Source organism: Ovis aries, chromosome 8 (genome assembly GCF_016772045.2).
Source record: "Ovis aries strain OAR_USU_Benz2616 breed Rambouillet chromosome 8, ARS-UI_Ramb_v3.0, whole genome shotgun sequence".
Lineage (NCBI taxonomy): Eukaryota > Metazoa > Chordata > Mammalia > Artiodactyla > Bovidae > Ovis > Ovis aries.
The window spans coordinates 59,702,677-59,774,765 of NC_056061.1; the positions used below are offsets into that span (position 1 = coordinate 59,702,677).

General features: G+C 41.1%; 1 long non-coding RNA gene across 1 annotated transcript; it reads left to right on the top strand.

Moving 5' to 3' along the window:
• Positions 1 to 2,616: 2,616 nt before the first annotated feature.
• On the top strand, positions 2,617 to 27,710 carry LOC132660205 (uncharacterized). The gene is made up of 2 exons (XR_009601526.1): positions 2,617 to 3,013; positions 24,485 to 27,710. It is a non-coding gene; the product is annotated as an uncharacterized LOC132660205 (long non-coding RNA).
• Positions 27,711 to 72,089: the final 44,379 nt, after the last annotated feature.

Here is a 72,089-nt window from a genome sequence, read left to right on the forward strand (position 1 = left end):
TTAATATAGTATTATGTTCTTCTTTGGAAATAGAGTATTAAGTCATCCCAGCAGGATTGGCAGTTTCTCTAACACTGGCACCTAGAAAGTTGGTGATGATGGCAGTCAGTGACTACAATCCTGATTGCCTACTGACAAATTAAAACAAAAATGGTCATGGCTTGACCTCATTCTAATGTCAACCTTTAATCATCAGAGTAACAAGGAAACTATTTTCAGTGTCATGCACCTTCCTTGATGTCCCCCTTTAGATTTACATAGTTTTTGCAATCTTTCATGGAGGTTGACACTCAGCATAGTTTGGCTTGTCATTATTAACCAACGTGATGTTAATCTAGGAAGAGTAACTATTGGACCAGGGCAAGTGGTAGGAACCAACATTGTTGTTTCATGGACAAAAGTGATACTTTTGACTGCAAGGTTTATTCATCCTTTAAAGTACTTTACTCCCTGGCTCTCATAAGACCAATAGCTCATCTTTATAAGGGCTATTTTCACCCTGTATTCTCATCCACAATCTAGGCCTTCAGACTAAGGGATGGTTTGTGATCCTCAGAATCTAGAGGCGCCGTATTGTACTTCATAGCAAGAGACAATCTGTCTTCATTTGAAGTTGAATTCTTGCTGCTATCATGGAATTTAGTTTGAATGCTTTTCTTGGTGGAGTTAAATTGCAAAAACATTCATCTTTTCATCATTTTAATCTCTTCTTTTGAGCAAAGGTAGATAGAAACCAGGGCAGAACTCAGTTATCCTTGGGCTTCCCTTGTGGCTCAGCTGGTAAAGAATCCACCTGCAGTGCAGGAGACCTGGGTTCGATCTCTGGGTTGGGAAGATCCCCTGGAAAAGGGAAAGGCTACCCACTCCAGTTTTCTGGCCTAGAGAATTCCATGAACTGTATAGTCCATAGGTTGCAAAGAGTCAGACAGTTATCCTTACTGTGAGCCAATTTTGAAGTCTACCAGACCTCCTAGCTTGTACTTAAATTATCCATGAGTGATCTTATAATTTATTTCTCATGGTACCGAAGAACCTGTGTTATGTAAATTACACATCTGGCTTTCTCCAACTCTTTTCCCACCTGGCTCCTTTTTCCCAGAAGTGAAACCATTCTGTGTGTGTGTGTACATATGTGTGTAAGTGTGTGTGTGTGTGTGTGTGTTAAGGGCGTAGGTACAGCTCTGAAACAGAAGACAAGAAGTGGTCTTCTTCCCCACCCGCATTACGTGCTTACCAGTGCATTTCTCCATCCTTTGCTTAACCTCTGTCTCAATTTCCTGTCTCATCAGTAACAGGAGGATACTGTTTGCTTAAAAGGACTTTTGTGGGGATAAAATGAGCTGATATATGTGAAAAAACAAAGAAACTATAACTATCATCACAGTTTTAATATATCACCCCTACCTCCCTGCCCCCCCAGTGGTTAACCCAACACTTCTATTCTCCAGCTTTGGAAAACTGATTTCAAAAATTATTTCAGTTACTCCACATGTGAGAGGAGGATAGGTCTTATGCAAATTTGCAGCACATTATCTGACAACTGCTCAATAAATAGCAATATTGTGGTTTACAGGGGATGTGGGGAGTATGCCAAAAGTCTAAACAAGCCAGATCCCTACAAACCCAACCTCTCAAGACCTCAGGCTGAGCTGAAAGCCTGGGACAGGACAGTGGGGTGGCGGTCCCCCATCCCAGGGTCTGGACATCCGTGCAGGCGGCCCTGCCCTTTCCTGGCCAGGGTGTGGACAGCTGGCCTGGTGCTTAGGGCAGGCGCCAGGGTGGTGCTAGATGGAGCAAGGCTTCTAGGTTAACCCCTCCCGTGGAAATGAATTCCAATACATAACTGCAGATTTCATTCATTTTCACAAAGGACAACTTCTATTCAGCTTGATTAAAACAGAAAACAGACTTCTTTGGAATTATCAATGTAGAGTCCCAGGTGCCACCCATTTGCTCCTGTGAGAACCCTGAAGAATAGCCAGTTATTCTTGGCAGTTCAGTGCCAGAATGCTGTTCCTTTCCCCAGGTGTTTCACACCCGGGCTGTTGTCTGCCATCTCAGCACTCAACATGGGAGACCTGTAGACCTTATAGGAACTTGGCTTTTTGTTCTGCTTTGGCCTTAAGCCAAGATGTTTACTTTTGCCCATCTGTGCAAATTATTAAATAGTACTTCAACTGCACATGACACACTCTTCTTTATTACAATTTGGAAGTAATCAAGTTATCTTCAGTTAATTTAAAGTGGGTCGATTGTTAGCCAGACAAGGGTTAAATCTCTCTCTCTCTCTCTCTCACACACGCACATGCACGAAACATAATGTTTAGTACATTTGAGCAAATTTTTATTGAATACCTACTTAGTCACAGGCACTGTGACTCTGAGCAGATAGAAATGGAAATAATGTGGGTCCTGTCCTCAAATGCCTTTCGTCTGGTTGAGGGTGGAGTAGGTAGGTCACAGGAAATCCATTTGTAAACCCACTGGAAGAAAACGCTGGTGGGTGGGGTGGGTAGGGGTGGGAGGGAGTTAGGCAGGGGAAGCCTGGAGTGGAACTTCCAATCCGCTTGAGTGGCATCTCAGAGGATGAATAGGAGTAATGAGTGGGCGGGAACTGAGAGGGAAGAGTCTATGACTGGGGAAGAAGAGCGAGGCGAACAGCACCGAGCGGTGCACAGCATTATGCCTGGAAATAAATAGAGATAAGGCAAGTGGAAGGGAGGATACAGAGGACGATGAGCATGGAGGGAAGACAAGCAAAGTTGGGTCCCTGGAGGCCTCTAGGCATTCTAGGAATTTGGACTGTGCTCAGGACAGATGGCGGTTGGAAAAGGTTGGGCGTGGCTCTTTGTATCAATACTTGGTCCCATCCCTGGAGGATCCAGGAATTTTTGAGATAACCCCCACCAGGCCACCAAGCCTCAAGGAATGTCAGAAAGGCCCCACCTATGAAGGCTGTATTGACCTTAACAGCTGATGAATGCAATGCCTTCTGCTTCCAGACATCTCTCAGGTACAATGCTTGCTACTAAATTTTCTTTTTTAAATTTTATGTTGGAGTATAGTTGATTTAGGAGATGGTGAAGGACAGGAAAACCTGGCATGCTTCAGTCCATGGAGTCGCAGAGTCTGACAGGACTGAGTGACTGAACAACAATAGTTGATTTACAATGTTGTATTAGTTTCAGGTTTATAGCAAAGTGATTTAGTCATACATATATCTATTCTTTTTCAGTTTCTTTTCCCATATTGGTTAAGTAAGTGTTAGTTGCTCAGTCATGTCCGATTCTTTGCAATCCCATGAGCCTGCCAGGCTCATCTGTCCCTGAAATTCTCCAGGCAAGAATACTGGAGTTGGTTGTCATTTCCTAGGTTATCATAAGGTATTGAGTATAGTTCCCTGTGATATACAGTAGGCTCTTGTTGATTATCTATTTTATATTAAAAGCCTGGTGGGCTGCAGTCCATGGGGTCGCTAGGAGTCAGACACGACTGAGCAACTTCACTTTCACTTTTCACTTTCATGCATTGGAGAAGGAAATGGCAACCCACTCCAGTATCCTTGCCTGGAGAATCCCAGGGACGGGGGAGCCTAGTGGCTGCTGTCTATGGGGTCACACAGAGACGGACACGATTGAAGCAGCTTAGCAGCAACAGTGTATATACATTAATCCTAACCTCCTAATTTATTCCTCCCTCCACTACTAAATTTTCTTTTCCAAATTTCAACTCCACTTTTTAAAAAGTATTGGGCTGGATTATTTTAAGAAAGTGCTTTCCAACTTTAAAATTTTTCATGTTAAAAATAGTGACAGCCTTCACTAAGATAAAAAGATTAAGCTGTTCTCATCTGAGTATAGGGAGCTCCAACTCATACACCCCTTCTTCAAGTAGAAGGGCTGAAGGAAACGTTGTATCTTGGCTGCAAACCATTTGAGGCAGTACCTTGACCCTCTGGTTGGGAAACTGCCTTGACTTCTATTCCAAAATGTTATTCATCAACTCTGCTGCTGCTGCTGCTAAGTCGCTTCAGTCGTGTCCGACTCTGTGAGACCCCAGAGACAGCAGTCCATCAGTCTCCCCGGTCCCTGGGATTCTCCAGGCAAGAACACTGGAGTGGGTTGCCATTTCCTTCTCTGATGCATGAAAGTGAAAAGTGAAAGTGAAGTCACTCAGTCGTGTCTGACTCTCAGCAACCCCATGGACTGCAGCCCCCCAGGCTCCTCCGTCCACAGGATCCTCCAGGCAACTCTAATGTTTCTAAACAAGGATGCTTTTTGTGAGACTATTATTTATCAAGTACCTTCCATGTGCAGCTGCTGGACTGGGTATCAGGGATATAGTGGCGAGCCAGATAAACTGGGTTTCTGTCTGGAAGGAGCTTAAAAGCCAGTGATGGTGGTTAATGGGGAGGGAAGTGGACTCCGAGAAGAAAATAAGAATTACTATAAAGCATGCCAGACATGACGGAAGGAATACTATATTTAGTAGCGTGTAAGAGCAGGATCCTAGACGGGGCGTCAGAAAAGGCTTCCCTGCAGGAAGTGACATTTCAGCTAAGAGCTGGAGGATATGTAGGAGTGAGCCAAATAAACAGAAGGAAGAAGAGTATTCCAGGCAGAGGGACAGCATGAGTAAGAGTCCTAAGGCAAGTGGGAAATGAACCACTTGTAAGAATTCAAAGAAACTCTCTGTGACTGGAGAGAAGCATGGAGGATGGGTACACTTAGAGATGGGGAAAGGGAGCAGAAAGCAGACCAGGGCTAGTTAGGGAGGACTTTGGCAGTCAAATGAAGCAGGCTTTGGCTGCTGCTATGACCAAGCAGTACTTAAAATACTCTCCTTATTTTGCATTTGAAGCCAGGGATGCTCAGAAAGTTTAAGTGGCTTTTCTAAAATCAAATGACCATGTATTGACAAGGCCAGTGTGTCTTCTTTGGGTTCCCCCAGAATCAGACCTTGACACAGAATTTCATTAGTTGGGTGGGCTTCCCTGGTGGTTCACTTGGTAAAGAATCTGCCTGTAATGCAGGAACCCCAGGTACGATTCCTGGGTTGGAAAGTTCCCTGGAGAAAGGAATAGCAATCCATTCCAGTATTCTTGCCTGGAGAATTCCATGGACAGAGGGGCCTGGTGAGCTATGGTTCATGGGGTCACAAAAAGTCAGACACGACTGAGTGACTGAGTGACTAACACAACACAAGAAGAGGAAACACCAGCAAGGAACTGGAAAGGGAGGCAAGAAGAGAAGGCTGCTGGTGAGAGGTGCATTAACCCACAGATAACCACTGGGCAACTCGGCCTTAATCCCTGGAGAAAACTCACACACACCTTGGAGTTCCTGCACCTGAGGGGGATGGGAGCCAGTCATCCCAGTTCCTGCCAGTTTGGGGTCAAAAGCCATGGTGGGGGTGAGGGGAGATTTTCCTTCTCTGGCACTTCCAGTGTATTACATGAGTGGGTAAAGTGGGTTTCAGGTCCAAAGAACACCCTCAGACAAAGGATGCAGGCATTGGGAAACTGGTCAGAGTGTGTCAGATGTCAGAATTTCAAGTGGGAGGACGCAACCCAACAAGGTAATATCTGATGCACAGTTCCAGGGTCCCCGACATCTGTGGTCCAATTCTGAGTCCTCACACCATGCCTCACAGACTGGATTTCGCTTGAACTGATGACTGGAAGGCGAAAGATGTGTAGCTGGCAGTGTGTAGTGCCAGTAAAGTCATAGAGCACTCTTGAAGCCTCTGCTGAGTCCTCAGCAACTCTCAGATTCTAGGCCTATGTCTCCTTAATCACAGCACTTACGTCCCATAATTCTCTGCCCTCTGGAATCTTGGTACTGAAGGACAATATGCCGTTTTGAGTGGATATTAGCTGAAAAGTGTCAAGTCTAACCAGGGAAATAAATGAAACTCCACAAAATAAGAATTTAGTGAAGCTTGAGGTGTTGAACAAGGTCGAGCCCTTAGCTTTAACAGCTGGACTTGCTGAGGTAAAATTATTCAGCTTGAAATTTTAGGGGTGATCTGACTCAGGATTTTTCCAGAAATGAGTAAGTTATAAGTCTGGGGAAACTGATATTTAATTATTTCATCTGGGGGCTAAAATGTTCCTGGTCATTTATATTAGTAACAGTTTTTCTTAGAGGCTGTGAGACCAAAGGCAGGACAGATTTTGGTCCTTCTTTTCCTTCCTGGCTCTGCCCTCATCCAACATTTACTGTGGGGCACTCGGATTTATATGGTTCAGATAAATTTATGTGGTTCAAATGCTGAAGGCTTTCATAATCCTGAAGGAGACAGACACACAGATGAGGGCACGCTAACCAACAAACCATGTTATGGGCCTTAGGACAACCCATCAACCTCTCTGGATCTCAGTTTCATTTGGAAGGGTTTTCATGGATGATATCAGTGGTTCTCGACCTTGGCTTTCCTTCAGAAGCACTTTGAAGAGCTTTGAAAGAACACCCATGCCCTGGTTGACCCCAGTCCCAGAAATTCTTTCTAACTTGCTCAGAGGAGGCCCCCAGCAATGGTATTTTCACAAAAGCTCTCAAGGTGATTCTAGTGTGTCTTGAACCAACAAACCATGTTATGGGCCTTAGGACAACCCATCAGCCTCTCTGGATCTCAGTTTCATTTGGAAGGGTTTTCATGGATGATATCAGTGGTTCTCGACCTTGGCTTTCCTTCAGAAGCACTTTGAAGAGCTTTGAAAGAACACCCATGCCCTGGATGACCCCAGTCCCAGAAATTCTTTCTAACTTGCTCAGAGGAGGCCCCCAGCAATGGTATTTTCACAAAAGCTCTCAAGGTGATTCTAGTGTGTCTTGAGATTGGAAACCACCAGATAACAACTTTCAAATTTTGGGTAACTGTAGAACTGCTGCTGCTTCTGAACAGAGTTTGTTTTCTGTGTAACTCTGCACAAGCCAGTCAGTATAACTGGAAATCATGTTCCATGGTAAAAGATAACGTGAGGGAAGTGGTGCTCTGGGTTAGGTGACCACATGTTGGCCAGGACTTGGCCTCTGAGAGGATGGCTTACCTCAGTAGGGCGTATAACATCCTCATTCCAGAAATAACACGTGCCCACATTTTTTTTTCCCCTCAGAAGACACATTCATAATGCCAACAACTAATTATCATACCAAGAAAACAAAAACTGTGAGGGAGAGCAGAGGCGGGTTGGCAGCACCACTGAGTTGTACAAACTATGACTCACTCTTATTCTAGGTTGAAGCATCTTTGTAGCATCTTTCTGAGAAGGATTTGGTGGTTGCTTTGCAAAGGAGAAGAGGCATCCTACTTCACTTTGTGTCTGAAAGGAAAGGGAGGTCTTCTCCAATCTCCTGCGTCCTCTGGTTTACTTCAGATCACACAGCCCAGTGAACTTTCCATAGTGGGAATAGGGAACCGTGGGCGTCCATGTCTTTGTTCTGGCTTGCTCACTACACTAACAACCACTTCTATTACGTATAAGGCAATTAAAGGATGAGCTTAGAAGCTGGCATCTTTCCTTTAAAGTCAAAGCCAGAAGCTTAGTTTTTTGCTTGCTCTTTTGGTAGTGACAGTTTCCTATGAAAACAAATTTTTTATTGGCGATAATGTAAGAGCTGGTGGAGCAGTCTCAGCTCATGGTTAGCTTGGAGCCTGTCCCATGCCTTTCTGAGATCTTGTCTGTGATATATGGCTGACAAAACTGCTCCCTAAGAGTGCCATCCAACATATTGCTCTCAACATGGATGAATCTGAGTTTCTCTAAAGGATTGATTCTTCCAGAGCATGTTGAGTGAATGAGCTGATGGCAGGTATAAACTACTTGTACTTTTTCTCTCTGGTGGTGAAGCCAGCATTGCTCCATCTAATGGGATGTCTACAAAAAGCAGCAGGAACTTCATTCATTCACTCACTTGCTAGGTACATTTTCTACTTCATCTTTTATAGCAAGTCTTGTTTGAAAGAACTTTGAAATGTGTACTGATAAGTGGGGTCACAGGGTTGAATTAGTCAGTTGATTACAAAGGGACCCTCAACTGAAAAGACAGAGACGCATACCAACCCAGTGAAGATCTGAGTGAGTTAAAACTTCGAGTGACATAACTCCCCCAAACTAACTTCATAATGTACAGTGTGGGCATGTAACAAAGGCGTTGCAAGACAGGATTTGAGTGCTTCAAATTAGATAAGAACAGCTAGAACATGCTTAAAAGATTAACACTGGGGAGAAACATTTCTAACCAGACTGTATATATGGACTGTAACCTGCCAGGCTCCTTTGTCTGTGGGATTTTCTGGGCAAGAATACTGGAGTGGGTTGCCATTTCCTCCTCCAGGTGATCTTTTTGACCAAGGGATCAAACCTGCATCTCTTGCGTCTCCTGCATTGGCAGGTGGATTCTTTACCACTAAGCCACCTGGGAAGCCAGAGACATTGATACGAATGCAAGTCTGACCGTGTCTCCTCCAAAGACCTCTCCTTGGCATCCCATTGGCTGTTAGTTCAAGGCTGGGCCTGAGAGTGTTTGTGTTGCGGGTGGCTCTGACCTGCTGAAGACCTCCTATAGGGTCTGCTCCTGTCGTCCCAGGGACCTGCTTGCTCCCTATCACTTCACACATTTAATCATCAATAATGCTATTTTAACTTTTATAGGATGAGACACTATTTCATGGTTTCTTCTGTACCTACTGTGTTCTTTGCTTCCATGAAAACCCTGCCCCCTTTCTTCCTCCACTTTCCTTTCTTCTAATGATTGTCTGGTCACTTCCTATTTCTCCTTCAGAACCAGCTGAAACGTCAGTTTCTGCAGGACTCTCTCTTCAAGACTCCTGACACTTCCAGGATTAAAATCTCTCTCCTTTTTCTATTTCTGCATCCTTTTCACACTTGATATTGCATCAGATTGCTTAATTTGTTTATATAGCCTTTTCCATTCATAAGGTTCATGAGAGAAGTATCCAGTGGATTTGTCTCTATTTCCTCAGTAAGTAGACAGAGCCTCTGATACATCATGCTGCTGCTGCTGCTAAGTCTCTTCAGTCATGTCCGACTCTGTGCGACCCCATAGATGGCAGCCCACCAGGCTCCTCTGTCCACAGGATTCTCTAGGCAAGAATACTGGAGTGGGTTGCCGTTTCCTTCTCCCTGATACATCATAAACAATCATTATCTGTTGCACAAATGAATTCTAGGTTTTAGGGTTAGCAATTACTCAATATTCAACACATGTTAATTTATTCAATTAAAATACATTATTCAATAACTTTCAAAAAACCTGAACTCTCAGCTGAACTGTAATATAAACTTCATACATAGTGGTAATCTTTCTAGGTCCATAGCTTTGAAATTCAAAGAAGGACTGAGCACAATCATTTTATTAATAGCTCCTGGCTGGGTCTATAATTATTTATGATTATATCTTTCAATATAATCATTGAATGGCATCACTGATTCAATGGACATGAACTTGGGCAAACTCTGGGAGATGGTGAGAGATAGGGAAGCCTGGAGTTCTGCAGTACAAAGAGTTGGATACAACTTGGTGACTGAACAACCACCACAACAACAAATATCTTTCAGATTTCCTTGATTTTCCTATTGTAAACTTCTCAGAAAGATCAATCAAGCAAAGTAAGCAAACAGTTGAAGTTCGATTTAAACTATTTTGGTCTCTTGGGGCTTTTGTTTGGTGCAGCACAGGCAGATTTAGTAGGGTACAAGTTTTCTACAATTTTCATATCAATAACCTCAGATGTGCAGATGACACCACCCTTATGGCAGAAAGTGAAGAACTAAAGAGCCTCTTGATGAAAGTGAGAGAGGAGAGTGAAAAGTTGGCTTAAAGCTCAACATTCAGAAAACTAAGATCATGGCATCCGGTCTCATCACTTCATGGCAAATAGATGGGGAAACTGGCTAACTTTATTTTTCTGGGCTCCAAAATCACTGCAGATAGTGACTGCAGCCATGAAATTAAAAGATGCTTACTCCTTGGAAGGAAGGTTATGACCAACCTAAACAGCATATTTAAAAGCAGAGACATTACTTTGTCAACAAAGATCCGTCTGGTCAAGGCTGTGGTTTTTCCAGTGGTCATATGTGGATGTGAGAGTTGGACTGTGAAGAAAGCTGAGCACCGAAGAATTGATGCTTTTGAACTGTGGTGTTGGAGAAGACTCTTGAGAGTCCCTCGGACTTCTCAGAGATCCAACCAGTCCATCCTAAAGGAGATCAGTCCTGGGTGTTCATTGGAAGGACTGATCTTGAAGCTGAAACTCCAATATTTTGGCCACCTGATGTGAAGAGCTGACTCATTGTAAAGACCCTGATGCTGGGAGGGATTGAGGGCAGGAGGAGAAGGGGATGACAGAGGATGAGATGGCTGGATGGCATCACCGACTCAATGGACATAGGTTTGGGTGGACTCTAGGAGTTGGTGATGGACAGGGAGGCTGGGCGTGCTGCAGTTCATGGGGTCGCAAAGAGTTGGACACAACTGAGCAACTGAACTGAACTGAAGTTTTCTACAGACAATGGGAAGAGAACGCAGTCAGTGGTAAAACAAAAACAAGAAAATCCTAGGTCAGACAATGTTGTGGAAAGTGCCTGCCATCATACTTTCCCCAAACCTAAGTTTTTGGATACCTGCTAATTCTCTGATTCATGTCTTCATGTGATGTGAAGTGTTACAGTCATCCTCTCTCCTTCTTGATCTCACACAAATAACCCTTTCCTCGGAAACAGAGAGGTAGATTACTTGTCAGTACCCCCTCAGCACCTTCTCTGAATTGGGAGTGATTCATTCCGTGTGGTATCAAGCTTCTTTGTTTGACTAATGTCTCATTCAAGTTGTGCAAGGGACTAATAGATGGGAAAGTTTTCTGGAGAAAGTGAGTTTGTTGCTGTATTAAATTTCTTTAATCTGAGAGTCTGAAGAATCTCAGATCAGCTCTTGAATTGTTGTGCTTTTCATTTTGATCGGATACTGTTAATTCAAAAATGGTTTAAAAGTGTCCTAAAAGTTTAGATTTGCTTTTCTGAAAATTTTAAACCAGAGGACTTCTGCCTTTAAACAAATTCTGCAGATCAAGAGATTTTATTTAAATTAAGCAGTTGTCTCTAAATGTGTGACTAGCCTTTAAACAAATTCTGCAGATCAAGAGATTTAAGTTAAGCAGTGGTCTCTAAATGTGTGACTATTTTATGAGCATTATATGGAGTAAATGGAGTTTGCAGTACTTAGTACAAGGCTCCTATATTAAGACATCTTGAAAATAGTGGTCCTTCTTACTGTTACTAGTATTTTCTTAACTTCTCCTGGACCCTATTATTCAGTACTGCCCTAAGGCTCTGCTTTTCATTAATAACACCCTCATTTCCTGGTTTGGAAAGCCATTTCTTAGTGTGAACCTGGTATTTACTTCTCTTAAAAATACTGACAGAATAAATATATTTTCCTTCTGTCTATAAGGACCTTATAGGAGCCCTCTAAAAGAAAGGAGAGGGGATGAATTCTAAGTCATCACTGTTAAGAGACACAGCTGTGTACACACATTTAAATTCATGAGTTTATACTGATACCTCTATTTCTGATCCTACACTGTAGGTGAAATGCAGGATGTATTCTACCTAACTTTCCCCTTTCCTGATTTGTGACTCCTTTTTCCAACAGTTGAGAGATCTTTCTTTCACTATCCATGATAGATTTTCTTTTTGTTCAATCCTAATATACACACAGAGGCTTTCCTGGTGGTTCAGTGGTAAAGAATCAGCCTGCCAATGCAGAAGACTCAAGTTCAATCCCTAGGTGAGGAGGATCCCCGCACTCCAGTATTCTTGCATGGAAGAGGAGCCTGGTGGGCCACAGTCAACGGAGTCTCAAAAGAGTCAGACACAACTTGGCGACTAAACAACAGCAACAGTTCAGTTCAGTTCAGTCACTCAGCCATGTCCAACTCTTTGCGATCCCATGGACTGCAGCCTTCCCTGTCTGAAGCTTACTCAAACTCATGTCCATTGAGTTAGTGATGCCATCCAACCGTCTCATCCCCTTCTCCCCCTGCCTTCAATCTTCCCCAGCATTAGAGTCTTTTCCAATGAGTCAGTTCTTCGTATCAGGTGGCCGAAGTATTGGAGCTTCAGCTTCAGCATCAGTCCTTCCCATGAATATTCAGGACTGATTTCCTCTAGGATGGACTGGTTGGATCTCCTTACAGTCCAAGGGACTCTCAAGAGTCTTCTCCAACGCCACAGTTCAAAAGCATCAATTCTTTGGTGCTCAGCTTTCTTTATAGTCCAACTCTCACATCCATATGTGGCTATTGGAAAAAGCAGAGCTTTGACTAGATGGGCCTTTGTTGGCAAAGTAATGTCTCTATCCAGGTTGGTCATAGCTTTTCTTACAAGGAGCAAGCATCTTTTAATTTCATGCCTGCAGTCATCATCTGCAGTGATTTTGGAGCCCAAGAAAATAAAGTCTGACACTGTTTCCATTGTTTCCCCATCTAATAGATGCCATGAAGTGATGGGACCAGATGACATGATTTTAGTTTTTTGAATGTTGAGTTTTAAGCCAACTTTTTCACTCTCCTCTTTCACTTTCATCACGAAGCTCTTTAGTTCCTCTTCTTTTTCTGCCATAAGGGTGGTGTCATCTGCATATCTGAGGTTATTAATATTTCTCCTGGCAATCTTGATTCCAGCTTGTGTTTCATCTAGCCCAGCATTTTTCATGATGTACTCTGCATATAAGTTAAATAAACAGGGTGACAATATACAGCTTTGATGTACTCCTTTCCTAATTTACAGCCAGTCCGTCGTTCCATTTCCGGTTCTAACTGTTGCTTCTTGACCTGCATACACATTTCCCAGGAGGCAAATAAGGTCATCTGGTATTCCCATACAAGATAGTTTCAGAATTGCTAGCCCACACCCATAAGAGTGTAGTGTACTTGAGTGTTATTTGAGTACAGTTCTTATTATCTGTTTAGCTTGTTAGTATATACACAAAATACTATTTCCCATAGTTACTCAGGTTAATTCTTTGCTCTCCCATCTCCTTCAGTGTGGTTTCATTGTTTGTTTGAACTACACTTCATTTGTCATTGTTTGCATTCCATTTTGCCCCTCCTCCAGCATCATCAGATTTACAGTGTTAGTTATAGTAGGACATGACTGAGTGACTTCACTTTCTTCACTCTCATAGTAGGACTGGGATTTAATCGGTCACATAGCAGAACTGCTTTGCAACCTCTTCTCTTTACCATTTGCCTCGCCCCTATTTCCTGGTCTCATTTTCATGAGAGTGTTTAATTCAAAGAAAAACTGGTTTTAAGTCTGCTTCCTAATCCTTTTAATTTGGGAGGAGATTGAAATGAATAGTTAAAGGCTTTTAGGTAGGTAGCAGGTGGGTGGAGGAACAATGGCCTGGAGCCAGGATAATTTGTAAAATAGAGATTTCAGTGGAATTGAAAGTCATCCATAAACAGGCTGATTTAGCAGCAGTACAGTGAAGAAGGGTCACATCCTTAACCTCTGACCTGGGTTGTTTGGTGGGGCTTGATCAGTGCCAGGAAACCCATCCAGATGTAATGTGTTTAGAATTAACAGGCCCTTGCCCAATAAGCTTCTATGGTTTGCAGGGTCTCATTCCCTGTAAAGTTTAGCTAAGTATTCTGTTTCTGCTCATTCCTTTATGTGTTCATTCATTTGATTATCTATTGACAGACACAGACCAGAGCGTTTATTCTGGGTGCAGGACTTTGCAGAAGATATACAATTGCTGGGTATCTTCTAGTCATCAAGCATCCTTCCACCCAGTCCCACCATCTGTTTTGTGACCATTCTCAACATCCATAAACTATTTGGGAGCAAAGCAATTAAAAGTCATGGAGTTATTGGGACTTCCTTGGTGGTGTTCCCTTAGTGCAGGGGTCCCAGGTTCCATCCCTGGTCAGGGAACTAGATCCGTCATGCCACAACTAAGACCTGGTGCAGCCAAGTAAATATATATATATATTTTTTTATGTCATGGAATTATGCTCAGAATCAGCTATCCAAAGAAAACAAAACCTCAGGCTTTCTGGAAAGGGAGTTATTTCGAAAGTCTCATTTCATACTCTCTCCTACCATCTAGACTTTATGGAAAGAGGTTAGCTACTTATAGGCCTTGCCTCAGTGCTCTTTCCTGAAGCAGTTCAAACAGCCCTGCCTGGACATGAATTTGAATTGGCGTAAAGAGCGTTCTGCAATAGTGGAGGAAAACAGTCTTGTGGTAGTGCTGGGAAACCACCGGCTGAAGGTGATTCATCAGGCAGGTCAAAACAAGGCCAATGCAAATTCTAAAATGTTTGTTTCTCTTGAATGCTATTTCCAGCATAGTAAACAGGACTACAACCATGACTGCAAGCAGCAATAACAATTTCAAAAGCACCTATGGTGGAAATAGGATAGAGATTATCATGAACACCCAAGTTTAAGGATTTAAGGTACAATTGAAGAAGACGATTCAGTTTCAAACTTTGAAACCCAGATATTGTTAACATCAGTTTGTTCATGTCATGTTTCACTGAAAGATGTATATGTCGACTAAAAAAAAAAAGCACAATGTGGGAATTCCTTGGTGGTCCAGTGACTGGGACTCTGAGCTCCCAACGCAGAGCGCCTGAGTTAGATCCCTGGTCAGAGAATTAGATCCCACATGCCACAGCTGAAGATGCTATATGTCACAAAGAAGATTGATGATCCTGTGAACCACACCTAAGACCTTGTACAGACAAATACATAAATGCTTGTTTTAAAAAAAGCACAATGTGAGAGCTGAGTTAAGTTTTATTTGGGGCAAAATGAGGACTATAGCCTGGGAGACCGCATTCCAGATAGCTCTGAGAAATTGCTCCAAAGAGGTAGGGGAAAGGTCAGTATACCTGTGATTTTGGTGAAGGGGGAGTTCATGCAGTCAAGTGCATATTTTTTGCAGAAGATTTATACTAGTCACCAGGAACAGTGGTCATCATGGAGGATTTTAGTACTTTTTTCTAGATATGAGGAAATGCAAGGATTGGGTGCATAAAGTCTTCTCCTGAGAGTATCTAACTATTCTGTCAGATTTTCTCAGAGGACTGAGTGCTTCTTTCCTCATATCCACCCTGAACTGCTTTCAAGAGGTATTGAGAGTCAGCACCCACAGTTGTTCGTAATTTAATCCTTACAGAGGTAGATGACAAGTGCCAGTGGTGAATGCCAATTTGTAGGTGATGTAAAATATCATCCATGTTGAATGTGCTTTATGTGTTTTTTAAATTGGCTTATAGTCTTTGTGGGAGGATCAGGCACTGTGCCTGGATAATCTCATTTTTTCTCTTTCTTTTTCCTTTTCTTTAAAAGGAACTCCATTTTGTTTTACCTCAGGGCTTGATTGAAGTGAACACGTGTAGTTGGGCAAGGACTGAAGAGTGAATCAAATAATCTTTTTTTTCTCAAGGAATAAAACCTCATCTTTTGTGGTTTTGTTGGCAATCCTATTTCCCCGCCCCCCCACCCCGCCCACTGTTCAACAGTCAAGTGAGTATTTGGAGTAATATTCCCAATAGAAATGTTATTTGTTATTTTGGGGGGGGTCGCACTTTTAAAAAATTGTGCTTATTGTCTCTTATTTCAGAATTTCATTGTGGGAAAATCCATACCTACCCAGTGGCCTCCAAGGGGTTTCTTGGAAGGTGTTTCTAATTGTTTGGACCTTATCTGAGCATCATCTGAATTATGCAAGGGTCCCATATTATGCATTCAGGTTGGATCTTCATTGAGAAACAGTTTGCATAAAGTCATTGGCATTTCCTGCCCCTGTTAGGCCAAAACTATCTTAAAAACAGCTTTTTTGCCTGGACTCAGGTACTTTTGCTTCACGCCCAGACCAGAATCAGGAAATGAAGAGGCATGTGTGAAAAGGAAAATTACTGGGGTGGAGGTTTGGGGTGGGGAAAGTGGAATTTCTCAATATTTTCATGGCTTAAAATGCTCGACATGGATATGTCATTAGGAAAAAGGAAAAAAAAAAAAAGACTTACTGTTAGTGGAAATTGCCACTGGTCAGATTCTCCACTGTAACTTCTGAGCTGGGTAGATCTGAGAGGCTGCAGGGTTAGTCTGGCTAGTTAAAACATTCAGTTCCTTTGCAAGTGTTTTGAGGGCTTATACAACTTGGCAAAGCTCTTTAAGAAAAAGAATACAGATTAGAAATACAAAATTAGGCATGAAAATAAATATCTGTCTATAATGAGAAAAGAAATACTAAGGATTACCAAATTTTAAAAGGGTGGCAAAAGCCATATATATTACAAAGCCTATAAAACAACACAGTATTTATATTAGCCTGACACGCTTCTAGAATATTCTTTTTTTCACGTTTTTTTGGCTGCGTGCTCATCAATCACTTCTTCATGTTCAGGGCCATCAAACATGAGGTGAAATCTGATGGAGAGGAAATTGGAGTGGCAAGAAATAGTGATTTTTATAATTTTGACTAAAATGTCTCACTCTTACAGATTTTATAGAAACTTATGACAGTGTGAACACATTAGGAGGCCTTTTTCCCTTCCAGCATCTTAGAAGGAGCCCACGTAAGAGATGAGCCCTGATGTTTAACCTTTGTTAGCTTTATGGTGAATCACCTATGATCTGATGTGAATGTGGGCAAATGACTTAACTCTCTGACCTCAGTTTCTGTATCTGTCTATTTCACTGAATTCTTGGGAGGACCAAATAAGATAAGTGTATATGATAGCCTGAAAAAAATGAACTTTTTTGGTTTTCAGGTTACTTGGTACAAGCCTCAGTTTATTGTCAAATCAGAGTGTTTTGAAGAGTTCAATAGATGGAATAGTAATTCTATTATGGGGGTATACTTTAATTTTGTAAAAAAAAATTACCCAGTCTCAGCAATCCAGAGCCCCAGAAAATTAAAAGTTTGGTGGAGCCAGTTAGGAGAGGACTTAAAAGGTTTTGGAACTTATTTCCAGTCTTGCGAAGTAACATGTATCCTGGCGAGCACTGGGCCTTTGGGTATATCTCGGGTGGAGATTTTTTTTACAGATGCAGGAAACTTCCAGAATCTGAGGGGATTCCCAAAGAGGAAAGAGAATTTCATTCTAGCAGAACTGAGGGCATTCAGAATGAGGCCTTTATTGTTGGCAGATATGATAATGGTGAAAATTGAAGGGAGACAGATACCATCTTAAAAGTTACCTGGAGAGCCAGTCCTTCTGCAGAAAGATAACAAGCAAGAGACACATTTAAGGAATACAGCTTGACCACAAATTAGATTTTTTTTACCGAAGCCAAATTTGAACTGACTAGTGAACACATGCACACAGAATTTTATTTTCCTATGTGGTTCAACACAATGAGGTTGACGCAAACTCTTTCCCTTCCTTGTTTCTAAACATTTCTACTTGGTGCTTTATAGATCATGTCTTTCATCAGCAAAACACCTTGTACACCTTGTATCTCTGACCTCTTTTCAAGATATGCACTTCATCTTCTAGACCCAACTAAAACTTTGCTTTCCCTTGGAGACCTTGATTCTTGTGCATCCCTCCCATGTAGGGGTGGTTTCTTCCATACCTTGTATATCCCTGGGCCCGAGGATGGAGTAGCTGCTTCTCAATTCTTGCAGCCAATTCCAAATCATTTCACTTTCTTAATTTTCTTTGAGATTCCAGAATTTTGTCCCACATTCCCCCCTTCAACCACTCTTTTTTGTCTACCTGACTGCAACATAGGATCAGCCAATGTTGTCTCTTCCCCTCAGTAACTAGAGGAGTGTCAGTCACCTAACAGACCTTCAATCAACATTGGTAAGAAAGAACATATAAAGAAAAAAAGAGAAACACGTATGTTGAGGAGGTACCTGTTCCCTCTTGCCTCCATTCAGATCTGCAGCCTTCTTGGGTCAGATGTGTTAATTTCCCCAAGAAAGATCATATCTGGTCCCATTTCCATGGCTTTGTTTCTGTTCTCTGCACAATCTAATACATCAGACCCTGATCTTCTGCCTGTCTTTGTAATTTTCTCTTTTAAAGCATCTAACATCCAATACCCTTGAAAATGCTTGTACTGGCTGTTTAAGTCAAGACAATGTCTTTCTTTTGGCTCATGTTATAGTTGAAGCTAAATATTCTTACACAGTACTTGCCATAGATTTTGGCAATAATTGTACTTCAAGTGTGACAGGAGCCTTTGTTTTCTTTATTCGATTAATGTAAATCCACCTTTAGGGCAGAGATCTTTGCTTATTCTTCCTTTAGATTCCTCACCATGCCTATCCCTGTGCTGGATAAATGCCTTAATAAATATATATTATAATCTATTGATAATAATCACATGGCAATCAAGAATGTGTTCAACATATTTGTAAAGATCAAATATATAGATATAGATATAGACATGCAAATGGAAAATACTTTTATATTTGCTGAAGAAAGACATAAGTAAAGGTAAATAATTACTGGAATTAACTTCACTGTTGTAGAAGAGTCAACAGATGCTCAGTGAATTCTGACCCAGTTTATGACCAGTTGGGGAGGGAGGACTCCCTATAAGCTTGTGATGCAGTCTCGGTTCTGAGGACCAGAGGGTCTAACCATCCCTAGGACATGTCCTCCTTGTGATCATGGTCAGCACAGCATCAGCACCTGCAGTGACCTGCTTCCCAGGTTACTGGGCCACAGTGAATAATCTGGCCATTTTAGGACAGCCCATGGAGTCAGAGCCATATCCTATTTCACAAGCTGGGTGCCTTGAGCGAACTTCCAGTATTCAAGGGCTAGGGCACACAAGAATTAGGTGAAGGAGGCTGGACAACAATTAGTTTTGGTGGAAGGAATGAAGGATGAACCCAAAGTATCTGGGCCATCCTTGAGGGAGTGTGTTTCTTCTGAAATGGTTGGCAGTAATTCAAACCCAAGAGGCCTTCCAATTCTGAAGAATTGGCCATTGCAGTTCTGAGAGAATGGAATTTTTCCCTTTTACTGGATTTCCAGACTTAAGAAATTAAATTCTATTGTCCTCTGAAAATTTTGGTGAAAAATTGTCTGTTAAAAAATACTACCTTATTATTTCCTCCCCCCACATCACTTGTGAGATCTTAGTTCCTTGACCAGGGATCAAACTCATGCTCATGGCAGTTTGGTGAAAGCACCAAGTCTTAACCACTGGACCACCAAGCAATTCCTACCCTCTTACTTCCTACATGCTCCTAAGCATAATTGTAGGAAGGACGGAATACTGACATTGCTGAGTTGACAAGAAAGAATGTATAATTTCTCATCCAGATCTACTCACCTATTATATATTTGTATTTTGTGGAACATACTCTTTTATCCTCCTGAAAAACATTGTACATTCACAATAAGATGGAAATAAGTCATAATCAAATGCCAAAGTGGTAACAAAACAATGATCAGATATGGACTGTAAAACTCACTTTAAAATGTATTTTTAAACATTTTACCTTTTAAAGGAGATCTTTGGAATGCTGTTATATTGATTCAAAGGAAATTTGTATAATCATATTTTCTCTAATTAGTTCTTTTCCTCACCACTGCTTCTAGCCTTTTATATGATATCCTCAAAGGCAATGGTCTTCAAGTTCCTGCTATAGTAACAAAGTATTACAAATGGGGTGACTCAAAAGAAATTTATCTTCTTACAGTTCTGGAGGTTAGAAGTTCAAAATCAAGGTGTTGGCATGCTGGTTTCTTCTGAAAGCTGTGAGAACAATCTGCTCCAGGTCTCTTGCCTAGCTTCAGATAGTCTGCTGATTGTTGTTCAGTCACTCTTTGTGATCCCATCGTCTGCAGCACACCAGGCTTCCCTGTCCTTCACCATTTCCTGGGGTTTGCTTAAACTCATGTCCATTGAGTCAGTGATGCCATCCAATCATCTCAACCTCTGTCATCTCCTTCTCGTCCTGCCTTCAATCTTTTCCAGCATCCAGGTCTTTTCCAATGAGTCAGCTCTTTGAATCAGGTGGCCAAAGTATTGGAGCTTCAGCTTCAACATCTGTCCTTCCAATGAATATTCAGAGTTGACACATCACCTGATTTCTGCCTTCATCTTCAACGGCATTCTCCCTGTCTGTCTTTATGTTTAAATTCCCTCCCCCACCTTTTTTTTTTTTTTTAATAAAGATGCCATATTGGAGTAGGGCTTCCTTTAATGACCTCACTTAACTGTTTAAATCTAAAAAGATCTTATTTTCCAATAGGGTACATTCTGAGATGCTGGAAGTTAGGACTTTAACACAACTTTTGTTTGTGGTTGGGCGGGGGTGGGGGGGGGCATAGTTTAACCCTTAACAATCCTTATTTATACCCAGTCAATAATCACTATGAAGGAGCAATGCTCTCACAGCTGTTGTTCATGGTGTGTGTCTTCCTTGTCATATGTCTAGGTATTTCAATGAGATTGGTGATGTTGGTTTTCTAAAGAGAGAAAGGTTGAGGTGTCTGTAAATGTGGCCTCCATTTCAAAGGGTTGTTGCAGGGGAGAGTATTGCTGAAACAGAAGTTCAAGTGCATTTGGGATTACCAGGCCACTGCTTGTGAGAGTAAATGCTCCCTTATGTATCATATGAGTCCCATCAAATTCCGTTACTCATATGGGTGAAAGCAAGGGAAAGAGTGAAATTAAGGGAAAAAAAGAATTCTAAGAAAACTTGATGCACAAATGTTATAACCCTGATATTTTTTCAACACTTTTACCACTGAGTGATTGACCACAACTATGCATGGAGAATCTACTAGTAATAACATGCACAGCATACAAAGGACTGTGTTTTGCTTCTTGGATTGTGCCCTTGATTAGTTGCTCATCACTTATCCCTGCCTAAGGCACAGTGGATGATAGCATCCATCCAAATGACTCAACTAATAACAAGCATCTTGCTGGGCATGGTGAGATGACTCAGAGATGAAGCTAAATATCAATCAAGAAGGCTGTTTCTAAGGTAAATGTTGAATAAATTGGTACTGAAATCTAGGTGCCGAGTATACTGTGTGTTCATTGAAAATTTTCAACTTTGCTGTGTTTTAGAAAACTTCTACAATAAAATATTTAGAAAAAAAATCACAGAAATCAAGCACTGTGGATAACTTTTTTAGAGTGAAAGAGCAAGGTCTGTTAGTATCCATTTGTTGTAAATGTAGAGAACATTCAAGTGCAGAGAGTTCAGGGCCAGTTTTAACTCTCTTGGTGATGGCTGGTTAAACAAAGACTCATCATTTCTGGTTTTGATCTCAGTTTTCTTATTTTAAATTATTAGGATGTGGTAAGCAGCCTTCTTATCTTGTTTTACTTTGTTTTATGTGATTTTCAGCTGCCAGATTCTACCAATCTACACACTTTAAAAACTAGCCTATCATTGCTTCTAAATCTTCTCCATTTATTTGTGCCCTAGGTATGATTATGAATTTGATAGCAAGGGTACATCAAGATGTACATAAAATAGGACCTTCCTATGTTGTGAGCTATCTTTTCTTCAGTTCTAAAGCAGAGTTGTGATGCATGCAGTTTCTAGAGTCAAATTTCCTTGTGTATTAGAATCTCAGCTCAGTAGGTCTTCGAGCAGATTACTTAACCTTTTTATGCCTTATCTTAAAGTGCAGACAAAATTAGTTTTTGCAACATATTCTGTTAGTGCCCATAGTAAGAGATCAATACATTTAGCTGTATCTCTCTAGAAAATTTGTTTTATCTGCCATCCTTCTTTCTCTCTCTCTCTCTGTCTCTGCCTCAATTCTCTATTTCTTTTTCCAAATCTATTTCCCTCAGACCACAGATGTGCTGAGAAAAGAGGTCTTTCTCCTGTCCTGACAGTGACCTTGGGTGGCTTTCATCAACCCTATTCTGTTTCCTCTCTATTATGAAAAGCAGCCTTCTTTGTTTATGGAACACCCTTGGCATCCAGTTTGCATCTCCCTACGTCACGGATAACTGCTTCCTTTATGAACAGTTTCTTCACCAGCACTATATTTTTTCTTGCCCTCTCTAACCTTTTCTACAATAGGGCCGTGAACTTCATCTGCTGTCCTCTGGTATAGATCCAGTTTCTTCAGATGCCAGGTGAAACATTTAGTCAAATCACTCTCTTGACAAGCAATCAATCCACAAATATTTATGTTAGTGTCCATAGGATCAAGCCACCAAAACCTGTACTCTTCTTTATAAAACAAGCATTTAAAATCACCTATGGGGATTCCTTGATAGTCCAGTGGTTAGAAATCTGCCCGCCAGTGAAGGGGACGTGAGTTCAATCCCTTGTCCAGGAACATCCCACATGCCTCTGAGCAACTAAGCCTAAGAGCCACAACTGCTGAGCCCAGCATGCACTCTAGAGCCCGTGCTCTGCAACAAGAGAAGCCAATGCGATCAGAAGCCCAAACACCGCAAGGAGAGAGAATTCCCCACTCGCTGCAACTAGGGTGAGCCTCTGCATAGCAATGAAAACCCAGCACAAACAAAAATAATAATAATTAAAAAATTAAGTCAGCCATGATGATAACAATAGCAATAATGATCTCCAGTAAGTTAAGCTGGTTTACATGTAGACACAGGTTTTTTAAATTTAGTTAATTAATTTATTAGACTGTGTCAGATCTTAGTTCTGGCATGGGGGATCTTTGTTGACGCTCACAGGCTCTCTAGTTTTGGCGTGCTGGCACCAGAGGGCTTGGGCTTCAACAGTTGCAGCATGGGGTTTCCCAGGTGGCTCTGATGATAAAAAATCCGCTTCCAATGTAGGAGACCTGAGTTCGATCCCTGAGTTGGAAAGATCCCCTAGAGAAGGGAATGGCTACCCACCCCAGGATTCTTGCTTGGATAATTCCATGGACAGAGGAGCCTGGCAAGTTACAGTCCATGGGGCAGCAAAGAGTCAGGCATATGTGGGATCTTAGTTCTCCAACAAGAAATTGAACCCGGCTTCCCTGCATTGCAGGGCAGATTCTTAACCACTGGACTACCACGAAGTCCCGAGACACAGGTTTTTAAAATGCATATTACAGAATGTTCAAACAATGTGTTTGTGTCATGTATGTAGGCTCGTGAAAGAGCGATTCAAACATCAGCGGCACCAGACATTGCTATACTTCCCAGGAGGCTGACATAGAACCTGTCTGGGGGAAGGCAAAGAGTTGGAACACAGAGAAGGGAATTTACAGTGGTGATGAAAGGGCCTCCTGGGTATCCCTTAGTTAGATAATGATTTTCTTACTGTTTTCTTTAGAGAAATAAGCTGGGCTGTAATGCCTCAGAAACAAATTCGTATTGTTAACATGTATAGCTAAAAGAATCTTCTTTATTTTCAGAAGATCATCGTCAGAGGTAAACAATACTATTCTGTGTTCAAAACACATAAATAGGGTCTCTGTACTCATCTCCCATGTCTGAAGTCTGAGGACTGTCTACTAGTAACACATCAGAGGCACTTGGAATGTGGCTTTCAAATGCAGATTCAAATCCCACAAATAACTGCAATATGTCTTAGAGTTTGAGAACCGCTGTCTTCTGGACCTTGGGCCTGAATAGGGCCCATTTCCCGTCTGGCAGGACTACACAGTAAAGTTTGAATTACTCAAGAAAATGCCTTAATAATGAGACATTACATGCACATACGCACATCACTAATGTCAGTTAACTTTCAGAAAGCTTATCATTTCTCAAAATCAGTGTTTATAGTTGTGGCAATAAAGGTTAACTTTAAAAAGAATTCCTTGGAAATGAAAAAATAACACTAACTTCTCAGCTTAATCTTACGAATGTAATTCAATCATTTCCTGGAAGCAGATGAAGCTCTCATCAGGGACTGTAACCCAGCTGGACACCGTAGCTTCCAAAAGTGGAGTCATCCCAGGTGAAGGGGAAGCCTTGGTCTTGTCAGGAAAGTGTTATAATTCCTGTTGATTAGTTGAGCCCTGCAAACAACGGAAAGAAGATGATGGATAAAGGAATAGTGTCTTGGTATAATTTAGCTCTCTGAAGAATTTACTCCTGCAAGGCTAAGGAAAGGCCCATTCCTTCCCTGGCAACTAGTGAAGAACTTTCATGGAACATGTGCCCAGAGACCCCCACCTGTCCTGAGTGTGGATGAGGGGGAAGGGCAGCCCTCCTACTGGAACCACCTTGAGTCAACGTTCCCCACTTCATTTTCTGCCAGGCTTCCCTAGTTTTGAGTCCAAGATACCTTTGGAAAAGTGATCTTAGGTCCCTATGCTCCAAGGTCTACCATGCCACACCATGTATTCTGAACAATTAATATATTATTTGTCCCTCAAATGGCAATATGGATGGAGATTTGGACTTCTAGGAATTTAAGTACCTAGGGTAACGGGTAGTTTAGTTAATCAGGAAATTAGTTCTGTTAATTTTATTATTCTGTTAATAGCAATTATAGTTATTACAGTATTGTTTTGGTTTGTTTTCCAGACATGCTGCCAAGTCGCTTCAGTTGTGTCCGACTCTGTGCGACCCCATAGACAGCAGCCCACCAGGCTTCCCCGTCCCTGGGATTCTCCAGGCAAGAACACTGGAGTGGGTTGCCATTTCCCTCTCCAATGCATGAAAGTGAAAAGTGAAAGTGAAGTCGCTCAGTCGTGTCTGACCCTCAGTGACCGCATGGACTGCAGCCTTCCAGGCTCCTCCATCCATGGGATTTTCCAGGCAAGAGTACTAGAGTGGGGTGCCTTTGAATTTGCATTTTAGGCTAGAGCTTAGTGATTTTCAATTCTTACTGTATATTAGAGTCATTTAGGGTGCTTTAATGAATTCTAGTCTGGTCAAGTCTAGTCTAGCCAAGGCTCTGGTTTTTCCAGTGGTCATGTATGGATGTGAGAGTTGGACTGTGAAGAAAGCTGAGCGCCAAAGAATTGATGTTTTTGAACTGTGGTGTTGGAGAAGACTCTTGAGAGTCCCTTGGTCTGCAAGGAGATCCAACCAGTCCATTCTGAAGGAGATCAACCTTGGGATTTCTTTGGAAGGAATGATGCTAAAGCTGAAGCTCCAGTACTTTGGCCACCTCATGCGAAGAGTTGACTCATTGGAAAAGACTCTGATGCTGGGAGGGATTGGGGGCAGGAGGAGAAGGGGACGACCGAGGATGAGATGGCTGGATGGCATCACTGACTCGATGGACATGAATCTGAGTGAACTCCGGGAGATGGTGATGGACAGGGAGGCCTGGCGTGCTGTGATTCATGGGGTCGCAAAGAGTCAGACATGACTGAGTGACTGAACTGAACTGAAATGAATGAATTCTAACACCCAGGCCCCATTACAAGAAAGAGTTTGATTCCATCTAAGGGAGGTTCTGAGCAACACATTTTTCAAAGCTTCCAGGTGATTCTAAGTGTAGCACCATTGCTAGTTTTATGACATGATACTTACAAAAGTCAATTATATGAAATCAACCACCATCGACAACAAAACTTTTGATTTGACCACACTCTAATGGTTCAATAGTTTATGCAGACATTATTCTGGGAATTTGACTACCTTTCACAATTTAAGTGGCAAGAGTTTAATTTCAGGATTCAGAACTCCAAAAATACAGGCAGAAATATTCTATTACACAATGATGAAGCAGTAATAACAAATCGCCTGCTCATACTTGTGGGGATTCCCTCGTGGCTCAGTGGTAAAGAATCCACCTGCCAAGGCAAGAAACACGGGTTTGATCCTTAGGTCAGGAACATCCTCTGGAGAAGGAAATGACAAGTCACTCCAGTGTTTTTGCCAGGGAAATCCCATGGACAGAGGCACCTGGCAGGCTACAGTCCGTGGGGTTGCAAAACAGCCAGACACAACTTAGTGACTAAAAGCAACAATATTCATATTTGTGTACTGTTTGGCAGCAGAATTCAGCAAGAAATTCAGTCAGTAACATTGCTAACAAAAGCTTGTTTTCTCAGTTTGTCCATAAAATTTCCAACCTCAAAACGTGAGAGAATTTAACCTCTATGAAGCCCAATATGTGTAACAAAATCAACTGGAAAGGTTTTGCAGTTAGCTTACATTTAATTGATTTGGGGGACTTTGGTCTCGAGCTAATCTGTGTTCAGGGAGCCAGTCAATGCTGTGAAAACTTCATTTTGCCACATATGGCTATGTCCACCCATAAGCCAGGTTAATAACTTTCATGAGAGTGAGAGCAGGCTAGGACGAGGTTGGTTTGGGTTTTAAGGACAGTAATTACCTGAGATAATGCTTCCACCAGGTCCACTAGATGTGGGAAGGTCCCTGGACACGTTCCCAACAGCTGAGGAAGCAGTTGTGTGCCCTTTCTACCTGATGTCACACCCCTCAATTTGGCATGTACAGACTGCTATATTTATTTATGTATTTTCAGCTGAGCTGGGTCTTCATTGCTGTGCCGGCTTTCTCTAATTGCAGAGAGTCAGGGCTACTCTCTCGTGGCCGAGCAGGGCTTCTCATTGTGGTGGCTTCACTTTGGCCAAGCCCAGGCTCCAAGTGTGTGAGCTTCCCTAGTTGCAGCACGTGGCTCATTAGTTGTGCGGCATGGGCTTAGTTGCTCTGCAGCATGTGGAATCTTCCTGGACCAGGGACTGAACCCATGTCTGTGCACTGGCAGGCAAATTTCCATCCACTGTGCCATGAGGGAAGTACACACCCCTCAATTTGTGAACTGAACTGCTGGCCTTTAATGTTGGTGAAAGATAAATGTAAAGAATTTGTGAGAGCTAAGTTGCTAAGCCCTTGAGGAGGAGCACACATATCTTAACTTTCTATGGAGGGTGAGGGGGCAAAGAGAACAAGAGGGTACAAAAAACAGAAGAAACTAGTATTTTTTAAAATTAATTTTTATTGGAGTATAGTTGCTTTACAATATTGTGTTAGTTTCTGCTGTACAGCAGAGTGAATCAGTTTATACATGTTTATACATCTACCCACTCTTTAAGTCTGTTCTGTAGAGGTTATTACTGAGTACTGAATAGAGTTCACTGTGCTATACAGTAGGATTCTTATTAGTTATCTATTTAATATACAGTAATGTGTATCTGTAGCCATGAAATTAAAAGACGCTTACTCCTTGGAAGAAAAGTTATGACCAACCTAGATAGCATATTCAAAAGCAGAGACATTACTTTGCCAACAACGGTCCATCTAGTCAAGGCTATGGTTTTCCAGTGATCATGTATGGATGTGAGAGTTGGACTGTGAAGAAAGCTGAGCGCCGAAGAATTGATGCTTTTGAAGTGTGGTGTTGGAGAAGACTCTTGAGAGTCCCTTGGACTGCAAGGAGATCCAACCAGTCCATTCTGAAGGAGATCAGCCCTGGGATTTCTTTGGAGGGAATGATGCTGAAGCTGAAACTCCAGTACTTTGGCCACCTCATGCGAAGAGTTGACTCATTGGAAAAGACTCTGATGCTGGGAGAGATTGGGGGCAGGAGGAGAAGGAGACGACAGAGGATGAGATGGCTAGATGGCATCACTGACTCGATGGATGTGAGTCTGAGCGAACTCCGGGAGTTGATGATGGACAGGGAGGCCTGGCGTTCTGTGATTCGTGGGCTCGCAAAGAGTCGGACACAACTGAGCGACTGAACTGAACTGAACTGAACTGAATGTGTATCTGTCAATCCCAATATCTCAGTTTATCCCTCCTCCACTTTGATAAACATAAGTTTGCTTTCTCCATCTGTGACTCTATTTCTTTTTTGTAAATAGGTTCATTTATTCCATTTATTATGTTTTAGATTCCACGTATAAGCAATATTGTATGATATTTGTCTTTCTCTCTCTGACTCAACTGCCCTTAGTGTAACTATCTCTAGGAAACCAGTTATCTGTTTAGATGGTGTCCTTAGCTAGTGTCTGCCCCTGGGAGGCAAGCGCATTTGGCTGCTGCAATTAATCCCTGCACCTTTACCATGAAAACTGGGGAGGTGGAGGTCGGGGAGCAGGAATCCGATGCAATAGTTGCTGACATCCATTTAAAGCCAAAGTCGTATAGAGAAGTAATTGGATTGAATGGAAATAGAGTTTTAGAATGAAAGTGAATGATTTGATTCATCTAATTCAGTTAAAACTTTAGATCATCTCATTTAAATTGTCTGCATTTCCATTTATATGTCAAATCCCTAGCCTTTACCAAGAAGGCAAAGTTTTCCTAATATAAAATAATGGAAGTCTCTTCACTTCTTCAAGGCTGTGCTGTACCATTCCTTTCAGCCAGGACTGAAGGTCAGGACCCAGGTCCTTGTGAAGACAATCTTTTCAATGCAGTGTTGGTTGAGTCATAGAATGTGAGCTCCAAAAGGGACCTGAAATGCTCTAATGTTGCCTAGGTCTCTCTCCAGTTGCAGTGAAGCCTCCACATTCTGATCCTCTGGGGGTTTTGGTAGCTATGGGAGCCGGCGCTACCGTGCTGGAGGACACAGCCTCTCAAGGGCACCTAATCATTCCCAAGGGCAAAAGCCATGGGGACTTTGCAACAGATCGGGTAGGAACTAAACGTTAATTTCCAGAATGAAAATCAGTCTTGCAGTTCAACACGATACTTCATCTCCTAAACCCAGACAAATGGAACCAGCTAATTAAAGCTCATGACTAGCTAGGCTGATGACATGGCATGAATTCCTCAGGACTTACATTGGAGCATCCCTTGGCCTTGGTGTTTCCCTTGGAAGAAGGAAGTGCAGCAGAGCCTTCTGAGCTGGTAAGGAAACACAGAGGGAGGCGGGGGTGGGAGGAGTCGTCCTGCTGTGGCAGGCGGAGGCCCCAGGAGAGGGGGAGACAGGCAGCAGGCCTCCTCATTATCGCTCACTCATTTGCTCTCAGTAAAGCAGGAATGACTGAAGTCATAAAACAGTGCATTTCATGTTTGGATAGTTAACACAGACACATTTCCCCTGCAGGTGGGAGTCAGGCTTTCTTTCCTCTCTGTGTGCCCCCTCCCAGGGCAAGTCTGAAATTAATGTCTTCAAACCCTCTATTCACCTCATTCCTTTTATTCCTTTGAGATTGTCAGAAAGCCTGTGCTGTTTGTAGTTAATACCGAATTGATTTATTGTTACCTCTCACTAAGAGCAGTATTATTTGAGGACATATATTTTTGTATCCATTTAAACACACGTCACCATTTATGTTTTGTCTTTAATGTGATCTGCTTTCTCCATGTTGCCATTCTTCTCCAATAACTTGTGTACATATATGAACCATTAAACTATGATTATTTATTCACTCAGCATACCAGGCAAGGCAGCAATATAGATAATTATTAACTCAAGTGTTTATTGGATAACAGCTTCATTTAAGGCACTGAGCCCAGGTCTTGGGGTGAGTACAAAAATGTTTGATTTAAATCCTCTCCCAGGGGCTTCTATTCTAGTAAAGGCGATTAAGCCACAGACACAAATGACTAACTCAAAGAAGAAAGTGGCAACTGTGAAATACTGAGAAAGTGCTGTAAGTCTGCTGAAGAGAATAAGTTAATGTCTGACTTGGGTCTGGAGAGAGTCAGAGGGTCAGAGAGTATTCTATCCAGGGGAGGCTTTTGGTGCTGGGTTCTGAGGGAGTCAGGGATTTGGACAAGTCGTGGTGGGTGGAGATGCGGTGCCCCAGGTAGTGGAAATAGCGGGGGCAATGCCTAGCCCTAGGAAAATATTGAGCACTTTCCAGCGCCATAAACTAGCTGTTGGGTTGTGACACAGAACAGGCTGAAGGTGGTGAGAAGTAAATTCTGCTAGAGCGAGACCCTGAGAACACTTTGGTGGCAAGCTAAGGAGTTGGAACTTTACCAGTTCAGTTGCCTGGGTTCAGAGAGACATGAATCTGAGTCCTCCCAGAGGAAGGATTACCCCGGCAGCCTTGGCCCTCCCCAACCTGCACCTGGTGTGTCTGTGGTGAGCTCCAAACACCTGGCTGTCCTGAGTCACATCTGCATAGACACCCACATTCCCTGTCTAGTCTGCAGCCCTGCCCTCACCCTCAGTCCATGGGAATGTGACCCTAAGCATCTGTTTACCTCTCCCACGGGTTGGTGGGGGGGAAGTCTTGTCCACCTGTGCCCAATACTAGCTCCAAGCTGGGGAGGGCTAGACTCTAGAGCAGAACGCAGGTGGGGCGTTCAAAGCCAGTGCTTCTGGTTCTTTCCACTCTACCACATCTGCCTCCCATGTTTTACTTCACTAATGGTGTGTTTGTCGTATAAATGTGTATGCCTCTAAGAGAAGGAAGGGTAACCTTCATCTAGGTAGTGCTTCTCAAAAATTGCTTTTTGGTTTAGAGACATCTAAATAGCCATATCAGAACTACCATTTGAAAGACACTTTTAAGGCATTCACGCATGAATACTTGTTTGAATAAGTGAATACAATGAATGCTTCCTATATGATAGATACTGTGCTAAACTAACTAAAACTTTTAGGTAAAATGAAGCAAAGTATGAAAGTGAAGTCGCTCAGTTGTGTCCAACTCTTTGCGACCCCATGGACTGTAGCCTACCAGTCTCCTCAGTCCATGGAGTTTTCCAGGCAAGAGTACTGGAGTGGGTTGCCATTTCCTTCTCCAGGGGATCTTCCCCATCCAGGGATTGAACCCGGGTCTCCTGCATTGCAGGCAGACGCTTTACCATCTGAGCCACCAGGGAATACCAAGTGAAGCAAAAAAAAAATGTTTTACATCAAAACAAAACACAGTCTCCTTATATTACCATTTATAGTTGCAAGAGTAAATGAAATAATATAGGATAGACTTACTATAATATAATAAGACTACATATAATATAGTCTTAACACATGGCGCACAGTAGTCATTACCTAGTTATTATTACCATTATTAACTCTATTCCATGTGAACTATCTAGTTCAAAAAGTTTTTAGTGGAAGATGATGTATTTTGCCTCTCAGTTTCAGGTTTTAAATCTTTTAACCATCAAAAAATTGACACACATTTCTTGAAAAGATCAGAAATTTTGGTTCTTGAGTTATGACAACCCTAATGTAGGGACTCTGGTTGCTACTGCTGCTGCTGCTGAGTCACTTCAGTCGTGTCTGACTCTGCGCGACCCCATAGACAGCAGCCCACCAGGCTCCCCCGCCTCTGGGATTCTCCAGGCAAGGACACTGGAGTGGGTTGCCATTTCCTTCTCCAATGCATGAAAGTGAAAAGTGAAAGTGAAGGCACTCAGTCGTGTCTGACTCTTAGCAACCCCATGGACTGCAGCCTTCCAGGCTCCTCCATCCATGGGATTTTCCAGGCAAGAGTACTGGAGTGGGGTGCCATTGCCTTCTCCACTCTGGTTGCTAGGGACTGTATAAATCAAAGTAAAAAGAGAAATGTGACAACTATCATTTTATTCTCCTTTAGTTTGGTCATTTGGAGGGAAAACCAGGTTTAGGAGATGTTTGGGCTTATGTCTGAGACATTGGAACAGCATTCTGAAAATGAATCAGTAAGCACGATGATGCCAACTGTGTATGGCTCACTTCTGGACTGATCTGCCCGTCCCACAGCTGTACTGCCATGCTATTCATTGGAATGTGGATGAAAATCCTTGTGTTAAAGAAACCCCAAGTCTTCTGTTCCCTATTCAGAGCAATGGAAATCTCCCTCCACCCTAGAGATTGTAGCATAGAGCCTTTCCCTTGATCGAGAGCAGAAATAAATGGTCTTGGCATAAAAATTGATTTTCCAACACCGCAAGATTTTGTGTGAGTTATCCAAGGACAAAATAGCTATAAAGTGAAATCTTAACACAAGCCTAGAGAGTTCTGAATCTAGATTTACAGACATCATAAAAAGGAAAGATTACTACATTAAAGAAGGTACATTTTACTAAGGAAATGACGTTTAATACCAGTGTTTTTATTTGTAGCATTAATATCATATGAGTATGTTTTATGCAAAGGGGTGGGCAGTGAAAAAGAGAGAAGAAATTAATTTTGAGCCTAAATATACCAATGAATAAACAAGTTGAAAAAAGATGATTTTATAGGCAAGAGTGCTGGAGTGGGGTGCCATTGCCTTCTCCATTAATATCAGAAGGCTCACCCAATTTGTCTTGTACAAGAACAACAAAAACACAAATCTATCATGTTGGTCAGAGTATGAAAGTTGCAAGAGCTTGTCATTTCCATTTTTCAAAAGAGGAAGCAAATGTGTCTGGCTTACTCATTTTCCCCCCAACTTCAAGTTTTCATCTTTAAATAAACAGTAGGGAGACTTGCTGACTCACAGCACTTCCCTTCTTCTTGGCTCTTTAAGAACCAAGAATGGCATCACCAAGAGAGTGGACAAACAAATGATGTAAGTTATTCATACACCAAATCAGATAATCATATACATTTATATCTGTTAATTGGCAAAGTCTGCATGAGATCGTCTTGAAAGAGGAATTGTTTTTAGAATCCTGGAGCAAGTGATCAATCCAGCAACAGTTTTTCCATTTGCTTGATTCGCCCCTCCTCTGATACGTTAGGCACATGTTCTCTTGCTTTTGTAATACTTCAGATTTACATTAGCACTGCTAGCACCATAACACTTTATATTTATTGGCTTAAGTATCTCTTTCCCCACTGACATGAATTTCTTGAGGCTTGACTATCTTAGCCATCCTGGTTTCAGTAAGTGAACCAACTACCATATCAGCCAGCACATGGAAGATTCCCCTCCAGAGCACTGATAACGGCAATTTTTTTCTTTTTTTGTCAGCATTGGGGCTAAGAAGGAAACATCAAATTTGGGCACCTAGGGTGAGGAATACAGGTGTAAGGCTGCTTGAAGCCACACACAGTTATTTACATAATGTAGATGAAAAACTAAGGGAGAGATGGAACCACTCCAATGGCTTCCGAACTGCTGCTTCCCAGTGAGATTTTAAAATTGTTGCTCAGTGAGACTTTAAAAATACAACTTGAATTAGTTCACTTCTCTGCTTAAAACCCTCAGTGCATCCAAGGATACTTGGGATGAAGACCTAAGCCCTCTCCTCTAAGTGTATGAGGCCTTGAGTGACATGGCTTCTCTCCATCATCTGCCAGGGTGGATCCATTCTCTCCTTCATCCTTCAAGGTTGCTGTTTTCTGGTTCATCAAAACAGACAGCTCTTCCGCCTCAGGGCCATTGTTTCTGCTTTTCCTCCTGCCTGGATCTGAGAGCCTGAGCAGCACGCCAGGCCTTCTGCTGTCTTTGGCTGCAGACTTCTTTTGTTTGGCCAGTCCAGAGATTTTTAAAGCTTGAATTTGAATGCCTTAAGGCCAGTAGACTTCCTCCAATCTGCCTTTGGGCCTTTTGTTTTTCTTTGAGTCTTACCCCTGCCAGGTACACATTGGTGTTAGCTGCTTGCCACCCAGAAGGAGTTTGGATTTGCAATCTCTTGGACTAATTAATTCCCACTAATCAACCAGTGATCTTTATAAATGTCATTTCCTCAAGGAAGTCTTCACAGCCCGACACTGTCAAAGCATCCTGTACTTTCTCTTCATAGCACTCAACACAATTGTAATTAAATAATTGATGGTATAATTAGGTGTTAAAAGCCCATCTTCCTGGTAAGGACTCTTTACACTGTATCCTCAGTGCTTTACCTACAGAAGGCAGTCATTTATTGAATGGATGATAAAGCTAAACTATTCCAAACTTAATAATATAGATAATTCTCTGAAAGTTTAAAACAAGAATGATAGGCAGACATCTTCCTGGGATTTATTGAAACTGAATCCTTTCACTGCTGAGACACTACCATCCCCTCACCCTGAGATGATAACACAGTGTTAAGTTTGTCAGGACAGTAGTTTCGTACCAATATACTGTGTTCAAAGAACAGAAGATGCAGAGATGGCGCCAGGCTCCCTATACCTGATTAAACCAGAGCATCTCTACCCTTATATTTATTCATCTTCTATCTTTTATGTAAATACAATGCACTCCTGCACAAGGTCTGACTGAACAAAGCTTTCCTCAAGGTGGGAACGAGGTCTGCCGTGTAGACTGTAGAAGCAACAGCTCCTTCCAGTATTGCTAGTGGCATCCTTTTACCTGGTCCTTTGTATATAACGTTTTTCTCTCTCTCTAGAAACTTGTAAGATCTTTTCTCTGTTCTAAGTGTATGTGATCAGTGACAATGAACCTTAATGTGGGTCTATGTTCAGTCTACTGTTCTGGGCATTTTTATTAAAAAACTCACATTCTTGAATTCTGGAAAACTCCCTCAGTGTTTGGTTAAATATCCTCCTTTGTCTATTTTTTTCTCTTTTTCTGAAATATTATCAATTGGATGATGAACTTTTTGGACTGGTCCTCTAACTTTTATATCTTTTCTCTTTTATTTTCTATCTTTTAATTAATTTTAAAAATTTCTGTGACATTCCCAGAGCTTTATTCTCATCCTCTTATATTAAATTAAAAAGTTCTGCTATTACATGTTTAATTTCTAAGATCTCTTTCCTAAGTATTCTTTGAGTATTCCTTTTATATAATATTCTGATTTCATTTCATGGTTATAATTTTGTTTCTCTAGTATGTTAATTAGGGTATGTGTGTGTGTGTGTATGTGTGTGTGTGTGTGTGTGTTAGTCACCTGGTCACGTTCAACTCTGTGACCCCAGGGACTATAGCCCTCCAGGCTCCTCTGTCCATGAAATTCTCCAGGCAAGAGTACAGGATGGGTTTGCCATTTCCTCCTCCAGGGAACCTTCCTGAGCCAGGGATTGAAACAGGGTCTCCTGCATTTCAGGCTGAGCGCCCAGGGAAGCCCATTAAGATGTATGTATACTTTATTCTTTTTGTTCATTTAACAGTTGTGCCAGTTTTTAAGTTATAGTTTCTCAGTTTTTAACTTGCAGAAGTTTTGCTTTCTGTCCCTACACTGAGGGATCTGCTGGCTTGTGTTAGGTCGCTCAGTTGTGTCTGACTCTTTGAGACCTTTTGGACTGTGTTAGGCTCCTCTGTCCGTGGGAGTTTTCAGGCGAGCGTACTGGAGTGGGTTGTCATTTCCTCCTCCAAAGGATCTTCTCAATGCGGGGATTGAAACTGCATCTCAGGTGTCTCCTTTTTGCAAGCAGATTCTTTAACTGTAGCACCACCAGGGAAGCCCACGCATCTTTTGGCTTGGAGTTCTTATTTCCCAAGAGTGGAATACTCCACTGGGAATACAATAGTAGTTCTGTTGAATTGGAAGATGACACTACCACCTTGCCAGTTTGGAATCCTCATGCCACTGAGCAGAGAGGAAAAAGAAGGGGATTAATCCATCGGCTAACATGATTCATTCTAATTACCAAGAGGAAATTGGGTTGCTGCTAAACAGTTGGAGGCCTGTGTGTGAAAGCCAGGGGATTCTCTGGCCTGTCTTTCAGTATTTTCAGGTCCAAAAGTAAAGCTGATAGAAAGTTACACACCCAAACAAGTCAGAACCACAGGATTCATAAGCTTTAGGAATGGAATTGGACCATTCCACTGGGTAAAGACACCTGGAGTTTCTGGATAAGAATAACAACAACAACAAAAATGAAATGAGTAGTGGAAAAAGGGAGTCAGAAATATTATTCTCATTCACTTATATTTTGTCCATTCCACTTTTTAGCTGGTTATGGTTGGAATATTGATAAGCTAATTTCTTTTATTTTAAAAATTGATTAATTTATTTACTTTTGGGCCACAGCATGTGGGATCTTAGTTCCCCGATCACACATCAAACCCTGGGATTGAACCCAGGCTTCCTGCTGTGGAAATGGAGCACTAACTACTGACTCACCAGGGAATTCCCTTGATAAGCTATTTTAGAGGAATATGTAGCTTTTTAAAATTCATTCATTCATTAATTTTTGGCTATGCTGGGTCTTTGTTGCTGCACAAGGGCTTTCTCTAGTTGCTCCTGGCATGGCTACTCTTCACTGCAGTGCGAGGGCACTCCTTGCAGCGGCTTCTCTGGTTGAGGAGTGCAGGCTCTAGGTGAGTGAGCTTCAGTAGCTATGGCTTACATAAGCTTAGTTGCCCCCACAGCATGTGGAATCTTCCCTGACCAGGGATCGAACTCATGTCTGCTGCACTGGCAAGTGAACTCCTATCCACTGCTGCACCAGGGAAGTCCAGAAGAAGATTTTAAGACCTTGTTATACTAGTAAAATGGTTCAATTCTGTCTTTTTCAATTGCTACCAATAATATAGATTTCTGGTATAATTAAAACTCAAGTTTGGTAACTAAAGTCTATAAATATCTATGAGGAACTTAGAAGAATATTTTGCTGAGTTAATATTTGAATTAACAGAAAAGATTTCAAACATGTTGAAGACTTCAAATAGAAAAGACTTCAGCCATCCTATTTGTGATGTTGTTGGTATTCAGTCAGTCGCTAAGTTGCTTCTGACTGTTTGTGACCCCATGGACTGCAGCACGCCAGGCTTCCCTGTCCTTCACTATCTCCTGAAGTTTGCTCAAATTCATGTCCAAGTCAGTCATATTATCTAACCATCTTGTCATCTGCTGCCTTCTTCTCCTTTTGCCGTTAATCATTCCCAACATGAGGGTCTTTTTGTGACACAATTTCCTAATACAAGAAATGAGAAAATTAAGAAAATAAGCTAGATTACAGAACTAGTATTGATATCAAAATTTGGTATTTTTCATCTAGATGTCTTTGTCAGGTACAGGTTCTGACATAAAATACAAACTACTGTTTTAATGCTGCACTGGGTGTTTTGAAATCAACATATAGGGCAAATGTTGACTAAAAATTAAACTAGATAGTACATAAACTTGTAATATGAAATAGAATGTGTACTGGGTATTCATCACTTGGAGAAAACCTAAAATAAAGCTTTATCTAAAAAACCAAAACTGTATGTATACACACACACACAGAGAAAGAATTCACAGTGCAAGCTTTTACCATGAAATAGAAATACCCTCATGTCAAAAAGAGAAAATGTTTTTTGAGTGTTAAGTTTGACTAAGTGAAGGATACTTGCTTTATTTATTTTATCTTATTTTTAAATTATTTTCAAAATCAGGTAAACAGTTGTTCAGGCCTCCTCCACACCCAGTCCTCTAGAGCTCATCTTAATCCCATCTTCTTCTTATCTGTAAGCCTACACACTCCTAATCCAATTACTCTGTGAACTGGGTACAGATTTTTCACCTGTACCCCAAACAGAATTCCAGGCTTATCTTTACATTACCAATATCTGATCAAAGTGCTCAGCTAAACATGGAAATAAAAGGACCCCCTACTCTCAATCTCTATCCTTCAGCCCATGGGAAAGCGGCAGAAGCTTTGAAGTTAGAGCTTTTTCATAAGATCACCCAATTCAAAAGATGGCTGGTCATGACACAAATCTCTAAAAATGGAAAGGAAGAAGTCTGAAAGTGCATTTTTCCTTGCTACAGAGAAGTTTTTCCAGGGGTGGGAGTTATGGGGTGGTGTAGGGGTTGGGAGAGGTCAATTCCACTGAAATTTATTTCAATGGAAAGTGAATAGAGCCATGTTTATGAGCTGTTTTAAATTCATAGTGATATTCTGAATAAAAAAGCTACACTTTAAAATTTGTACTATCATTGCATTTCCAAAGTCTAACTCTCTGGCTTAGATGTATTATACTTAAATATAATATCAGAGGTATACTAGCACTGACTTGCAACAGCAAATGGTTAAATTGTTAGGAATTTTGTAAGCCAGTTTTCAAACACAGCCATTATTAAAAAATCAAATTATATAAACTTAAAATGTAAATTATTTTCAAAAGAAAAGTAAAAAATCCTCAAAACTCATTCCATTTTACTATTATTTATGCCCTTGAGGTTATGTCTACGGTGTTGATATTAGGAATGCCAGATAAAATCCAGGATGCCCAGTTAAATTTAAATTTCAGAAAAAAAAAAAGAATAAATTTCTAAGCATGTCTCAAATATCACATAGAAATTCTTACACTAAAACAATCATGTATTGGTTATCTGAAATTCAGTTTTAACTGGACATTTTGGCTTTTTATTTACTAAATCTGGCAGATTCTGTATGGAGAAAATACTATATAATGATGCATTATAACACATTTCTTCTTTACTCCCTGTCCAGTTAATTTATATTGAAGGCTTGACATCAGTCATGGTGTGTGTATTTATCACATAGATACCAACACACTGCAAATCAGGGCCCTCACACCCTAACTGGTTGTTAAAATATTGACCAATACACTGTTGAGTATAATCCACCTTAATCATTTTAAAATACTACTTAATGCTGTACAGGTGCTTAGAAAGAATTGATCCTTTGATTATTTGGTCATTGCAATGAAAATAAATAAATCTACACATATGCTGTTATCATTTTCTCTGTGCTTATTATTCCATGAAGAAAGTGATATTTTCATGAAACGTCTAACAGACTAATTTTGCCCTGAGGTTTGAGGGAAAATATGCTTTACTCAACATTAGGATTCTCCATTAATCACTACAAATGTAAATACATTTTAAAAACCCCTTAAATGTTTATTTCTTCTAGAGAAATCCAATTAGGTCTTTATATCTACCAGTGTATTCTTTTAATTCATATGCATTTGAGGTTAAAATAGTCTGGAGAATTGTAGAGAGAGGACTAAACCTGGGATAACAAGTTAATTAATATGAAGAAGATATGCAATAAAAGCTATAGTTTCTTTGTTCACTCTTATCTCTGTTGGGGTATGTACTGATGCTTCTCAATACCGTTAGTACATATTTTAGAGGATGCAGCAAGCTAAATATAATTGTGTACAGGTCAATTCATTAAAAATATTTTCACTTTTTTCTCCTTCAAATTAAATGAATGAAAGAAGAGAATGGACCAGTTAATCATTTTAGTAGCTAGGCTCTAGGGAATTGAGGTCGGTAAACTTGGTGTGCTGATAAAGGAATCTGATACCAAGGAGGACTGGCAAGATCAGGTTTCTGGTTGCCTTGTTTTAATCATTTATGTGTTCCCTATTATTCATAAAGAGAGATAGACTGCTAGGAGCTCCAAACTCAAGTTCATCAATATTGCACAACAGATACTGGTGTTCCCAGGAAAACTAAGTCAGAATAGTGCTGATCACCAGAAAATGTGAAAGCCACGGAAACGATTTGTCTGTGGACCTGACGTCTTTAAATCTGTCTTCAAGTCCTATATGCACGGATCCAATAAATATAACTTAGTTTTAACCCTGCTTGTGTACTTTTATTGTTGCTATTCAGTCCCTAAGTCATGTTCCTACTCTTCGTGATCCCATGGGCTAGCGCCCTCCAGACTCCTTTATCCGTGGTATTTCCTAGGCAAGAATACTGGAGTGGGTTGGCCATTTTCTCGTCCAGGTGATCTCTCTGACCCAGGGATCAAATCTGCGTCCCCTGCATTGTCAGGAGAATTCTTTACTGCTGAGCCACCTGGGAAGCGTATGTACCTTTAGGGTGTCACTTAGAATATTTCACCCTGTTTTTCATTGCTATTGTTTTCTTGTTATGGACCTGCCACATAACATGTCCTCAGCATATCACAAATGTTTCAGAGATAAATGAAGACATACAGGCTTGTAGAGGAACACACAGCATGTACGATGGATGGACAGCGTCTCCTTGAGATGCAGGCGTGGAGATTCAGACTGCCCTTTGAGGAATGTAGGATGTTAAGTGTATCAGTCAGAGACCATCTGTTCGGTTCACCTGCCTCGCGGCCTTCAGTGTTGCTTCTGAAATACAGAGTGTGTTGCCTAAAGCAGCTGCTCAGTCCATCCCAGAGAAGCAGACCTGGTGCAATGCAGAGCCCCAGCTGTTCAGATGTCTTCCCTCTGTCTGCCAGAGAATCAGCTGCAGACCCTATGGAACTCAGGGGCTACCCCATGCAAACATGGGTGTTTTCAAAGGGTAGCAGTAAAGTAAGATGAACTGACGGATGAAAACCTGGGTTGAATCCCACTGGATCACTTCAGCACATATTTTTCTCATCAATATGATGAGATGTACATGACCCATACATGGATCCCTTCCAGACCTATTAATAAAACTCTGCAATGTATTGCCTGTAACATTCTAGAAATATACATATCAGGCTCATCTCAGCTGTGGCTTTACAAACTGCTGGCTTCAAACAACACAGCTCACACTTTTTCACTCTACCATGATGGAATAATCATGATATAACAGTGAGAAATTACCCCTGATGACAACTTGGTTAACTAACTACTTAGTATTTCTTCTAATTATTAAATAAGCAAAATCTTTGATAACTCTTGCGACCTTGGTAGACTGTTAAGTGAATTGGATCCCAGGGAGGGCTGGCAAGATGAAGTCTCTGGTTGCTTGCTTTTTAAACATTCATAGGCACCTGTAGTCTGTGTGTGTGTCTAGAGAGTCACTTAAGTAGGGAATAAACGACGTGTAGGAACAAAACTGTTTGCTGAATAGACTGTTTTCTTTACCCCAAATCAAACTGACTATCATCAGGGTATTATTGGAAACTCTTTTTTCAGTACAAAAATGTCAGGTTGGGTCTTTTAATTTCTCTCAGTGCCCCTGGTCACTATACACACAAGAGGACAGTGAGTTTGGTGACAGATTCTTTGTCTACTGGTTTCTGTCCTGTTGTTGAATTTCTTCTTCTAATTGATTTTCTTTTGAGGTGTTTTATTGTTGTTGTTCTGGTTTTAAATTTAGGAGTTATCATTCACCAAGTATAGTTGTAGATTATGCATTGAATATGTTTTTTTTTAAAAATTCTCTGAGTGAATAACCAGTGAATGCCCTTAAACATTCATCTTCAAAAGCCCGATATTGATCCTAACACACATAAACGTTAGAATACATCAGTTGAGTCAATGCATAGATTATCTACTGATTTAAAAAACTATCTTAGAACTCTAAGACTGGCATTAAATAGGACTATCCATTTATCTTATGAGTCAGTGTTTTTTCAAAATTTTTGACCATGATCTGCAATATGTATTTTTTACTATGATCCAGTATATATGTGTGTATCTGAAGAAAAGTTTTACTAACATATTTTTCTTACTATGTGTGGTGTGCTCTGATATTTTAAACAGCCTCTTTTATTATTTTTTTAAATTATGGCTATAATTCACTAAATTGATTCATGATCCACTAATGGGTAGTGACCTACAGTTTGAAAAATAGTGTTTGAAGCTAATATACTATCAAGCCTATATATATATAACAAATATCAACAAGCCGTATTATAATGAAGCAGCTCTACAGTGAATATTTGCTTAAAATTAGCAACAATATAGATCGCTTTTCATAGATATTGATGGAGGCTTAGGCCAGGAGCTACTAGTTGCTTCCTGCAAAGACCCATCAGTATCCATGTTTCTCTGTTTCTCTGACAGTTAGGTGTGATCATATGACTGAATTTTTGCCAAGGATGTGAGTGGAGGTGATTGTGTTTCTTCCAGTCCTGCTCATATAAACCTCTCTTCCCACACATGCTGCTGGCTGAATAGAGAGAACTCTGATGATTCTCAGGGGGGAGAGTCCGCCTCCTCCATTTGTGCTGTGAAGTAAGGAATCCTCCTTTGTTATGATAAGTCAATGAAATTTCAAAGTTTTGTAGTTGCTTATCCTGAGCACGTTGTTGGTCTCCTTCAAAAGTCTGTCGTGTTGTACTTGCCTCCACTTCGTCTTCCTTCGATCCATTTGCCCCAGTGTAGCTTCAATGGCCTTCCCATATAAACTAATCATTTCAAGTCTCTCCCCCTCATGCCTAAGAGATTCCAACGACTTCAGATTGCCTTCAGGATAAAGCACAAACTCCTTAATGTGGCCCTCAAGACTTTATCTGGTTTTGGCCCACCTATCTTTCTGGTTTCATCTCTCACTTTGTTTACCATCTCTTATCATCTCCCCCCTTACTCTCCTCATTTTGATTACATAGGCCTTTTCTCACTTGTTTCTACTCATTCTCTCTCTGGCCACAGGGCTTTTGTATATCCTATTCCTTCTGCTAGAATATAGGTCGATAACATGTTGCCTGTGAAGATGCAGATAATCAATATTTTAGACTTTGCAAATCATATAATTTCTTTCCCAACTACTGAAATCTGTCATCTTATCCAAAGGCAGCTGCAGACACTATGTAAATGAGTGGGCATGGCTATCAGCTGATCAAATATATATTTATAAATATATGTGATGAGCTGGATTTGCCCCATGGCCTTTAATTTGCCGACCCCAAGCCCAGAATGTTCTTTCTACCCTTTTTCCTAATGAACAGCCCTATGTACACTTTATCTCTTCCCCAAGGGAAACTTCACTGATACTCCTAAGTCAAAACCTCCTATTATATAGTCTTATAATTCCGTATATTAATACCTTTATGATAATTATTACACTGGAAATACTACACTGCCCATTAGTGGTCAGAAGGAGTTTGCAAGCCTCTTGCTTATTCATCATTATTCATCCACTGCTATTCATTCATTGTTATGTGTAATAAATGAGCACCTGTGATTTGTCACCTTATACATAAGACAGAGTAAAAAAGGTCATTGTTCTAGCCTCTGTGATCTAAGATAATATATTCACCCATTTGTTGAGTTGACAAATTGCAAGGAGAATTCCAAGGTATGTAAGACATGAAGTCATTACTTTGGTTATGGGAATGGTTGTTTTCCTATCTGAAAAATAAAAATGAGAAAAAAAAACCCTCAAAACTGAAAGCAAGAAAAATAGTGCTTTTAGGGGATTTCCCTGGTGGTCCAGTGGCTAAAACTCCATACTCCTAATGCAGGAGCCCAGGTTTGGTCCCTGGTTGGGGAAGCAGATCCCACATGCTGCAGCCAAAACCCTGTGCAGCCAAAATAAATATTTCTTTAAAGTAGTGTTTTTGGCACCGTAAGTATAATATTCTTACAGGTGTAGTCATTTGATTTGCAGGATTGTTGTTGTTTTTTAGCCACTAAGTCATATTCGACTCTTTTGCAACCCCACGGACCGTAGCCCATCAGGCTCCTCTGTCCATGGGGTGCTCCTGGCAAGAATATTGGAGTGAGTCGCCATTTCCTTTTCCAGCGGATCTTCCCAACCCAGGAATCAAATTTGTGTTGCTTGCATCGGTAAAGGATTCTTTACCAGTGAGCCATCTGGGATGCTGTTGGTTGAATATGGAATGTATTGCTGACCCAACCACTAATTTTCTCCTTTCTATGTGATGGTCAACCTGGGCAAGTTTTGTAGTTTTCTTCCTGGCTTTCTAAGCCTAAATATCTAGAGACTTTTACCTGTCAGACTTGAGAAGCTGCAGCCCCAACAAAATTGGAATCCGGTGCCACACTGCCCGTATCGACTTTGGTCAGAAACAGATGGGTTCATCCAGCCCTCCTGATTTCTTATGTTACATGGTAGCTCTTTTCTGCAAAGAAGGCCCAGAGAAAAGAAAATACTGTATTAGTGAATGCAGACATAGAAACCAGACTTTCCAGATGATTCTGGGTGTTGCTGACTACGTGTATAAGTTTATATGGAAAGAGGCTAAGAATATCTTGAGCAAGACTTGACATTATTGCTCATACTTCAGTTTAAGAGGGAAGCTGTCGCCAAGCACAGACTAGGTCAGGCACTGGTAAGGTTTACACCCAGCTCTGATGGATTTCATCAGGCTAGAAGTGAAAGTTGTTTTCAAAGCAGAGTCACTTTAAATCAAATGCAAAAAATCACGTGTTCCTCCTCATCTTCCCCTCAACCAGCTGCATCTGGTCTATAGATTTGTTTGGTTTGGCTTTCATAGTGTTTAAATAAAACCCCAAACTGGATTTGTTGATATGGGAGATTTCATATAAAAATCTAGATTTCTGGCATCTGGGAAATCTGGCAACCCTGGGTGGTATTCCCATGTGGGAGCGTGGCTGGATGCTGTGTGGTTCAGAAGAGTCACGGACTTGCCAAGACCCTGTCCCTGACTGACCACCTTCAGTCCCTCATGCCAAAAGAAGTTTGTGTTTTTCCTTGCCAAATAGAAAATAGGCTCAGGGGCATAGAAATATTTTGATGTTTTAAAGAAAACAGCTCTTATTAATCCCACTGTGTTACTTGGGTATTTGTATATCACTTTGTATTTTTATAAGTATTTCCCCTCAAATAACTCAAAAGACTATGCAAAAGTTGAAGAGTTAAAAACCCATGGACCATTCCTGGTCAAGTGGACTAGATGTCTTGAAAGATGGCTGAGTTTAGGAAAATACCTAGTTGGAAGGGCTGCAGGAGGACTGCGCCTAGAAGGGCGCCCTGTTCATACCAAGCGTCTCTCTGTGGGCCTTTGAAGGACTCTGAGAAGGTGAGTGAGTGAGGATAGACATTCTCATTTTGTCTATGAGGGTAGACAGAAGCGCAGAAGTGTCCCCTTCAGCCCACAGGGACTTGTTAGGGACCTGGCCACTGGGCAGGTCATATGCCAGCAGACATAGCTTAGAACATGAAACTTAAAGGATAAGTCACAACTCACCAAATGAATGAGGATTTTAGAAGCTAGCAAGTCAGCAGGAACAAAGTGAGCACAAGCTTAGAAACATTAATAACAATATTGGGTGCTGGAGGAATCATGAGAAATTTCCATTTTCCTCAACTGTGTCCCCTGTAATACAGGGAGCATTTATGCCGGTTACACTGTTAACTAGAGCCCTTTTAGAGCTTGCTACTCAAAAATTGGTCCATGGACCAGTAGCATCATTATCCAGGAGCTTGTTAGTAACAGTATCCCAGAAACTATTCCAGAGCCACTGAGTCAGGTGCCCAGAAGATTCACATATACACTAAAATTTGAAAAACATGTCTTATGAGGGTAATGAAGTTTGGGACTAGATAATAATAGAGGGATTTTTCTTTCTTCCCCCCCGCGCCCCCCTCCTTTGCTTTAGAGCTCCTCTGGCCATGAAGGTAAATATACTTGAAACCTCAAAACAATGGAAATAATGCCCAATATATTAAGATGAGTGGCTTGGAGGCCCAAAATAAATAATAGAATTGCTATTATTTCGTTTTTAAGAAGCTAATGTTTTTCCTAAATAAATTGAGATTCAGTTAGCTCATCATTTTTTAAAATCATGTAGATAGTAGATACAACCAAAATCCGGTAGAAATAAATAGTCTCTTTAAAACAATGAAGCCTAGTCTTGCTCTTTGGACTTAAATACTAATAAAAGGAATACAGATTATTGAGTTATTTATTACATTCATGAGCTTACTTAAATTCCAGTTTATGGCAGGAAGCTATATAAAAATATTCTTACTTTTTTTCATTTAATGAGTACTGGAGATGATAGATTGGCCTCTATGTGAGATAACGGTATCATTATTGAATGCACACTATGTATCTAACTCTTCACATAGTTCATAAAGTCTCCACAACAGGCATGAACCAGCCTTAATTTATAAATGGGAAACTGAAGGTCATAGACATTAAGTTGCTTATGTAAGGTCAGAGGATTATTGTTTTGCAGTTAAGATCTAAACACACACTTGAATCTGAATCCCGCATTATTTTCTTTTCCCTCCAAGGTACCCTGGACTGACCTGAAGATTTTTTACTTCTCTCTTACCTAGTAAGTTTTCCTTTGATCTTGACCATCAGAATGGAAAAACTTTTTTTTTTTTTTTCTTAACTTGATTTCATCTTTCCTACTTCCAACCATTGGTCTTCCCTGGTAAAGAACCTGCCTGCAAATATGGGAAATATGGGTTCTATTCCTGAGTCTGGAAGATCCCCTGGAGAGGGAAATGGCAACCCACTCTAGTATTCTTGCCTGGGAAATCCCATGGACAGAGGAGCCTGGTGGGCTATGGTCCATGAGGTTTCAGAGTCAGACACGACTTAGGAACTAAGCACACACGCACACACGCACACACACAGTTATAACCATTAAAACAAACAAAAATACTAGCTGTATTTCTAGTGATTTTTTTCCCCCTGGTTATAGAATCAGTCAGGTTCATTTGGTAAAATTTGGAAAATATGGAAGAACACAGTGAACAAATGAATACCACTCATAATCCTATCACTCAAAGATAACCCTACCACTCAGAGATAGCCACTATTCACGTATTATATGCTTCCACTGACAATGAACATATATAGCTCATTAAAAATAGACTCATGCTGTGTAAACTATTTTATAACAAATGTTTCCTCATGCCAGTGGATGTTGTTTCTACAATATACTTTTCAAAGTTCCCTAATATCCTACACATAGACATAACAATGTAAACTGAAGGCCACATTCTTAGCACCTTGGCAACGTTATCGCACACAAACACAAAATTTAGTAAGTGGTTTTATTATCTTCACTTTATATGAGAAATGAGGGGCCCACAGAAATAGTGTGGTGTTATTTGATTTGGATTACATGTCTTTCAATGACAGAGTTAGGACTGGCACTCTCAGAGTCTAAATTTAGAGCAACATCCTTAGTCCCTTTACTCAGTAAGTCTCACTGGAGCTTCAGGAGTCCTTTTAAGAACAGCAGATAGATTTTCATTGAATTCTTCAATGTAGCACAGCCACAGTCCATTTTTATGGCTCAGTGTCATGGTTCCTTTCTTTTGCTTTATCCTCTTGTCTCCTTCACAAGCTTATATTTATTTTTAGTATTAATTATCTTTATCATCAATTGAGACTGTGTGTAGATGTGTACCCTATCCCACATCCTGACAAATTCAATAAATGGTAGAGAAAAATAATTGTTATATAGATTATCTTTTCATTTTCTCCCCTTCTTTCCCCTCTTCTCTCCTCTTCTCCTTCCTTCCTTTCTTCCTCTTTTCCCCCATTCTTTATTTCTTTGCTAGGTTTTAGCTATTTGGTTTTATTCAGCAGGACCAAGCTACCCTAAAATACATACAGTATTTTATGAGAAGAAAGAAGCCTGCTTTCATCATTCCAAATGAAATCTTTGGGCATTTTAAGTAATACATGTTACAGCTTTGAAGAATAAAGATATTGAATGGTGAGAATTTAAAAATATTGAAGGGACTTTCAGATGGCAATTTTATAATCTGAAACCTTAAAAAACAAAACTTGGAGGCTTAAAAAGCAAAATTTTATAACCTGAGTTGTCTCTTTACACATTTATGAAAACTGTGGAAATTTTGTGGAAAAACAAATCTTTATGTGAAAAGAGAACTTGGAAATTTTAAAATATGAGTTGTTATTTTGTTTCCAAGAGCTGATACAGGAACAGTAAACCACAAGTGAAACTGCTAGATGACACTAACAGTAGTAATAATGTTAATTTTCTGATGTCAGAAAGATGGAAAAAGGAAGTACACACTTCTGCAATTGAATTGAACTAAGGCAACTCAATGATGCCAGCTTCGGTTGAGTAGATGAGTCTGGCCACTAACAGAGTTTCCTTACAAGCAGGCCATAGCCAAAAGATCAACAGACAAGATGCCAAAATCATCAGCAAGACTTGCCATTGGATTCCTTTGAATCTTTTCTGTGAGTGCTGGTATTAATCATTGAACTTATATACAGGAATGCCATAATTACCATATATTTATCTCAGTTTACTTCACTGAGACTATTTTACTAATGAATGATTGAAAAAATAAGTACAGGAAAATGGTTAAGAGCAAAAGGTTTGGCATGGTTTGAATCCCAGCTCTGCAATGTACTTGTTTTTGCCAACTCTGGATCCCTACCTTCATCTTTTGGAAAAGTCATTTTCTTTTTGCCTTTCTTTTCTTATGTTGTGTCAATAATCAAGATCTCTGCTCTCCTCTTGAAAAACAGTAAGGCATGTTACCCAAGCCTTACCTAAGGCATGTTACCAATCAGATTCAACTTCTCAGAAATCAGGCCATGTCCAAAGGAAGTGAGCAGAATAGATCAATCCAAAGAATAGCAAGAAGAGATAAGAAAGCCTTCTTCAGCGATCAATGCAAAGAAATAGAGGAAAACAACAGAATGGGAAAGACTAGAGATCTCTTCAAGAAAATTAGAGATACCAAGGGAACATTTCATGCAAAAATGGGCTCGATAAAGGACAGAAATAGTATGGACCTAACAGAAGCAGAAGATATTAAGAAGAGGTGGCAAGAATACACAGAAGAACTGTACAAAAAAGATCTTCACAACCCAGATAATCATGATGATGTGATCACTAATCTAGAGCCAGACATCTTGGAATGTGAAGTCAAGTGGGCCTTAGAAAGCATCACTACGAACAAAGCTAGTGGAGGTGATAGAATTCCAGTTGAGTTGTTTCAAATCCTGAAAGACGATGCTGTGAAAGTGCTGCACTCAATATGCCAGCAAATTTGGAAAACTCAGCAGTGGCCACAGGACTGGAAAAGGTCAGTTTTCATTCCAATTCCAAAAAAAGGCAATGCCAAAGAATGCTCAAACTACCGCACAATTGCACTCATCTCAGATGCTAGTAAAGTAATGCTCAAAATTCTCCAAACCAGACTTCAGTGATATGTGAACTGTGAACTCCCTGATGTTCAAGCTGGTTTTAGAAAAGGCAGAGGAACCAGAGATCAAATTGCCAACATCCGCTGGATCCTTGAAAAAGCAAGAGAGTTCCAGAAAAACATCTATTTCTGCTTTATTGACTATGCCAAAGCCTTTGACTGTGTGGATCACAATAAACTGTGGAAAATTCTGAAAGAGATGGGAATACCAGACCACCTAACCTGCCTCTTGAGAAATCTGTATGCAGGTCAGGAAGCAACAGTTAGAACTGGACATGGAACAACAGACTGGTTCCAAATAGGAAAAGGAGTACGTCAAGGCTGTATACTGTCACCCTGCTTATTTAACCTATATGCAGAGTACATCATGAGAAACACTGGACTGGAAGAAACACAAGCTGGAATCAAGATTGCCAGGAGAAATATCAATAACCTCAGATATGCAGATGACACCACCCTTATGGCAGAAAGTGAAGAGGAACTAAAAAGCCTCTTGATGAAAGTGAAAGAGGAGAGTGAAAAAGTTGGCTTAAAGCTCAACATTCAGAAAACGAAGATCATGGCATCTGGTCCCATCACTTCATGGGAAATAGATGGGGAAACAGTAGAAACAGTGTCAGACTTTATTGTTTGGGGCTCCAAAATCACTGCAGATGGTGATTGTAGCCATGAAATTAAGGACGCTTACTCCTTGTAAGAAAAGTTAGTATATTTACTAATATACTAGTAAAAGCAGAGACATTACTTTGCCGACTAAGGTCTGTCTAGTCAAGGCTATGGTTTTTCCTGTGGTCATGTGTGGATGTGAGAGTTGGACTGTGAAGAAGGCTGAGCACTGAAGAATTGATGCTTTTGAACTGTGGTGCTGGAGAAGACTCTTGAGAGTCCCTTGGACTGCAAGGAGATCCAACCAGTCCATTCTGAAGGAGATCAGCCCTGGGATTGCTTTGGAAGGAATGATGCTAAAGCTGAAGCTCCAGTACTTTGGCCATCTCATGCGAAGAGTTGACTCATTGGAAAAGACTCTGTTGCTGGGAGATTGGGGGCAGGAGGAGAAGGGGACGACCCAGGATGAGATGGCTGGATGGCATCACGGACTTGATGGACATTGGTCTGAGTGAACTCCGGGAGATGGTGATGGACAGGGAGGGCTGGCGTGCTGTGATTCATGGGGTAGCAAAGAGTTGGACACGACTGAGCAACTGAACTGAACTGAACTGAACTGAACTGAACTGATGGTGGTTTTCCTGAAGGAAGTGATCTGTTAGTTCCTGCTACCTAGATGTTGGAAATTTTTATGTTTCTTATTCTTCCAATGAGCCAGTTATTTGTTCTCCCTTGATTCTGTGAGATACTCCATGCTCTTCCAGTATGTTTCAGTTTTACTTAAGTTAACCAGAATCTGTTTTTCCTGGATTCAACAAAGAACTTGAATAGTCTAAACAAATTAAGTAAAGCATAACTCTAATCTCCATACATTTCAGCAAAGGTAAAATATCTAGTTCAACCTATAGCTAAATCTATTACAACAGATTTATAATTATGACCTCAACATACTTGACAATACTAAAAACATATTTTGGTAACTGTGGAATATTTACATCATCTTCCTAAGAAGTTACTTCGTGTGTAAAATTTTGAAAACTGGGACTTCCTTGGCGGTTCAGTGGTTAAAACTCTGTGCTTCCAATGCAAGGGATTTGTATTTGATCTCTGGTTGGGGAACTAAGATCCCACATGCCTGGTGGCACAGCCAGGGAAAAAAAAGAAAGAAAGAAAAAAGAGAGAGAAGAAAAGAATGCCTATTTGCAAGACTTGTGAAGATTAAATGGGAACGTGCCTGGAAAATGTCTAGCACAGCACCTCTTAGAGTAAGTGATCTCTATCTATTGGCCTAGTGGAATACTGATCTGGTATTCAGTTTTAATAAATAGATTTGATCTGAAAAAAAAAAAAAGGAACCAGTTTCTATAAAAGCATCTAATAAATATTTTCACCATGCAAGTGAGCAGTTTTAATTTCCCTTAGAAATTTATTGTGGTGGTGGTGGTGAAGTAGCTAAGTCGTGTCCTTCTCTTGCGACCCCATGGACTGTAGCCTGCCAGCCTCCTCTGTTCATGGGATTTTCAAGCAGGAATACTGGAGTGGGTTGCCATTTCCTTCTCCAGGAATTTTCCTGACCCAGGGATCGAACTCAGGTCTCCTGCACTGCAAGCGGTCTTCTGCATTGCAGTTGGATTCTTTACCAATTTTGCTTTAAATAATGAAGTGATCTAGTAAGGAGGTATTTTCAGATGTGTATCAACTAAGGGAATAACTAATTTAGTCTTCACTGTATATGTATGTTAACACGGATGTGTATTTGCATACATAATAGAGCCAACTGGACTTGTTCTTAAGATTTTGTGGACTATAGATATATAGAGAATTAAAACCAAATCTGAGATAACCTCAGTTATTCATTCTAATAGATTCATGTACCTGAACATTTAGGCTTATACAACATTAATCTCATTCTAGTTGGCATTTGGTGTAGAAAATCTTTCGTTAAAGCTTCTTCTGCTGAAGCTGAGAGTGTCAGGTCATTTTTTTATGTTTCCACAGTTTCAAAATTTTACTCATTATGGGGAAAGCACACCAGCCACTGCTTTTCCCAAGAGCTTTCCCAATAAACTGACATTACAAAAGCCATTTAGCCTGCTCTGATGAGGCAGTCCAATTCTGCTAGCAGAATAGAGGAAGAAGGTGTTGTGAAAGGCACTTATCCAACAACCATTCCTCTTTGATAGCCAACAGGATCCTAATTTCATTCAGATTTGTAAATCTCAAGGCAAGTGGTGATCTCCAGCGAATGAATCTCGTGCATCTTAGCCGTTCATGGTAATTTGGTTCCCGTTTGCCGGTAGTTGGTCTAGTGTTTTGCATGTGACCAACTTCTGGCTGAAAAGGTGTAAGGGAATCTGTTGAGAGAGGGAGCTTCTAGAAAAGAGTTTTTTCCTGGTTAAAAAATGTAGAGACTTGTGAGAAACCTTTTGACCTTTAAGCCTTTCTTCTTGTCTTGAAAGTAGCTAAGTGAGGATGACTTCCTTATAGCTATATCCATTTTCCTGTAACCATGAAGTGATGAGATAACTGGGTAAAAAGCCAATATACTAAAAATGGCAGAGTGGAAGTATAAAAAGAGCCTGAACACTTGATGTCATTTTTAGCCACTGCTCCCAAAATGGAAGCCAGACTGTGTACCCCTGGACAACTTGTTAACTGAGATCACTGAATGTCTTCCTTACTTTTCTCTTACTTGTAGCTGAAAGCATTTCTACGGGCATTCACACTTAAACATCTTTTCTAAACCCCTTAGATTTAAATGCTTTATATCACCAGACAAAAAGATCATTGTCTGACAATAGAGAGAAGAGACCTTGGAAATTCCTGCATTTTTATCTCTCACAAATGAGCTAGAAATTCTGTTCAGTGTTTTACTAGCAGATGTCTCGGGAGTGAGGGGGGAGTAGAAGGGGAGTGGGGGGATTGTTTGTATTTGCTACAACTCTCAGAGTAAGTACCTTCCAGTATAGCAAGTTTAGTTAGCTAGACAATCTTACAATAAGGGATTGTGAATGGGACCTGTAAGGAAAATTCTCAGTTGTCCTGTCTTAGAGAGAATTTTAGAATCAGGATAAAAGAAATCAGTTACTGATAACCTGGAATGCAAAGCATTCTTCAGTATCTATAGAAATTAGAAGTGGGGCATTCGTTTGCATAGAAAGTAGCAAAACTTTGAAAACATGTCGGATATTAAAAAATAAAAATAAGAGAGCAATGTTGTATTACTATAGGGAGAACTGTAGCCTCTTGAACCCCATGGCCTATTTTTCCCAGATAGAGAATTCTAGAAGCTGTCCTCACAAAGACTGCTGTGCTCTTGAAGATGCCCTGCAGGTTTTCAATGTTGAGGCAATTTCCTGAATGCATAATGTGCCTGAGAAGAAACTTCTGGGGGGAAAAAACTTGTTTTTTCAGTTAGCAGGGTGACTTTCAAACGTTTTTTAAACCATGACTCATAAGATATGAGCTTCCCAGGTGGCTCAGTAGTAAAGAATCTGTCTGCGAAGTAGGAGATGCAGGAGATACAGGTCTGATCCCTGGGTTGGGAAGATCCTCTGAAGGAGGAAATGCAACCCACTCCAGTATTCTTGCCTGGAGAATCCCATGGACAGAGGAGCCCGGTGAGCTACAGTCCATGGGATCACAAAGAGGTGGACACGACAGAGATATTAGATGTCTAGTATAAAGTACATATGTGTATGAACACATACCCGACTGAAATCAGTTCAGTCACTCAGTTATGTCTGACTCTTTGCGACCCCATGGACTACAGCACATCCATCACCAACTCCCAGAGCTTACTCAAACTCATGTCCATTGAGTCGGTGATGCCATCCAACCATCTCATCCTCTGTCATCCCCTTCTCCTTCAGCCTTCAATCTTTCCCAGGATCAGGGTCTTCTAATGAGTCAGTTATTCGCATCAGGTGGCCAAAGTATTGGAGCTTCAGCTTCAGCATCAGTCCTTCCAATGAATATTCAGGACCGATTTCCTTCAGGATGGACTGGCTGGATCTCCTTGCAGTCCAAGACTTTCAAGAGTCTTTTCCAGCACCATGACTGAAATAAGTTTCATGAAAAGATGCTTGTTCTTTTACTGTGTGTATGTTCTAATCTAGCCATTCTGGTTTTCTTTCCATTTTTTAAAAGCGGTGTTTTTACCCTACTAAACTGATTTCACCACCTGCTAACGGGTTACCACTTGCAGTTTGTAAAAGCACTGAGTCAAGATAGTTTCTGTGGCAAGTTACAGCTCGTATGAGTTCAACAGGTTTGAACAATGTGCAAACTTGTCTTACAGAGCAGAAATCCCAGAGACAGGGCAGACTTCAGAGCTGCTTGTCATCAGTCGCCAGGTCTGATCTGTCTTTGTCTCTGATCTGACTTCTACAGTGCCGTCTTCAATCTTAGGCTGCCTTCCTTGCTGGCTTAATAAAGTTGGTGTGTTGGACATTTTCAGTTATTCCGTCAGATCCACCCTCTGCCTTTCTCTGTCTGCCCTGGGCCCTGCAAGACTCAGCTGTATGGATTACGTGAGCGGGCACCCTTATCTGCTGACTTCCGCCTGGATTCCACCAGTTGAAAGATCCTTCAGGAAACTGAGCATAGAGAAGAGAATGAAACTGAGAATGAAACCCCAAAGTCTGCTTACTTATCTGTGAGGTCAATGTGTACTAATCACATTCTTTCACCCAGGTAATTAAAATACCCTAAATCAGAGAGCACTGAGACAGATTGTTCCATACTGCCTCTAGCCTCAGCTTCTAGAAATTCTCTCCATGATGGTATGGGTTGAGTTGCTCCTTCTGGGAGCAACTCCATGTGAAGTCAAGATGGAATTCCCTGGGGTCCTGGCCTCGGAGTTTAGGTTGCCAGTGGCCACTCATCCTAGTTATTTCACCAGCATCTCCCCAGGACTTCGCCAGACTCAGCCATGGCTGTTTTGACTGTGCTCACTATCTTTGTCCTTCTCTGCCTCTGTCACGCCTCTTTGCTCTTCACGTCTCTCCACCCTCTCCCATGAACCTTTCCTCCCTTCTCTTTCCAAAGCTTTTACTTGTGTCAGTTGAGTGACAGTCACAGTAGCTTCTGGGAAGTGACTCAGTCCTACAGGCTTTTTATCATTTTGTAAAGTAGGCAAAGGTTTAGAGCAGTAGTTTGTGTTCTGAGGGACTTCCCTGGTGGCTCGGATGGTAAAGAACCCGCCTTCAGTATGGAGACCCAGGTTCAATCCCTGAGTTGGGAAGTTCCCTGGAGAAGGGAATGGCTACCCACTCCAGTATTCTTGCCTGGACAATTCCATGGACAGAAGAACCTTGCAATCTACAGTCCATGGGGTCTCAAAGAGTTGGACACAACTGAGTGGCTTTCACTTGTGTTCTGAAAGCATCTAAGTGAATTTCTCTAACCCCAAAGTCAGCTAATGAAGGAGGAAGTATTTGGGGCACATGGTATAATCAGAAGGCCTATTAGACGACCTAGAGAATTAAGATGTATTTGGGGAAAATATTGAGTTCCACATTTAAAGACAAAGACATTTAACATCTGCCCAAATTCTCTCTCATTCCACTTCTTTCTTTTCTTTTCTCCCTTGCTTCCTTTCTTCCTCCCTTCTTCCCTTCTCCTCTTACTTCCTCCCTCCCTCTCTTTTTTCTTTCATCTAGCCATCCATCTATCCATCCAACCACCCATCCATCCCCAACCTACCTACATATTACATTTTTACATTTGTTAGTCACACCTACCTACTTACCTATCACTAGGTAATAGCTGCTAGACAACTGCAGTTCTTTGTTTTTACATAGAGAGCATATTTCAAGGAAGTGAAGTTGTTTCTTTTTTTTAAGAAACAGTCTTAAAATTACCTTCTGAGTTGCTTAGTTTAGGGAGAGTGAAAAATCAGTGTTGCTTGTAGGAATGCTGGGTCCTTGGGGCAAGCACCCGCCCTGAATCTGGGCTATATCACTTCCTCCTAGTGTCCCTGAGGCCTCTGCTTGGGTCTGGTTCGCTTGGTGGGCCATGGGTGGTGACTTCTCTGGAAAGTGATTTCATAACATGTTTGCACATTGTTTTGGAGTAAAGGTTGCCAGAGATTGAGGTGTTGGTTTCCATTTTATTTACCCTTCTAGGAGGAGACTTTGTAGTAAAGATGTTTTTCTAAGGAAATTTTTCACCTTGGGGATGGATCCACGTTTTGGTAAATAATTAGATTGTACAAATTTAGTATATCATCTTTAAGAAAAAGTATACAACAGTGGTTATGAATTAAGTATTTATTTTGAATTATAAAAAAAATCTCAACAAATTACACTTAAAAAATATATCATATACCATAAACATCACATAATCCAGAAAAGCAATGTAATATTCACAATTAATGAATTGCTGTGGCACACCTCTTTAATATTATCTTATATTATGGCTGTGTATTCCTGACTTTTCTCTTCATGTGATAATAGCTTTTAAAAATAATTTTTCATGAAGAAAATAGTCTGCTACTATGTTTGATTGAAATTTATTTCTTATTATTGATGATTGGGATGAATCAGACACTCAACTTCTCACAGAAGTTTTCTGTAATATTGCTAAATATTTGTGTTTTATAGAAGGAATTCTGATTAATTCTATTTCTCATAACTATTACAAAAAAAGCAAAAAAATATGTTTCATTTATTATTGCAAATTTACTTTTTGAATTTTCATATGAATTTTATTTATTTTTTTCTCTTTTTTTAAGCTTTAAACTTCTTATTTTTTTGAATTGGGGTATAATTTATTAACAAATATTATGATCATTTCAAGTGAACCGTGAAGCGGCTCAGTCATACATATGGCTGAGTTTCAAGCATGTTCTTGACAGGAGAGAATTTCCAATGTGATTAGATGTCATGAGAAGTAAATCTTCCACTTAACGATTTTAAATGTCCGCTGATTGGAGAATTTTCCATCGACTAGTTCTGGTTTCACATGTTTCAAAAATCTTTTCTCCTCCATTGTTGGTACACTGTGATGCTAAGTGCCATAGGAAACATTCATATACTGATACAACTCCTGGGCCCCATCCTTTAAAAAAAAAAAAAATTGAAGTATAACTGGTTTACAATGTTTCAGGTGTATAGCAAAGTGATTCAGTTATACATACACATATATGTTATATCTATATACCTATATTCTTTTTCTCATGAAAATTAGTGATCATTTTTATTTCTCTTAATAGTTAACTTTGTCCAAGAAGAATTTTCTTTTTATGTTTCCTTCAGAAAAGCAATAACAATAATATCAGAATAATCACCATGCAATAAGAGTTGAATGTGTGAGACAGACTTTATATATTACTGCATTCAATCCTCAACTTCTATTGAGGCAGATGGTATCATAACTTTCTCACCAAACGCAACAACAACTACTTGCTCAAGACTACAAACTTGTAAGTGAGAAAACTTTAGAAACCTGGTCCATTTATCCGCAACACTCACATTCTTTCCTTTCAATGGTCTTGCCCTTCGGATTTATATCAGATGAGTGTACAAAGGTATTCAAGGGAACAGAGTCTTCTTTGCCTCTCTAAGGAACTGGACAACACTTGTAACTGGGGACCTTGAACCGATAATTCTAACTCAGTGCGACTGTCTTTTTGTTCGTCCCACATCATTTTTGGCCCTCACAGTCTGGTCTGGGATGTGATGCTAGTCCTTGCTTATCATCTTCATAGGTGTGAAGTTCTCTGTCTTTCTGACTGAGATGCTGGGCCTGTTTTACTTCCTGTGACCTTTGTCTGTGTTCAATATCAGCATCATTTTTTCCATGATGATGAGGGTGGAGGAGCAGGAGGGCACAATAGTGTGAGTGCCAAACTTGAAACAAGATTCTCATCTCCAGGTCTGTGGTTCCAAACTCTATACGACAGCTCCCTGGGACACCCCAACAAATTCACAGAGATGCCAAGGAATGATGCAAATTTCTGAGGAAAACAGCAACACTCAACATCTGCCAAATAGCACATGAACCAATGGCTCAAGGGAGTTCACGGCTTCAAAATGAGATCACATTACACTTCTTTTCATGACATATCTGTGCAAAGCTCTTTTTTAGAGATTGTTGAGATAAAAGGAATTTTATCTGATTCTAAGATTTCAGAAGCTGTGTAGGGCCCAACAAGTAGGCACACACATCCTATCAGTAAGTAGTTGTGACTGTTTAAGAAGGAAATAATTATTATTTCTTCTCTCAAATTATGCTTTTTTCCCCCTACACATCTAGTGAATTGTTAGGACATAAGGACTTACGAAGTTGTTTGGACCTAACTACTTAATAAATAGAATTTAATAAGGTATTTTTCTGGGCTCAGGCATGTCAGGAAGAAATCACTGAGACACTAACAGGCTCCATGAACAGATACTTGGGAACCTCTATTCTGGGCAACAAGCTAAAGTACTTTAGGTGTTTCATTTTAAAATTTTTTAATTTAACCCATTATTTACTTTATTTTGAATACATTTAGAAAATATGGTTTTACATCAGTGGCCAACTGGATTTGCTAATTCGTGAGACCCGAGTTACACAGATATATTGACTTGACCTCAGGATACAGCTAGGCTACTCCTGGTCCTCACCAGGGGCAGACCTATTGCCATAAGACACAAAACAGATGAGGACATATGTATTTTCCAGATAGGTTGTCTCGCAAAAAAGCAGGCAAGAGAAAAAGAGTCTGAAGGTGAGAAAGTTCAGTTTCATCAAATAAATCAGTTGACCCCCTGCTTAGGGAGGAGAGGGAGGAGGTAGGAAGAAAAATCAGAAATAGTCCTGGTGGCACTGTCTCCCTGTGGAAACCTGAATCAAGGAAAATGGAAGTTCTTCCTGCCTACCGGGAAGGAAAGAGGGTTCACACATTATAAAATGTGTGATCGGGAGGCTGGACATTGAAAAACAAATACATCTCTGTTGTAAGACACAAGGCTAGTTGCAAATAAATTGTCATTTCTTTGTTAGTGAGTTTGAAGCATTTATCATGTTATCAAATTGCTTTAGCTCTTACATAAATTGTCTTTTCATGATAAGTATATTTCTTAAAGGTCATCAAGATTTTGCCCTCTGGGAAAGGAATATTTGTGATATGTCTGACAGGGAACAGAGTAGAGAAAGAGCCACAGGTGAGGACAGGGAAAGTATTTTATCAGTTCCTAGCATTTTCATCCATGATGAAAATCATTTTCTTTTAAGTTCTCTGTGTTCTTGAGATAGTTGGAATTGTTTTCCCCTGCAAATACCTTCATGCCCTCACCCCCCTCTCTTCCAGGCAAACCTGAACCGCAGATAAACTCCTACACTTGCTTTGCCTTGATGACACTGGGGAGATGGCCCTGCTGAGAAAATGCAACACCCAGCAGAACTGGAATCACTGCACATTCATAATCACAGCCCTCAGCACAGCCCTGCAAACCTGCTCCGCTTCTCCAGAAAGCTTGCTCTCATTCTCTGCAACTTCATGCCTTTTCCCTTCTCTAAGGAGGAGACGCACACTCCCACACACCCTCCACCCACTCTCAGTGATGAATCATGTATAAGGCTGTGGCAAGAAAGCTGAAAACATCAGTGAAGAAGCACTGTTGATCCCCACCACCAAATGCACACACTGCCTGTGTTTACACCTGAAGACAAACCGGTATAAACTTCCTCCCTGATGAAAAGAGAGCAACAGCTCATCTTGTGTCAAAAACTGATCACAGGTACCCTGAAGGCCATAGCTACCTCCTTACCTGCCTCATTATTCCCCTCCTTCCTTCCTTCTTCTCCTCCTCCTCCCTCTTCCAAATAACTTTTCTTCTCGGTAGGACAGTCCAGTAGAAGCTTCCTCACTACGCAAGTCTCTACTCCAGCACATAGTTGACTCTGGGTATCCGTGAATGCAGAGGGCTGGCTGCACTACATCATTTTATTTGAGAGATCTGGGCATCCATGGATGGTCTCCATGGGGGTCCAGGAACTGATCCTCTTGGATACTGAAGGACAGCTGTGTGGACATCCTGCATTGCTCTCCAAACCCTCCCCTGCCCTGGCCTGCACCCCCTGCACCCTGCCGTGGCATTTCCATCAGAAGACAGTTGTCAAAGGGCTCTTCACACCTCCATCACCCTGTTAGGCTGACTGTATTTATTAGGAGTAGAGAAAGCTCCCTGGTGGGTTGAGAGGACTCAAGAAATGGCTTCAGGACTGCTTGTGTTGGAATCTTTGTATAGAGGCTAAGGAATCTCCATATTCAATGAGTACTCCAGGTCACTTCCAGCTCCCAGGGTAAAAACAGAAATTCCTTTCTCTAATGGGTTGCAAGCAGCTTTAAAGTCATCAAACCTTGGTGGTCACAAGGGGCTGGGGACAGGGTAGGGGTTGGGCAGAATAGGGAATAACTGCTTAAAGTGTATGGAAGTTTTCTTTTGAGAAATGATGAGACTATTTTGGCACCAGAGGTGGCAATTGCATAACACTGTGAAGGCACTAAATACCGTGGAATTGTATGTTTTACAATGCTAATTTTATATTATGCAAATTTCACCGCAATTTAAAACACTTACTGAGAAAAGAAAAAACAAACCTTATTTAATCCTCTCGAGCAGAAAATACTTAAAATATTTTTGATGGGTTGCTCATCAGGGAAAAAAATTATAATAATTATGAGGGGAGCCTTTATATAGGTGAATAGTTTAGAAGAATTTTGATCAACAAAATGTTGGATCACAAGGATTCAATAATATAAACTTAATTTGTATGAAACATGGCCCGGTGTCTATTATTTATCTTCATTGGGACCCTTGGGAGGAAGATAAAATAATATTTTGAGATATTATGGAAAAGTCTCTTTTATTATACCCTATTATCCAATTTGGAAACTGCTATTTGCATGAGACACTAAATATTAAAAATGCTGTACAAGTAGATTATATAAAACATGGGGGAAAAGGCTATAATTATTCAGTAATTTTCAGAATATTTCAGCTTCAGTTTCATGCCACCTCATTTTAAGACAGAGGAGAACAGCTCGCTGGGGACTAATTTGCATTGATAACATGCTGTGCCTTAATGGACCCTCTGCAAAAGCCAAGACTATGAGCGGGATCAATAGTGCATAGTCTTTACTAAGGCTTTTTAATGCATTTAACCACGTTAATAAGCTTTCTGAGCTTTGATCATTATTGCTCCTTAGAGTATTAATAAGAAATACAGAATTGCATATTGTATTCCCATTAAATAAGTAAATTCATATTAGGAATCATTATGAAAAGTAATTATTTAGGAAAAGCAAAGCCATGCTACTGGCTGGGAAATCCTGACATTATATTCCAAAATATGAAAATACCCTTCCTTCCTGGAGCATCTTTCCCCAAGCAATGTCTGAGTGTGTTTCCCTAATCCACGTCTTCTCTTTTGCTTCTCTGCAAGAGGGTGAGAAGAAGCCTCTGCCTGCATAGACTTGACCTGCCTGCATAGACTTGATCTGCCTGGCTTAGGAGGGGCCCCCAGGGCTGAGAGGGAAGTTGGTATAGAGTTGGACTCTGAGTGCTCAAAGTTGTAGCTACTGTGGATTGGATTGTCTCCTGTGTGTGTGCGTGTGCTCAGCTGTCTGACTCTTGGCAACCCCATGGACTGTAGCTCTCCAGGCTCCTCTGTTCATGGAATTTTCCAGGCAAGAATACTGGAGTGGGTTGCCGTTTCCTACTCCAAGGGATCTTCCCAACCCAGAGATCGAACCTGAGTGTCTTGTGGCTTCTGCATTGGCGGGTGGATTTTTAACCACTGCGCCACTGGGGAAGGACATTCCCTGTGTACTGGGCACTTTTCATCTGTTACCTTGTTCATGCCTCACAAAGAGCATGTTTTACTTCACAAACAAGAAAAAACCCACACATCTAGAAAGTGGGAGCTATGTTTTCAAGCCTGAGTGGGCAACACTATTAAATCCTTTCTCCTCTCTGAGATACTCACCCTTCTCTGCTGGGAATTAGCAAAAGGAAAAATCCTTTTCTTGCTCCAGACAGATGGGAATGAAGAGTAACTCAGAAGCAAAGGAAACCCTACCTTTCTGAAGCATTGGATGGGTCTGTGCTCAATTACCTCAGAGGACCTGAGAAGTGAAAGAATTTCCTTAGAAAAGTGCATTGTTGAACTTGAAAAGAGGATTACAGTCATTAAATTAGCTCCTTGACACCTCTGGGAAAAGGTAAATATCATTATAGTTTTTTCATTTATAGGAACACTAGTGCAGAAATATTGAAGAAGTGTCTCCCATTGTCAGAGAGGGGGGAGTGAGGGATAGATGGAAGCCAGGTTTAAATTGACTTCTCAGATTTCTTACTCTAATTACTACACTATATTTTCAAACATTAAAATGTCTCTCAAGCTTTTGGCAAGAAGTTTTAAAACATCAAAATTCAATTCTCTGCCAATTACCAGCCTTTTAGTTTAGGAGTACCTAATTGAGTTTTCTGATTTTAAGGTACTTATGGGCTAGAAACTCATATGCTGTATTTGAGCCCAAAGCTAAATTTTTATAGGCAAGTTATAACCTTTCTAATAGACTTTGAACTGCAGTGACTGATCCTTGCAGGTATAACTGTAATGAGCTTTCAGCTCTTGTTTGAGTGCATTTTCCACCTGAATTCGAATCTATAATGAATCATGAGCTGATTTCCAAGCAGCCATCTCAGGAGGACAGCTGGGTGAAAAGGTCAGGGAGAACTGGTCTTTGTTTAAAGTGGTCCCAGCAAAAATATCTCATTTAAAATCTGCTGGAAGTTGGCACTTTCATTTTTTCACCTTTATCTCAGTGCCTGCACTCTGATGAGCAGAGCAGGAGAGAAGCAAAATTTTGTTAATATAATTGGGCATTAGGATCTAAGAAACCTCAGAAAGCAAAGAGGCAGTTTATTACATTTGAAATATTAGATTTTATGTCAGATACTGTGGGCATGTGTTTGAACTAGTATGATTTGATATATAGCCAAGGGACACTTACATATCAATTAGGATGCTGATGAGTCATGTCCAAGTTCAAGGAATATGTATTCCTATGACTAAGCTTCATCCAAATGTTTCTACAAGGAAGAAACTGCTTTCTTATAGTACATCTTGGTACAAAGATGTAACCACCCAAAATATTTACTTCAAAACAACATGTTTTAATCTTTCTAGTTTTACTGTGGTGATTGGAGAGATAAAACTACTACATTTAAATGAAGCTCCATGTCTTACATGTAGTCAAGGCTATGTAAATATTTGCTGCGTTAAAGAATGAAAATATAAATGAATAATAAAGTGTGACAGAATCAACCAAGTTTCTTCTGTGTCATACTGGCTTTTAAATGGGGATTTTCCTTCTTTTTTAAAATTGAAATATAGTTGATTTACAATGCTTCAGGTGTACAGCAAAATGATTCAGTTATATATATATGTGTGTGTGTGTGTGTATACATATGTTGAGAGGTATATACATGTGTTTATATCTTTTTCAGATTCTTTTTTCATTGGCCACCACAGGCAGCTTATGGGATTTTAATTCTCCTGACCCAGGATCGGACCCAGGCCCCTGGCAAGTAGGCCCTGAGTCCTAACTACTGGAGCACCAAGTCCTAATCACTGGACCACCAGGGACTTCTTTTTCACTATATTTTATTACAAGATATTGAATATAATTTCCTGCCTTACAGGTCCTTGCTGCTTATCTATTTTATATATAGTAGTGCATCTCTCTTAATCTTATTTTCCCAGTTTATCCCCTGCCCCTTTCCCCTTTGGTAACCCTGTTTATTTTCTATCTCTTTGTAAAAGGAATTTTTAAATTGAGTCCAAAAAGCATTCTCAGGGTGAATATGACTGTATTACAGAAACAATCCTCGGGCAAAGTAAGTTTTCTCGGAGAGAATTCCTGCATAGAGAATTAGAGTCTGTGTCTTTAGAATTTGGTTGGCAGAACCACTAAAGAATCCTGAGAATAAAGACAACCCATCTCTTAGCCTCCAGATAATCATGTGTGGGTGGGTCTCCTCATTTCCAGATATGACTCTACGAGTGGAAAAAAGCCCCTTGCATGAAGGAGTATTTTCATCCACAGAAGCAGTTCAAATGCCAAGAATCCTTTTAAAAGGATTTCCTATGGACAGAAGAAAGTGTCATAAAAGCTCTGGTTTCCTATATGATTGGGCCACTGTAAGGAATCATAGCTGCTTGAAAAGGCATTGAATTCCTAAATTAAACACATAAGGTATAATAGAAACCACATTATGGGCTTTAAAATCAGAATTTTGGGGTTTGAGTAAGAACACAATCACTAGTTATAACTCTTACTTGACCTATTTGAGCCTCAATTTCCTTCATGTGTAAAGTGAAGGTAATAAAATCTACTCTATAGAAAGGTGAAATAATACATGTAAAATGATCAGCACAATACCGTTCTCTTAGTAGTTGGTTGATAAGTGTAACCATAGACAATATTGAACAGATACATATCCTACCTTGAAATGTTCCTTATCTGCTCTACTTGTTCAGACAGTCACATAGTATTTATTGTGCAGCTACTATAAGCCAGAAATGTGCTGCTAAGTCACTTCAGTCGTGTCCGACTTTGTGCGACCCCAGAGATGGCAGCCCACCAGGCTCCCCCGTCCCTGGGATTCTCCAGGCAAGAACACTGGAGTGGGTTGCCATTATCACACATACAGTGTTGACTAGACATACATGGCCCCCTGTTCTCATGGTGTTTACACCATGGAGGGAAGAGGGACATTAAACCAGTAATCCCTAAGAAGAAAAATCAGAAAATAAGACATTATCATGGGTTAACCAACAATCCAAGCGTTATTATTTTGAACAATTTTTAACCCTTTCCTTTCCTTGGCCCCTTTGTTTAAGCATGGGCTGTAGGGAATTTCAGAAGAAATGTATTATTATCCACTTCTCTAGCATTAATAATTTTTAAAGCCATGGACTTTAAAAAAGTTTAAAATAGGCAATTCAATGTATTAACCAGTATTTTTATTGCAAAGAACAGAATCTACTTCTGGGCTTCCCAGGTGGCTCAGTGGTAAAAATGCACCTACCATTTCAGGAGACTTGGGTTTGATCCCTGGATTGGGAATATCCCCTGAAGGAGGAAATGGCAATCCACTCCAGTAATTTTGCCTAGAAAATCCTATGGACAGAGCAGTCTGGACTACAGCCCCTGGGATTACAAAGAGTCGGACACAACCGAGAGCCTAAGCACACAGAATCAACTCTGGCTAGTGAAGCAGAATGATATTTACTACAGAATATTGATAGTAATTCGCAAATTGTTGGAAGATGAGAAGACACAATCTAGGCTGAGTTAAAAGGAATGAGACCCAAGCCACATTGTTGAGCCAGGCCATTAATTGTGGCTGTCCCCTCTCCACTGATCAGGAAGCTATCAAATCAAGAAGTCACCACCTCAGCTGCCAGGGGCAGATCCAGACTTCCCTGCACCCACACAGTGAGCCCTCGGTACTCTGTCTTTCCTCTCATGTCAGTTAGTTCTAAATCAAAGTCTTGTGTGAGTGCATCTATTTGGAGGCACCTACATCTCATATAGAACGGCACTGTAAACCATATTTGGAAAATGTGTGTTTAGCTTTTTTAGCTTCAGGACCCTTAAAAGGGCCTGAAAGTGTTAGTAGCTCCATTGTGTCTGACTCTTTGCAACCCCATGGACTACCCACTAGGCTCCTCTGCTCATAGGATCTCCCAGGCAAGAATACTGGAGTGGAGAGCCATTCTTTTCTCCAGGGGATTTTCCTGATCCAGGGATTGAACCTGAGTCTCCTGCATTGCAGGCAGGTCCTTTATCGTCTGAGCCACCAGGTAAACCCTGAAAGACCTGGGGGAGTGGATATAGAGCAAGGTGATCCACAACATGAAAATGTTTGGCAGAGGCATGAGCATCAACTGAAAAAGGGTATCTCTTTATAAGAAGAGTGGATTCTCTTATATTTCCAACCACTTCATCGTCCGCATGGCTGTGGGGCTACCTTTTTTAACCATTTAGTACACTCATTCAGCTCAACCTATAATAGAATAGATGTTAAGATCTTATAATTCTTTTAAACCACTAACCTGGGACAGGTTATTTATTAGGAGACAGATATCAGTGTTGCCTGGTGTTAGTTTCTTGGTGTACCATAGTTTCACTCTTGGTTTTGCCGGTGGCTGATAATGTGGCATGTGAAACTGATGAAATGAATTGAGAAATGGAATGTGACACATGTGACCAAACCAAATCTGTCAACATCCTGGTCTGTTTACCAGAAATGAAAGCTGCTAAGAAGAGTGTAAAAAAGCAAAAGCAAAACAAAGCCAATTGTTCATCATAAGTTTAAAAATAATAAACTCTGTGTGTTGTGTGCAAATCAAATTAAAACAAAACAAATTAAAGCCAGGGAATAAGGGTAGGTGGGTGCTAATAATGCTTTTAATGGACACTGACATTTCTTTTTTTCTTATGCTTTGAAATTTTTATTTTTTATTGGAATATAGCTGATTAACAATGTGGTAATAGTTTCAGCCGTACATATACATGCATCGATTCTCTCCCAAACTCCCCTCCCATCCAGCCTGACACACAACACTGAGTAGAGTTCCATGTGCTTTACAGTAGGTCCTTGTTATCTATTTTAAATATAGCAGTGTGTACAGCCAGCCATAAGGTCGTCCTCTACGTCTGTGAGTCTTTCTGTTTTATTTAGGTTCCACATATAAGGGATATCACGGGATATTTCTCCTTCTCTGAAAAACTGACATTTCAACTTCATATAATGTTGATGTTCAAAAGATATTTTTCTTTTGATTTTTTCCCCCAACAATTTAAAAAATAAAAACCATTCTTAGCTCATTGAACAAACAAAAGTGGTGATCCAGACTTGATCCTCAGGCCCTAGTTTGTCAAACCCTGTTATAAATCATTAGCATTTCCACCCACTTAGGCTGAAGGTTCGTGGATCCTGACAAACTAGAGAGGTAACCTATGGGGTTGCAGTGTGTTTGTTATTCTGTTCTCTTTTATGCAAACAAATGTTACACATAGATGATGCAACCACAAAGTTGGATGGTGACTGTGTTTAGACTGTAGACCAAGTGTCCATGGTAGGAATGCTGTGTGGATTCACATCTGGTAAGCAAAGTGGTATGTCCACAGCTGACTCAACCAAATACTGTCCCGCTTAATAGTTACATGTTCAAGAGGACACAATGAAAACTCACTTTAAAAATATTTCTAACATGGAGAGGGTAATAGCATTATTCATTAAGATGTTATGCCATTGACTGATGGTTTGCATGAACTGTGAAATTGTTAGATCTACTGAAAACTTCATCAGTTATACAGTTTTTTCATAGTAAAGAGTGGAGAGAGATATTGTGGACTCTGAGAGCAACAGAAGAAAATTTCTCAGCTTTTCTCTTAGGACTTGAGTTGCTAAGCCATTCTGAGAGAGATGGGAAAACCAGACCACCTGACCTGCCTCTTGAGAAATCTGTATGCAGGTTAGGAAGCAACAGTTAGAACTGGACATGGAACAACAGACTGGTTCCAAATAGGAAAAGGAGTACATCAAGGCTGTATATTGTCACCCTGCTTATTTAACCTATATGCAGAGTACATCATGAGAAACGTTGGACTGCAAGAAACACAAGCTGGAATCAAGATTGCCAGGAGAAATATCAATAACCTCAGATATGCAGATGACACCAACCTTATGGCAGAAAGTGAAGAGGAACTAAAAAGCCTCTTGATGAAAGTGAAAGAGGAGAGTGAAAAAGTTGGCTTAAAGCTCAACATTCAGAAAACGAAGATCATGGCATCTGGTCCCATCACTTCATGGGAAATAGATGGGGAAACAGTGGAAACAGTGTCAGACTTTATTTTTGGGGGCTCCAAAATCACTGCAGATGGTGATTGCAGCCATGAAATTAAAAGATGCTTACTCCTTGGAAGAAAAGTTATGACCAACCTAGATAGCATATTCAAAAGCAGAGACATTACTTTGCCGACTAAGTTCTGTCTAGTCAAGGCTATGGTTTTTCCTGTGGTCATGTATGGATGTGAGAGTTGGACTGTGAAGAAGGCTGAGCGCTGAAAAATTGATGTTTTTGAACTGTGCTGTTGAAGAAGACTCTTGAGAGTCCCTTGGACTGCAAGGAGATCCAACCAGTCCATTCTGAAGGAGATCAATCTTGGGATTTCTCTGGAAGGAATGATGCTAAAGCTGAAACTCCAGTACTTTGGCTACCTCATGCGAAGAGTTGACTCATTGGAAAAGACTCTGATGCTGGGAGAGATTGGGGGCAGGAGGAGAAGGGGACGACCCAGGATGAGATGGCTGGATGGCATCACTGACTTGATGGACGTGAGTCTGAGTGAACTCCGGAAGTTGGTGATGGACAGGGAGGGCTGGCGTGCTGCGATTCATGGGGTTGCAAAGAGTCGGACACGACTGAGCGACTGAACTGAACTGAACTGAACTGAAAGATGCAAAGAACTAGGATTACTTATTTTTAGGAAGACAGTGCCTATTGGGCTTCTTTGTAAGGATAAGACTCTCCTGTAGTTATGTGCAAAATGCTGCAGATTTTGCTTTTTCTTTTCCAATGTTTCTGAACGGAGACCTTCATTAGAAGGGCTTCCCTGTTGGCACAGTGGTAAAGAACCTGCCTGACAATGCAGGAGATGCAAGAGACATGGGTCTGGTCTCTGAGTTGGGAAGATCCCTTGAAGGAGGAAATGGCGTCCCACTCCAGTATTCTTGCCTGGAGAATCCCATGGACAGAAAAGGTCTCCAGTCCATGGACAGAAAAGGTCTCCAGTCCATGGTATTGCACAGAGTCAGACACAATTGAGCATGCACAAACACCTCATTAGAAGCATCTGTTATAGTATGGATGCCTGAGTCCCTCCTCAGAGATCCTATTGAATCAGCAGGTTTGGAGTGGATCCTAGGATTCTAACTTTCAGAATGTGAGAAGATTTTATTATGCCTGAGAGAAGCTTACAGATCACTTGAGGCTTCTATTGCTTTGCTTCTTGGGTAGACTATAGGACACGAGACTCTCTCCAGAGGCTGAGAACCCCAAAGCCTGAAGGTGTAGTGGTCACTGAGTGCATCAGGCCTTCCTCTTGGGGTCCTGCCTCCTTTCTGGCACTACCAGCAGGAGCTCTGCTGATGACTGCCTAACTCTGCCACATTCTCTCCCTCCCTTCTTGTTGCCTATGAAGGCCCTGCCCACTGCCCACCATCCCCACTTTCCATCTTCTCTGCCCTCTCTCTGCCCTTCAATAAATGTCAGCTTTCCCAGGTATCAAGATGCTGTCTTTTGCTCTCGGCCCTAAAAAAGTCATCGAGGCAAGAACATTCCAGGAGCCTGGCTAACTTCTAGGAACAAGGCAACACAGAGAACAAAACAGAGTAACATCTCAGCAAATTATCCAGTCATACACTGAAGCCTGAAAACCACAGAGCTGCACACAGTGTGGCATCAGTGTGAAAGATGATCAGCTGCATCAGAAAGCCAGCTGGCCAGCGAGTGGCTGGTGTGGATGGTGGCGGTCAGGCCCCCCTGAAGATCAGGCCATTGGATTCACCCCCTCCCTGCAGCCAAGCTTTCAGTGGTCACCAGAAGAAACAGTTACCTTGGCTTTTAGAGGTGGTTGGTCCTATTTAAGACACAAGGTACTTAGAAAGCCTTGCTCAGACACACATGTCCCACCTACTGAGTCATTCAACATGCTTCTCAGGTCTTGGTCTTGATTACCAGTTCTGGTAATTGTGCTTCTGGCTATTTTAGACATCAAGCTGTCCCTTTCCTCCAGGAAGCAAGACTGATTTGTGATCCCAGGGCCTCTGACTTTTCCAGGATCTGTTTCAGTTTATGAGGTCATATCTAGCCCAATAGAAGCCATTTTTATAGAGTGGATATTTAAGTGAATCCACCCATGCATCTCATTTCTGAACCATTCTGTAGTCATAGATGCAGAATCTTATTTTCACAGAATATTTTCATATAACAGAGTCAGGGAACATCATCACCGCTACTAAGTCTCTCGTCTGTAGCCAGGCATTCACATGACCATTACTCTGAGTCCTGGTAGGAAAGGGATGCCACAGTGCCACTGGGTAGTTTGAGGAGAGTTTAATGAACAAATGACTTATGAGGTGTGGGTGGAGTTTAAGGAAACCATGGAGGCTGGTGTAGTTCCCTGAGATTGGGAAGAGTAGGACTCCACTGCTGGAACTCACAGGATAGCTGTTTGGAGAAGGCTGCCTAATAGCAGCTGTGACTTCTGTATGGGAAATGCTGCTGCTGCTGCTGCTAAGTCGCTTCAGTCATGTCCGACTCTGTGTGACCCCAGAGACGGCAGCCCACCAGGCTCCCCCGTCCCCGGGATTCTCCAGGCAAGAACACTGGAGTGGGTTGCCATTTCCTTCTCCAATGCATGAAAGTGAAAAGTGAAAGTGAAGTTGCTCAGTCTTGTCCGACTCTTAGTGACCCCATGGACTGCAGCCTACCAGGCTCCTCTGTCCACTGGAGTGGGGTGCCATTGTCTTCTCCGATATGGGAAATGGCCGACCCAAAACTACCCAGCAGGGATGGATCTGGGGGAGGTGATACCTGGTTTTCCCTCTCCTCCCACATGTGGTCCTGAGCTAGTGTTGTCCAGGGCCCAACTCCCAGGAAATCAAGTGGCCATGGAGCTTGTAGATACAGTGCATGTGGGCCAGCCTCCCAGGGCACTGCTCAAGCAATGCATGAATCTGGAGGGGCCTGTATAAGTTTTCAAGGGCCACACAGAGCCTCATATCAGCCCTCTCAGGAAACCCCGCTCTTCTCACCTTATGGCTCTGAGGAACTGGGTACCCTCCACTGCATTAACATGGCTAATGTTCAGAGTTGAAGTTCAAAATCATGTTGGGTTTGCATCCACTAGAAGAAAGGGGCAGAAGAGAAGGAGGATACTTCCCTGGAAAACTAAGAAGTCTTCCATATTTCATGTATCTGTTCATCCTGGAGACTTCAGTAGCTAGGAGGAGAGTTTCACATGGTATGCTTCTGAAATGCTGCAGCAGAAAGTGGTGGTGGTTATAAGGGGTGTAAACTTGTTCAGGAAAGATCCACTTTTCATACATAGCATGTGCTCTAATTCACCAGTTCAGACTTGAGAATACACATATATTCTTTGGGATCTATAAGAAACATCAAACAGAACAGGCATCTATTAAAACATGATGCCTTCTTCTGAAGGCACTCCCACCTTTGCTGTCAATCATTGTATAACTTTGCCTCAAACTCATCAACAGTCCGTCGTTATTTACCAAACACTTTTATGTGTACGGCTTATAGGCAGGCTTCACAATATCCATGTAAATAATAACACTTGTGACACTTATGACACCAATACATCTCGAAATAAATTAATTGATGCTTGCTGATTGTTTTGACACTCTTAGATAGAAGATGCTATATATCTTTTGTTTTCCACTTCTGAGATAAGCACAGAAGTGAAGAGATGCATAGATGAAGGAAGAACTTGCAAAATGATTTTTCCTTCACAACATTGAGCAGTGAACAGCTAAAGATGTGAGCATCTTTTTAAAAATCAAATGTAATTGTAGAAGTTCAGAAACATGCTGTTCAGCAATGTGCCTTCTGTCTGCCTATGACCTTTCTGCCATGCTTTAAGGTCAGCAAGGAGAGATGGGGTTGAGAAAAATGATTTAACTAAACTCTCTTGAAGGAAGAGGAAATATTTAAAACACACTTAAATATCTCCAGAGACAGAGCAGGGAAGAGGAGCAGGGTGGGTAGGAAGAGAACTTAGGACCACAGGGGTGTAGGAGCCCAAGGGTATTGGGAAAGCACCTACCCCATCCATAGGGGCAGCTGCTCTTGACTGAAGTTGATTCTTTGCAGTTTAGTTATGTGGACCTCGATCTTTCTAGTTTCTATTAAAAACAGGATCTAGGTTAGAACAAGATGGCCGAGGAGTAGGTTGACGTGGGGGACATCTCTCTCCATGGGTAGGTACATCAGGAATACACTTTCAGACACAGCAGTGCATGCAAACCACCAGCTGAGAGCGGACAGGAGTACCTGACCAGTGGAAAAGAACACACACACACACACACACACACACACATATATACAAAACCTCGCAAAACTTGGTAGAATGAAGGAACTAGGGAGAAAAACATGCGTGCTAGTGGGACTGGACCTACCCTCGGCAACTGGGGGAACTGAAGCAGGGGTCTGATCCCCACATTCGGGCAATCATCTGAGTCAAAGGAGAAACATTTAAGGCTGAGAGTGAAACAGCTGATCTATGGCAGCCTAAATGGAATGAGAATCAGACAGTCCTTGCTGCAGCCATATATACCCTGGACTGGAATGCTGGTCCCCTGGAAGGCTCAGCGGCTGGAAGCTGGAGTTTAGGAACTGTGGAGTAATCCCAGGGTGAGGGCTGCTGCTGACTGTGGAGAGAGGGATTGAAGGGATGTGAGGGAGGAGATCATGGTGGGAAATGCCGGTGGAGGAAAACCAGGCAGCCTTGGAAGCAAGGAAATGTTGCTGGGTCATGCGTGTGGGGTGGAGCCATCACCATAGCCTCTTTCTCCTCACATGCCAGCAGTGGCAGCTGAACAGTAGAAAGGCTGGCCCATCAAACACCTGATGCACTCATCTACAGAGTAGGACCCCAACCAGGGTGCCCCTTTAAGTGACTGATGCCTGAACTACAGAGTAGGACCCCACCCAGGGTGCCCCTGTAAGTGCCTGATGCGCCAATCTACAGAATAGGACCCCAACCAGGGGGTGCCCCTCTGTGTGCCTGACACGCCAAACAACAGATAAGGACCCCAGGCAAGGGAGTCCTCTAAGTGCCTGAATGGGCGGAGCTAAGGAGAAAGGATCGTCAGGTACAAGAGGCTCAAAAAAGAGACTCTGATAGGGCCATAACTCCTGCTGTGAAGGCAGTCCATGTCCC